Source organism: Salvia miltiorrhiza, chromosome 6 (genome assembly GCF_028751815.1).
Source record: "Salvia miltiorrhiza cultivar Shanhuang (shh) chromosome 6, IMPLAD_Smil_shh, whole genome shotgun sequence".
In the NCBI taxonomy this organism is placed as follows: Eukaryota; Viridiplantae; Streptophyta; class Magnoliopsida; order Lamiales; family Lamiaceae; genus Salvia; species Salvia miltiorrhiza.
The window spans coordinates 22,470,402-22,542,490 of record NC_080392.1 but is presented as its reverse complement, the minus strand read 5'-3'; the positions used below and the strand labels follow the sequence as shown (position 1 = coordinate 22,542,490).

Genomic DNA, 72,089 nt, shown 5'->3' with positions numbered 1-72,089 from the left:
TGGTGATAATATCACGATTTTCAAAGACCGTGTAAAAATTGCAACGAAGGAAATGACTCTGAAGTAAGGACCATAAACTACAATTAATCTTTTTTTTAAAAAAATTATTTGTTTTGACGAAACGCCTCATTTGCGTAATACAATTTCTGTTTTGTGTGTATGATATTTTTATTTTACTTTCTAAAAGTTTTAGTCGCTTTTAATAAAAGCCTCATCAACTATTAAGGTCACATTTACTTTTTAAAAAAAAGTTTATTTATGTAATAGAACTAAGGGGCTGGCTAAAATAAAACACCTCTTAGAATATAAAACAGGAACAATTTACAGCCCTTCGATCATCAAGATCTACGGTTGATTCATTAACTTGTTGGATGAATTCATAGTCCAAAGTTCAAATCCCATAGGTAGCAAAAAAAAAAAATATTTTTCGCAATTCATACAGTTACACAACGAATTCAAACGTGTTCTACATAGAATTCATACATTTTAGCTAGTTCGTATTTTATATATTAAGAAGTGTTTATACCCTAGCCCTTCCCATATAAATAATATAAGTATTAAAATAACAAATGGTCATGGATCAGGTGGAATTTGGGGCGTAGACCCCAGCCGCATATATGTGGCATGTCCCACCCAAGTGTGCCCCTTTAATAAAAAAATTAGTCAATATATAAAAATGGCAACTTTACTAATTACTATAGTAAAAATAAAAATTATCTACTTACACAAAAAAACTTAAAATTTAGCTATTTTTTGTTCAAAAATACAAATTTACCCCTATAATAAAAAACTAAAAATTGGCCACTCTCCTATCTCTCTCATTCTCAGCATGGATTGCGGCATTCATCCTCTCTCTCTCTCTCTCTCTCTCTCTCTCTCTCTCTCTCTTACTGTAATAGCCGCACATATACAATATTACTGAGGATTATGGACTCAATTGCACGGGTGAGTCCCTGGGTTTGAAGGCAGATTGAGCAGGAATTGATCAAGAAAGGAGGGCAACAGTAGCTGAGTCCGATGAGCTCGAATAGGAGTAAGACTAGGGCAACTAAGAAGTATAATATGTCTGAGGTAGATCGGTCTTCCTGTGATGATAGGAGAAATGAGGCACTTATTAGCGAAATACCAGGTAATCTAGAGCTAACTCAAAGGAGATTTTAGCTCTTCCTTTCTTGAGCTGATGAGCAGATAGATAGATATCTTGTGCATGAAGACAGGTATAATAAAGGCTTTTAGACCAGGCTGTTGGGGAAGAATAGGTGGCAATCAACGAGTTTAAGAACGGATGTCAATAGTGGGAATTCCTTAGCGGAGATGATCGGATGTGTAGAGCTAAAGAAAGGGGCTTTTCGACTCATACTATTCTCGAAAGGAAAAGGAGCCTATTATTGTATTTATCCTTTGCTCTTCGCTGACCTGTATAAAAGAAATCTAGGCTGCCTTTGCTGAACCAATCCAGAAATTGCATAAGATAAGAAAGGCTTCGTTCTATCGGTTTAGTCTTTCCACTCATCTTTGATACCGCGGCATGTATGGGACATCGCCCATTATATATATACCCCTCTCGATCCACCAATAGTGGGCATGAAGGATGGCTTGTGAGGGGAAAGAAGATCAGACTCGGTTGACTTACTCACTGCCGGCGAATTCCAGAGATCGCATTATGAACTAGACAGGCATGCATGGAAAAGAGGATTAGTTTCTTATCCAAAGGCTCTACTTCTAGGCGGAAAGACATCTCAGCTACACTCACGGTAAGCAAGCTTCCTCACCGGAGATTGAGTCAGTTAGGTTTCACCCGAGTGACGGGATGGCACCCAATAGATAAGGGGACCTCTAGTTAGGCAAGCACTGATGAGGGGGGCGTGTGGGTTAGTCCTTTCTGGTTCCCGCTAAACTAAGGCCGCAGAGGAGTCCACTGTGACAGCCACCTTCCGTCTGTCCCTCCATCCATACAGAGCTGCTTCATTATGGTTAAAGAAAAGTCCAATAATTAGCATTTTGGCCAGCAATTTTATTTGAATTCATCCTCTCTTTCTCTCTCTCTCTCTCTTACTGTAATAGCCGCACATATACAATATTACTGATGATTATGGACTCAATTTTGTTTAAAGAAATGTCCAATAATTAGCATTTTGGCCAGCAATTTTATTTGAATATGTACATGGATTCAGCCCAAGTTATGTACATGAATGCATTTTTAGTGTAAAATTTAGGAGCCAAACCCAACTCTTTTAATAACTTGCAGATTAGTCAGCTAGCTTTATTAGCATAAGTTAGAATATTAAGTTGATTAATCTTAATTATGTATCTAGCCAACACGTAGCCTTCAACTTTTGATGCAGCTCTTTCACAACCGCCTCAAACCAGTATATCCCAATTATGCCAATCGTAAACATACCAGCAATCATTCATCCAAACACAAAATCTGCCACAATCAGTTATTCCAACAAGCTTTCACAATAAATCAATTCATCAAGCAGGTAGCATTCCTTTTCATACAGTACAATTCAATATTTATGTACAGAGCAATAACCAAGAACTTCACAAGTAGATACAAGCTGTTAGGAACTTAATGAAATATCCTAATCCTAGTTTTGATGATACCAAAATCAATAGGTTTCACTTGTAATAGACTAGAACTGTTCGAACTCAAGTGTTAGAGTTCTTTTTCTAGTTTAATTGTTGTTCTAAAGACTGAAGACTGAAGAACAAAGGACTGAAGATTGAAGATGCCGACTGATGTAACGGATAAGGCAAAGTCAAATAATGATATTTGACTTATCAGTCGAAGGATCAGTTTCGACTGATTACATAATGCGCACCACGTGGATTCAGCGGACTGATACTAAAGTCAAGTATCAGTTAAACATTTTTCCTCGGATTGAACCTCTAAAGTTCAAAGGAAGCCACGCACTCTAGAAGTACAGCCGCATTAAATGCAGAGATCTCAGGATCGTCCTTTCTCTGCAGAGGCCATTCCTTTTGGTGATCACCTTTTCAGAGATGTCCTATCTCCTGCTCTTCAAAGTAGCCGTTCTCACCAAACAAGGAACCTCGAAGATTGAAGCCTCAGCCCAAGTTCAAATTACTCTCTAACGGAAGAAATCTTGAAGACCATCTCCGCCAACGGATCTATTCAAGACGTCTCCTATAAATTACGCTCGAGGATCACTTCAATCTTCACCGATTCAACAACATAAGCTGAAACGCTGCCGAATTCGTTACTCAGCAAAACCAAGCCTCCCCAAAGTTTGAATCGAAGAAGAGAATCACAAAGCCAAAAATCAGTCACTGTTGATTACATATATTCTCTTAGAACTTAGGCATATATTGTATATCCCAAGCCTAAGTAAAACTGACTGCAGAGAACTTGTTCTTTGTGGTTTAGTTGGCAAGTTTTCAAACCTCTTTTCAACGGACCGAATTGAGAGTTTGTGTCGAAAAGAAGTTCAGACCAGTGTTCTGTCTCCGTGAGATCTTAGTGCCCAGTGTGCGCTAGAAGTGAGAAATCCAATCCAGTATGTTGGTACTGAAGATAGGCTCTTTAGTTGTTTCGGTTTGTTGTGCACCCGCAAGCACACGTTCAGGTTTGATGTGCACCCGTAAGTACATGCATCAGTTTGCTGTACACCCGCAAGCACATGCCCAGTGAAGTTGTTGGTCTGATCAACCGACCGTGGATGTAGGAAGTGTTTTCTGAACCACGTAAAAATCTCTGTGTTATTTACAACTTTCAGTATTTACCTTCTTACTTGTGCTATTACTCTCCTAAAACTGAAAACTGATTAATTGCAAAGAGAATCTTAACTGCTGACAAAGTGATTAATATCACAGGCTATTTCGAAACAAAAGTTTTTCGTTGCGTGTGTTATCAGTCTAACTGATCTATCTTCAGATAGTCAGTACGATTCATAACATCTCTCTGCTTAACAAACTCGACTGAAGTCTTACGTGTATCAGTTAATGTCCTTGACTTAACTGATAACTCTTTACTGAAGAGTATTTAGTATCAATCGTCAACCTTGTTTTGATAAAACTCTCTTCAGTAAAAAGGTTGAGTCAGTTTGTATTTAAAGTTTCATTTTCGAAAAATAGCCTATAGGTGTATTCTCCCCCTCCATACACCTATTCGAGACCCTCCGGACCTAACAATTAGTATCAGAGCAGGTTGTTCGCAAGAACAATTTTGCTTTGACCAAGTTCTACTGAACTAGATCCTGCTTAAAAGGGTTTTCATCTCTTCTGTTTTCTTCTCTGCTTTTATGTACTCCTTTCCTATTTTCTTGTTTCCTTGCCATGTCTTCTGATATCTACAGTTCATCAGCTCTTCATCACTACGAAGAAAATGAAGACAAGCAGCTTGATAAAGGAAAGACAATTGCTGAAGAAGAACTTGAAGATTCAAGCTCATCATCAGACTCCACTACTTCAGAACGAGATCTTCTTGAAATCAAAGAAGTGGAGCAACATACAGTGATCAAAAGGATAATCTTTGAGAATGTTCTTGTACAGAAACAAAGATTGGAAATACTCATCACCAAGACAACCTCAAAGATGAAGGAAATCACCATGATCACACCTGAAGAAGAAGACGAAGTAGAATTGGCTATTGAGTATGCCAAATTGGAAAGCTTGATGTAGACAAGTCAAAATGAGAGAAATCAACTCATACAACTTCTCGGAGACGTAGATGCAAATCTCATTTGGACGAGAAGAGAACTTGACATGGCGTTGATCAGAACGGCAACTGCAAGAGTCAAGTGTGAGCAATGGGTTGAATTCAGCCAAAAGAAAGTCAAAGTAAAACTCTTCCCTTCCATTTCAAGAAACGATTATCGTGAAATGAAGAAAATTGAAGATGTCACGGGAAAGAGAACTCTGACTACAAGTTCCTCACTGATAAGCAAGCATCAAGAAACTTCGACTGATGACTCTTCATCACAAGAAAGGAGATCAGCTTTCTATCCTCCAACAGACTTATCATCTCGATTGATCAGACTTTCACTGAAGGATATACAAGACTCTACATCTGACAAAGAGAATGAAGAGAAGATTAAAGAAGAAGAGTCAGATGAAAACATGCGTCAATGGAACAGTCAAGAGGGAACTTCAACGACTGATAACTTAGAACTGACGCCACCAGTCAACAACTGAAGAAGAACAAATCTCAATCAGGAACTCAACTGGTCTGTTTAAATCAGTTGATTTGTAAGCCTTCTTCTTCTCAGCTACTAAAAATGTTTGCCTGAAATGTTTTTCTTAGGGATAATTTAAGCTTTTCTGCTCTATGTATACTAAGCTATTTAACTTTGTGTATGAAAATCATTTAGATTTTATTTTAAAGCAGTTAACTCCACGTTCACACGATCCCGCTCTTTTTACTAACAAGCGGAATCCACGACACGTGTTGATCCCCTATTTGTCTGGATTTCAAAAGTTTATTGAAACCGCCTTAGACACGTTTTTCCATAACTTCTTCCACGACATTTCGCCTCCTATAAAGATTCACTCAATCTCTCAGATCTCTCACCTCAAATCTTGACATGATCTTTTCTCTACGAATATTTTTCAACTTGGCTAATACTTGAATCCACATATTTGCCTGTGAGATACACTCATAGTTTTTGCATAAACTCTCTAACCTACTCACAATGGCAAAATCCTCCACATCCGATAAACAACAATCTGTTTGTTTTGAAGCTTCAATCACTCGTGAAGCTTTACTCAATCTTGAAGAGCACGGCAAGATTAATGAAATCTTGAACCGACATGGCTGGATTAACTTCCTACACAAAGTGCCGGAATTCTTACTCGACGAGCAGACCATCAAGAAATTCTACGACACCATAAAGATAGATGAATCAACTGGAGACTACATAGCAGAAATCGACATCTTCACCACTGAAGATTTTACTGAATCGATAAAATTTGTCGTCAACGTCTCAAGAGCAGCAAGAGAATTGTTCAATCTTCCTGCTCCAACCTTCTCAGATGAAGAAGCCACTAATCTTTTAAGAGATGCCTTGAAAGATGATGTCTCTTCCAACACAAACATCAAGAATGTCTTGAGCATGTCAAGACTACATTCTCACCTCAGACCAATTGCCAAAATGATTAAGAGATGCTGGTTTGGCATTCTTGGGTCGCCAGATCCCTTGTCAAGGCCGCATAAACTCGTGCTGATCGCACTCTTGCAAAAAGGCCCATTCAACTGGGAAAAGGCATATCTTCAAATTCATGCAAAAGAAAAGGGGGAAACTCATTCATCCAGACATCTGCGACAAGGGACAAGAGTGTCATCAATAATCCTGCACATCACAAAGTGGATTCAGTGCTACTAGAAGGATACCACCAAAGTTTCCTCATCCATCTATCTGTTCAAAGCTCCTTCCACTGTGATAAGAAAAAGCCCTGTTTCGTCGACTGGTGTTTTCAGTCGAACAAGAAGCTCGTCAAGAAAAACTCCTATTGGTCTTAAAGGTCCAATAGAAATTGATCTTGTTACTCCGAGCACTACGACTGATGTTCCACTAAGAGCAACTCTTGAGAAAGTCTCTATCAAATAACCCACTCCACTAGACGAATCTAGCCAGCCGCCATTGAAATCTCTAGAACCGCATTCACCAACTCAAGAAGAACAAGCTCCTCCTGAATCACAAGTCAATCTGAAACAAGAAGAACAGTTCCAAGGACCTCTCCCTCCCCTGTCAAGATATTTTCAGTTCTGCGCTGAAACCTTCCAAGAAAAGGTCACTTTCACTGATCCTGATGCTCCCTCATCTTCAACTGCTACACCGACCACAGAGCTTAGGAACTACTTGCCGAAGCTCGCTCAACACAGTGTCAACGTCTTTCTTCCTTCAATCCTTACCGAGAAACATCCTGATGCTTATCAAGATCTGGTCAGATACCATTTCTACACTTTCATCAAGACGGCGCCCAAATTCCAATTTCAAGAGATTGAAGAAATGATGACGGTCTCTAAGTTTGAATCCTTAGAGGCTGATATCTTTGAGAATTTCAACGTCTCAAATCTGTGGGATGCTATTCACGACTGAGTACCAAATTTCAGGCAATATCTACTTGCCAGAGGATTGCTCAACATTCCTGTCAATGAGGAGGAATCTCCCTCAGAACCACCTCATGCCTCTGATGGCATTCGAACAGATCAAACGACTAAAGAGACGCCAGCTGCAACAACTCACTCAACTTATACAGAGATTCAACTAATGAAGATAAAGCTTGAAGCTCAAGAGATGGAGATTGCTGACATCAAGATCCAGATTGCCTTCTCGAGTCAGCAGTGATGAATCTACAGCATCAGAGTGAACAACAAGAGATGGATGCTGCTGCAACTGAAATGAAAGAACAAAGGGAGGAAAGCAAAGAGAAGAAAATGGAAGAGAAAGAAGAAACAGAGACTGGAAGGAACTCCGAAGAAAGAACCAGCAAAAGACTTCGCATTGATTAAGTTCAGGTAAAGTAACGAATGATAAAAAAAGTTGAGTTTTGATTGATTTCTATGAATGTAAGTTTGGTGAAATATTCTAAGTTTGAATTGCTCTCGTAGAAGTTCTCTAGGTTTCGCGTGTTCCCTATCGCGTTTTGTTTTGTTTTGACAATTGATATCTCATCAGTTAAAGTCTTTGATACAATCTTGAATGAATTGAATTCTCTCTGTCGATAGACAAATACTTGCTGTCTCATTCTTGGTTGTTACTTGCTCTGATTGAGATTAGTTTGAGAGTGTACGAGTATATTTTTGAGGAAGAACGTTACTATCTGCTCAGTTGAAATCTTGGAAGTGAACACACACAAAGATCAGCAGTCCAGTAATTGTTATCAGTAGTTCAGTAATTGTTGTGAACTTTGAAGTATTGTTGAATATGCTTTAAATCTTCAACTAAGTGTTCATATATTTAACTAATAGGAACAGAGTCTATAATATTCTTGCTGAACAAATTTATTCAATTATTTTTTGAATTTACTTTATCTTGACCCACTCATGATTTGATCTCATACTCAGCTCTTTCCATACTAGAGATTATTCCAAATATTCCTCATCATTTGAAATCTCTTATTTTAAGAAGAATTTCTAACAAGCATTAATTGCGGATTTCAAAATTCATTAAATTCGACTTGGTGCGCGGATTTCAAACCGCCGCTGTCTTTTCAAATGCCCTAAGTAACTGTACATCTTCCACGATCACTCTTCATCATTACTTTATCTCTCTTCTCACCAACTCCTTAGCCCATCTCTCTCTCTTGCATGTAAACTAACTTATGCTCCACAACGTTCAACTGTGAGAATCTCCATTCGAAAATTTTGATTTTCAGATTCACAAAAATGGTGAGATCAGAAGACTCAAAGAAGATTGACTGCAGCAATAAAGACATCAGATACGAACATTCGGTGGACACAAATTCATTTCAGACTAAAACAAAATATTTTTCTAGAACCCAACATGTAAAACATGCTCGCAAAAATTCTAAAACATGCTTCAAAAATGCGATAAAACCTAGCATGCTCGTCTAAGCGCAGTTAGTAAACAAATATTAACAAACTGGATATGCTATAAATGCGATATCCAAAGCACTTAAACATCCACTACATGCTCTTGCATAAATAAAACATCCACGACATGTGAAGAATAACAAAATAAAATAAATAATTCTTCGTGACCCATTCGTGGAAACCCAATTCTAATATATTACATTTAACAGAAAAGAATAAAACTGAAAGCTCGGCCCAAAACTGCTCCATTGGGGCCTAGGGTTTGGCCCCCTAGGGTTTCTTTGAGAAAAACGCCGCCTAGGGATTAGGAACCCTTAGGCGGCGCCGCCGTATCAACCATGGCAGCAGCAATATGCGGCTCGGTAGGCTCGGCACAAGCAGCGCGCGAGACGCGCGCGCAGCGATGCACGGGCACGCGCAGCAGCGCGACCCGGCGCGCGCGCGGGCCTCCCGGCGCCGCCATGGCCTCCCTCCGTACGGTAGCCCGCTCCAACTGTTCTCCGTCTGATCTGATCATCGTCGTCTCCATCTCGTTTTCCACAATTACAGATTACAATCGAAAAATAATTTACAATTGAAATTCTAATCAAACCACGGATTTTCTCGTGGTGAAAAACGATTACAACGTCAAAACGGTGTATCCCATGAATCAACAGATCACGAAGAACAACAATAGATAAACAAAATAAAAATACGCACATATTAATCGAACGCGAATTATCAGACAGAGCAAAGAAAACTAATCCGAGCTCTAATACCAATTGTAGGAATATTAAATTTAATTAATACTCGATCTGCCCGAGGATAATTTCTTGGATTATCTTAATTCACCATACATCGATTAAACCTACAATGCTCCTATTAATTTAAATACTGCACCGAGGAGTTCAGAAATATCTGAAGAATTCCTAAGAATTCATCAATTCGTCGCTGAATAGGTCAGCTAAGTTCAACTCTCTGTTTGACCCCTAAAACGACCTCCAATCGTATTTTTCTCTGAAATACAACTTCTTCGTCTTTGAAAGATCGTTCCGTGGCCGCCTGTTACACCTCAATCGAAGTTTTGTATAGGAAGCTATTGCTTTTTTTCGGAGACTGCCAGAAGTTAGTTTCTTGCGAAAATCTGACTCCAGCTCAGATCTTCTGAACTGTATCCCGCTCAGTTCCCAACGTTGGATGGACAACGAACTATGAGAACTCCCAGAGAATTCGACCCCTACAATTGGCGTCTCCTTATTGCTCCGCTCTCTAAAATCCTAATTTTTGTGTGTCTTATTCTAAGAGAAGATATCTGTATTTAAAGACAAAAACACAGACCTAGGGCCTTAATAACTGTAGTAGGCGACTCCTACTGGGCTCAGGAGACTTTGGGCCAGTCCAGGGATCAGATACAAGGAATAAAGATGGCCTCAAATGAATTAATTCTTATGATCAGCCCAGATCACAATTAATTCATAAATATTAATTCATTCCACTAGAGAATCAATATTGACTTACCCCTTTATTACCGATGATGAGTCGGGCTTGTATTTAGACTTATTAGACCTCCGTATTTAAAATATACGACATCCATTAATTAATTAAAGCTCTGACAGCTTATATTAATTAATCTCTTTGTAATCCTTAAGTAGTACCACTCAACCCTTATTATTGCATTTGAACTTAATCAACCTGCAGGGTTTAACGCAATAAACCTTTTGAGCTCCTTAAGGGGATGCCATTATCCTATACCGGATACAGGTACTAATACAGATAACCAAATATCATATATTAACCGCTATCACCCAAGATACAGAGTACTCAATTTAATATATAACTCTCACCCATAGTAAATCAAAGTGATACACGAATCAACATATATATTTGAAACCTTATTAGTATTAAGATCTTATTAAGTCACTGAGATCTTGATCCTTCGCATATGTCAGATAGAAGAATACATCTCACTGTGATCCTATCAATACGCTACGACGTACCAATGTAGCCAAGTAGCCAAGACAAACTACTTCCATCTATACTGCAGCCTAAACCAACAACTCGTCCTAGAGTTATGTCGGTTGTGATCAATTTTATATCTCATAAGGTTATTCCAATTATATGGTCTTCTATGATCTACAACACACCATATAATCTACTTATATAGAGATAATTGGACATACATATGCAATTATGAACAATTCAGATAGGAGATTAGATAGTGAACTTAGGAATCATTGTATACAAACATAAAGGTTCTTGCTTTTAGTATACAAATCCAACATACGCGAAACCAAAAGTGAAGTCTCCCATGGTGCATACGTTGAAGCATGCGAAAGAGAAGATTTGGGGGAAGGCCGTGGTCATGCCCGAGACGGTGGACATGGGAGCTTTGGAGGCACTCGGGCTTAAGGAGGAGGTGATAGCCAAGTTTGAAGCAATTGGATGGAGGCCCTTCTTGGAATGGAAAGGCATTGTGTACGAGGATTTGGTGAATGAGTTTTACTCCACTCTGAAAATCAAAGTAAGCAACCATGAGGGGCCGATGAACGTGGAGTTCACCGTTCTGGAGGAGAGTTTCACGACAAACATGGACGTCATCAATCGCATCATGGGATTAGTGGATGAGAGGAAGCTGATGTCCTCTGAGTACAGGTCTGCGCTGAAGGTTGTGCCCACAGAATACAATGATCAAGTGGCATTGGCACAACTGGGCACAGGAGGGAGGTTTGTGGCCCAAACTTGCAAGGGAACACATCTCAGGTCACATGCCCTCCGAGTATGTCACAGGATCCTGGCCTTCAACATCTTCGGAAAGAAGGACAGCAGCAATGCCCTAGGACAGCTGGAGCTTTTCATCCTGTGGGCAATGGAGAACAAGAGGCGCCTCAACTTCGCCTCTATCTTGTTCACCCACATGAGGAACGTCTTAGCAAACAAGAAGCAGCGCCTGTCTGTGGGGCATTTTCCACCAAGTTCGTGGATATGATGATGCTGGCTGAGAATGGGCTGACCATGCCTAAGATGCCGGAGGAGTTATTCGATTTGCCCTCTTTCCAGAAAATGTTCAACCTCCAGGCAGATGAGGAAGGGAGGCTGCACATACAAGACCCACCTGAGACGAAGCCACCTATGCCCTCTACCCATCAGAGGGCTCTATAGCATGGTGGAGGAAGCAACCACAAGAGTGCCACACCAGAACCTCGCGACCCTGATAATGCGAGGTTCTGAGAGCTTATGTTGGACGTGTTGTTCGAGATGCGAGACATGATGCGCGCCAAGTACCTAGGCGCACCCTAAAGCTTTGCCCTCCCTTTTTATTTTTGTTTGTGTTTTCTTTTGTTTTTATTTTGTGTGTTTGCTTATGTGTCGGTTGTTCCCCTTTCCTTCTTTAGCTCGCCACTTTGTTTAAGGCAAAGTGTGTGAGTGGGAAGGGGGATTGTCCTTTGTTGCTTTTCTATTTTATGTTTTTTTTTTCTGTTGTGTCTGTGCCTTCCTCTTCACACCTTTTGCCCAAAGCAAAGTGTGTGAGTGGGAAGGAACCCTTTTGAAAAATGGGATGTCCACAGTTTGGGACCACCATACTCAGGCACTTGGCTTTGACCAAAGTATGTGAGTGTGGGGGCCTCTACGCTATCCCATTTTTAGTTCGTTTGTTTTTGTTGTTCGAGTCGGACCAAGCATGATTTGTACTTGTAATTATGGGCATGATGATGATGTGCTGTTTATGTGAGTTTTGACATGCATATGCCTAGTGATAGCAAGTATGACGGATTAATTGTGTTGGGCACATACCCTGTGAGGATTTGAGCTTTCATGCTATATGTGTTCATCCAAGCATGTTTTTCTTTTCTGCGTGATTTTTGGTTCTCTGCACTTGAGTGGAACTAGAACTTGCTTGTCTTCTCACTGAGGCCTCATTGAGTCAGTTTTAGGGTCTTAGATGACTTAGGCATTTATTTCACTTATCCATGTGTCCAAAATGTAAAATCTACAAACTATCCCTAGTCAGCCCCTTTGAGCCTGATCGTTTCTTTGAAATATCACTTTAAATTTGCCTATATAAATTGTCAAATGAATTAGGGCAGATAAGAAGTCGAAGGAAGGGAAAGTAGTAGAAATATGATGTGGAAGGGGGCTGTGCCTATGGTCACAGATTTCATAAGTGCCCCTATGAGTGAAAAGAAAAGAAAAATAATGGACTGAAAAATAAAAAGAAAAATAAAAAAATATATATAAAGTCCAACAGTTGTATGTGCTTAGGCCCGTGAGAAGTGGGCATAGTTAGATGCAAAAAGGGGAACGGTAGACGTGCCCTAAACTGAATTCATTTGACTAAGCCTAGAGCCAAATACTTCCTACCTATGCCTAAAAGCCACATTACATCCTAATAAAGACCTAAGGATGAGAGCCTATTACCGATATTTTTGAGAGGTGGAGGTTTGAGAAGACAAGTAAGCCTATGGTGAGCGCTTAGGGCAGAAGAACATGAGCGATACACTGAGCCATATACACAGAATGATGAGCGGATTAGTGAGGAACCCCTCTGTGCCCAAACATGTTTCCTGACTTACTTGAGGGCAGAATCTGTCTTTATCTCGCATGCATGCGTATTTAATTCTTTGCCCAGTTTGCTTGTACTTTGATTGCTTTGGTCCCTTTGGTGTCTTTCTTTCTTTCTCTTGTTTTGGGTAACTCACATTTGCACGCTTGAGGACAATGCGTGCTTAAAGTGTATGACTGTGACGAGCCCATTTTTTATGCTCTTTTTGTGTCTATTTTTAGGTTTAGATCGAGTCTTTTTGCATGTTTTTGTATGTGCTTGTGCCTGGAAGGGCATGTTTTGGGCACAGGAAGTGTGCAGGAGGCATAAGGAGGAAATCGGCTCCATTCCGCTAAAGAGGCAAGTACCCGACTGCAAACAAGGGCACAGACCATACTGTGCCCACATCGAGTACCGCGCGGGATCGGATCGTGTTTGGGCAGGAGGCCCAGATGAAGCCACATGAGCAGAAACAAGGGATTGAATGCAAAGAAAAGGAGGCCAAGAGAGAAGTTGAAGTTGAGCAGAGCTAGAGTGAATAGGCACATGCGGGAGAATCTGCCCCTCGGGTCCAGAAAAGGAAGTAAATCCACGTACCTTCCACAACCGAGATTCTTGCCATACCGGAGGCTCTGCAGATCCTAGGGCACACCATGGAAGGAAATAACCAACCATGCAAACCCTAGCCCAGCCGCCGCCTGTTCTGGCCCAAGCCCTAGCCCAAAGCCTTCCCTATAAATATGGATGCACCTGCCCAGAGGAAGGAGTTTGGCGAGTTCAGAAGTTAGGCAACATCAAGCTTCTTGAAGAGCACCGACAGTGTACTGTTCCAGTCCGACCCCCTACGCGACCATTTTTCTTTATTAGCTTTCCTTAGTTTATGTTCATGTGTTGAGTGACTGTGAGGCAGATACACGGCCACAGGCCACTTTACTTTTCAGTTTTATGTTTTGTTTGTCTATGACTGGAGTTGGTGCCGGCAAGTACTTTGTTTGATTTCCGCCTAGACAATTTTCAATCCAAGTATGTTTTTCTTTACTTACTTTACCTTTACTTTTACGTTTATGTGTAGCTAAGTTCCTTAGCCCGGTATGGGCTAGTGGAGGTTTAATATGGGATAATTATAATTCGTGAGGTCAAAATGGGCACAGGAGTTGTGCAGTCACATTCCCAAAGCATTTGGCCTGATGCCAATACAACTTGGGCAAACCCGGAGCTTCATGCGGCCGATGATGTTCTGGGCACAACAAAGTTACAAGAAACAAGTGGAACCATTAATGGAGAAATCCGGCTCCATATAGTGCGGCAAATGTGGAAAAGGTGATCGTATGTCCTTGGACATGCTTATGGGTCATTTGGGTCAGTCAGCCACATGAAGGGCGCGGATGAGGATGGGGTAGGCTGCGCACGTGACGAGTAAAAAAATGGGCCGAGCCTATTGACTACTGTCCATAACCAAAGATGTGACCGCACAATGAAAATCCTTGAACCTATGACCGAAAGAATTATCCCATATCAAACCAAGACTATGCCCAGACCAGGTTCTTCTTATTACTAATCTTTCTCTTGTGTTTTATCTTTCAGCTTTTACATTCTACCCATAGATAGAGTTCAATTCTGTTTGGCCATAGATTGACGAGTGACACATTTGCCCAGAGACAGGAAACCAAATATAAAGCTTGTGACACGAGTACTGTGATACACTGATTTCCTGTGGGTTCGACCCTATTACTTGCCATTAATACTAACCTTAATTGCAGGGCATAGGAAAATACAAATATCATTTTCCTGAAGTCTCACGACGGGCTTCGACAAAGAGTAATCAAGGAGTTCTACAACTCCATTGCTCTCGATGCTGCATCTGGATTGTTCACTGAACAGATCACAATCTTCACGGCACCTGAATTCTCAACCTTGGAGAAACATCATCTCAATATTACTCAAGCCATCAGGGAAATCTGTCATCTTCCCATCAACGGACCTGCTCTCAGCCTCTCCGACGAGGACACTGATAAGATCGCACTTACTACCTTGAAGGAAGATTCACCTCCTGTAGTGAACAAAATCATGAGCATGCCTCTCCTATACCCACATCTCAGAATTTTGGCAAAGATAATCAAGAGATGCTGGTTCGGCACATTGGGATCACCTGATCACATTTCCCGACCACACAAAGTGGTGCTGGCTACACTTATGCAGATGGGTCCCTTCAACTGGGAACAAGCTTACCTCAAAGTTTTATCCGAGGAAAGGGACGAAGCTCATTCTTCAAGACATCTTCGACAAGGGAATAGAGTCTCTTCTATCATCCTTCACAGCACCAAGAACATACAATGCTACTGGAAGAAAGTAATCGAAGTTTCAGACGCGGCCAGACTATTCAAGAAATACACTGGTTCAATCCGTGCAACGCCCTCACCGTCTCATGCTCTTCCTACTTTATCAAGAGCAGTTCAATCTCCATCGACTTTGGGGGTTCATAGTTGCACGTGTTTCTCTCTCGGAAATTCATTGAGGAGTTCAACTGAAGTTCAGTCGATCTTGTTCATCACACATCTTCAACTGAAGTCTCTCCGAAAAATTATCCTGAAAAATCCCCTGTTCATGTGTCACCAATGGATGAATCGCTCTCTCATCTCAAAGGGTTCTTTCAGCACTGCGCTGAAACTTTCTTAGAAAAGGTCTCTTACTTCAATTCCGATACACCTTCATCATCAAGGTCGTCACAGCATGTGAATCTCAGGACCTACTTCCTAAGTCTTGCTCAACACGGTATCAGTGTCCTTCTTCCCACCCTCAGAGCTGAAGAGCATCCGGACGCATTTCAAGACATAGTCCAATACCTCTTCTATACATTCGTCAAGACCACTCCCCGACCTCAATTTCAAGAGCTCGATGTCATCTTGACTGTCTCGGAGATGGACTCAATTAAGTCAAATGTGTTCTCGAAATTCGAGATCACAAACTTGTTGGATGCCATCTATGATATAATGTTTGCTATTCAACATTATCTACTTACCCATGATCTGATCAACAAGGTTCCTCAAAAGGAAGAAACCATGGAGGATGGGCAGTCACCAGCAGCTGATGTTACAAGAACGCAGAAGAGGACAGAGGAAGCTCATGCAACCGAGGCACAACCAACTGATGTACGGGAACATTCAAGTGAAAGGAAGCTTCAGACTCAGTAAATGGAACTTTTTGACCTCAAAGCCAAATTCATCATTCTTGAATCATAAGTGAAGAAGCTTCAACATCAGAGCAGTCAACCGACATCAAGTGCTGTTGAAACTTCTCCCCAAGGCCATCAGAAGACAATATCTTCTCTTGTTGATGATGCCAAAAAGGGGGAACAATTAAAGAAGGAAGAGAAGAAGAAGGAAGAACGGAAGAGAAGAGAAGAGAAAAAGGAGAAGAACGGACAAGAAAATTACCAAAGAAAACTGGGGAGAAGTTTTCCAAAAGATCTCGCTCCAATTAGTTTTCCAAGACTGGCTGGAATCCAAAGTTTTGATTTTTCAAGAATCTGTGATATTTCTAATACTTGGTTTTTGACACTCACATTTTGTCTTGGAATACTGACTTTGTTTTCTCGCGCTTTATCTGCTGATTCTCACTCTTTTCTCATACTCTATCTGTCTTTATGATGTTTTGTTCCTTGTGTTGTTTTTCTCATATTTGATTGCCTTTTCCCTGTTGTGCGAGTTATATGGGGTTACTGTTAAGGGGGAATGAATTTTACCCTAACTGGAATCTTGTTTGTATCTGTTTAAAATCTGGTTATGTGATTTTGGCATCATCAAAAAGGGAGAAATTATTGGGACACAAAAAGATATCCAACTAGTTTTGATGATACCAAATCTATTAGAATGCTTTGCTTGTCTTTATCTCTATCGCAGGCCCAAGTGTTTCAGTAGTCACAGGCCTTGACTGAAGCTCTAAAGACTTTAGATCAGGTGGACAAGGAACAGAAGACTGAAGATCAAAGACAGTACAACTGAAGTACACTTCGCTGAATGAGCAGAAGGATGCATCCTGACTGGAAGTCATCAGTCGAAGATGTTCACACAATTCAATGTCAGCATTAGACTGAAGATCAGTCGAGAACCAGTCGACATTCTGCATCTAACTGAAGAGAAGAGTACCGGACACGCTGTATTAAATGCTCAAGTACAACAGCATTAAATGCCGAAGATTTGAAAATTGTCCTTGCAAGTAGAACTAGAGTTTCCCTTTGCGTGTAAAGATGCAGAAGCACCATACTCTGAGGACAAGACAATTCAAATATCTGTCAAAAGGAGTATTCGAAGATTGCCACCTCAGCCCAAGAAGCGACATCATCTCACAACCGCAGAAATCCTGAAGACCATCTCTCCAACGGATCTATTCAAGACTTCGCCTATAAATAGAGCTTGAGGAACAACTGCAATCTTCACCGATTCGAAGACATACGCTGAAGCTCTGCCGAATTAGAGAGCCAGCATTTTCATAAATAGATTTCGAATCGAAGAAGAGAGTAATCAACGTTGTAAAATCAGTCTAGCTGATTACCTAAACTCTCTTATTAGTCTAGGCACTTCATGTTTTATCTGAAGCCTAGAATGGATTACTTGAGAGCTTGTTTTCAGTAATCTTAGTTGGAAGAGTCCAAACCCTCTTTTCAACCGAGAGAAAAGTGAGTTTGAGTGGTTGTTGTTTAGCACCAGAAAACTAAACTAGGTGGTTACCTTGGTACCGTTTAAACCAAGAGGGAGTTCAGATTAAAGGTTCTGGCTCCAATTACCTTAGCATTAGCTGATTGGACACGATAGTGTCAGGGCATGCTAAGTGTTAAATCCAATTCAGGGTGGATTGGTAGGTTTGCTGTGCACCTCTAAGCATAAGCCCAGAGTGTTTATCAGACAAATAATCTGGCTGTGGATGTAGGAGAGATGTCTCCGAACCACGTTAAAAATCCTTGTGTTTTTTTATCTGTTTTCAGTTTTTCCTTACTTGTGCCAAACTGCTTTTAACTTAACTGGATTAATTGAAAAGTATAACTAAGGATTTTACAAGTGACGAACCTCTTCTAAAGGCTATTCGCATTAAGTTTAAATTCTGTTGCTGAGTTATTAATCCTACTGACGACTGATAGTCAAAGAGATTAATAACTCTACTCTGTTTTACAAACTAGACTGAAGCCTTACTTGGATATCAGTTAAGTCTAGTGCTCGACTGATGTCACTTTACTGAAGTATCTTCAGTATCAGTCTACAACCTATTTCGAACTGAAATTTGTTTAAGTTTGTTTTGATTGCAAAAAATAGCCCACATGTGTATTCCCCTCCCCCCCATACACCTATTAGTCAACCATCTGGGACCCGAACAACATGTATGTGTGCATATATATATATATATATATATATATATATATATATATATATAGGGGCGCGCTCCAATGAGACCCCCTATTTTGCGTGTAACATGAGGACAATGAATAAGACATATAATACTAATGAATAAGACGTATATCTAACGAACAAGATGTATATACTGATGAAAAATAAAATTTAAAAAATTGGTAATGAATAAGACATATATACTGATGAACAAGGCAATATATACAGATGAACAATGCATTATATACTGATGAATAACAAAATTTAAAATATTCTTCTCCCTCCAGGATTCGAAACCTGCGAAAATAAAACACCCTCCAAATACAATATCAGCCATAGGATTGATAAAATAAACGCACCAGATCGTGCCCTAGATCTCACTAAAATTAGGGGGTCTCATTGGAGGGGTATATATATATATATATATATATATATATATATATATATATATATATATATATAAGCAAAACACTCATAGCGTTCACATTGTAAATTAAAAAAGTTCCTAACTTTCACCAACCATTAGATGGGGGGGACTTATTTGCCCTAATTTGTGAATGTTAGAGACTTATTTGCTCTAATTCATGTGATGAGGAGTGATTTCTACATCATCATCGTATTTAAGTATCAATTTATTTATTTTATTTTTACTATTTTATGTTTTATTTCTATTCCCCGCTGTTTATTATTTAAAACATAACAATAAAGCATGTGCCGCCAAATGCGAAGAACCAAAGTCAGTGCCGACCAGAGAAAAAGTATAATCAACGTCGTTCGAGTGAAGAAGGGGAAATGATCATTATTAATGACAAAGGAAGCAACAAAGATTAAAGCATCAAGTCAAAAGAAAGTATGAAAAGTCGGTACCAGATCGATTGCTACTAGGTCAGCACCGGACATACGGTTAATAAAGCACCTGACAAAAGCTGCTAAGTTAGTTACAAGTGAGGACGACCGGCGGAGGAAATGCAATGAAGGACATGCTGTGTACGTGAAGATGATTAGTTTTACTATTTTACCCTTTGTTACATCTCTCTTATAAATAGACAATTTGCTTCATTTGTAAGGTTCACGCTATATTAGAAATTCAGAGAAAATACTGGTGAGTTTGGAGAGTTCTTGAGTGTTCATTCTGTGTTCTTTGGTGCGCTTGAAGAATCATCATTCATTTTCCGTCTATTACGAACAAACCCCTTTGCCTAGGTCCATTTCTACATGATTTAATATTATCTTATTAAAGGTGTTGATATTTGTTTTATCATCATGAACGTCTAAAATCTAGTTACATAAAAATATTACGTTAATAACTTATTTATTTTTGGCTTAAACATTAAGAATGTATTTACTCTTTAATCCTATAATAATTAATAGAATTAAAATATGAAATTAAAAAAAGCATAGATTAAGAGTTTAGATAAATAAAAATGAAACAAAATGCAAATGTCATATAGGGCCACAAATTAAAGAGAGCGAATTAAGGAGAGAGGTTTAATCACTAATTGTATTGTACTCCCTCCGTCCCATTTCAAATGTCTCAAAACTATAGGACAATTTGAAATGGGACAGAGAGAGCTTTAATCACTAATTGTATTGTACTCCCGCCGTCCCATTTCAAATGTCTCAAAACTATAGGATAATTTGAAATGGGACATAGGAAGTATTGAATTGGAGCAATTTGAAATGTCTCACAAAATTATTACTCCCTCCGTCCCAATTCAATAGGCCACAAGGGTCGCGCTCGGATCTTAAGAAACGAATAATCATAATAAAATAGGAGAGATAAATTAACTTTTTGTGAGGATATATTTGTCCAAAAAGTAGGAAAAAGAAATAAAGAAGAGATAATTATATGTGATGTCTAATGACATTTGATGTAAATAATGAGTTATGTGTGGATATTTGTTATAGAAACAATATACTCGCACGACCATTTTGAAGAATGAAACATAATATTTGACCACTAATTGAAAAAACACAAAATCTAGCTATTTTTTTACATTTTATGACTGTTTTGCCTTTAATTAGAGCGGACTAGATTCGGGTTGGATTCAGGTTTGCGCGCGGGTTAGACACACATTGCACTATTAGTGTCATTAGTGCCATATACTCAGTGCTGCACGAATGGTATTTATCGCCATATTAGTATCATTAATGTCATATACCTGAGTGTTGATATTATTTAGATGAGTACAGTTATATGACCATTTTGAACACTTTCTTGTTGGGTTTAAATTATCCATTTAGGATTTAGATTATCATTTAGGGTTTAGATTCACCATTTAGGATTTAGATTATTCATTTAGCGTGCTGCACGACTGGTACTTATGGTCATATTAATATCATTAGTGTCATACACTCTCTTATGTAGTGTTGCACGAATGATACGTATGACCATATTAGTGCTATTAGGGCCTGTTTGATATGGGTTTATAGGTAGGATAAATTAAATTAATACAGATTAGTGTGATGTTTGATATCATGTGCACTTAATATGGTCAACTCCTACTTAATCCTACTTCTCCATGCTATTTTGTGGGATTAACCCATACTAATAATCCACCCACCCCCCTCGGATAAATTTAATACTGAGAAGTTGGATAAAAATTCTGCTACCATTCTTCACGCATATCGATGCAAATGCCCAAGTAATGGTGGACACACATGATATTTTTAAAATTATGTGAGGATAGTTTTGGTATTAGATAATATAATCCAACATAATCCTATGGATATCAAACATAATATAGGATTAAGTAGCCATGATATCAAACACCCATGAAATAATATAAATCCACACTAATCCACACTAATTTCTCAAGATAATTTTAATCCTAATCAATCCTAAACTGCAAATCAAACGGCCCCTTAGTGCCATATACTTAGATTTTTTTTTATTATTATTTTTTTTTTCGGTTGGTATATATGGCACTAATAGTGGCATATGTATCTATCCCACGCGCAAACCTGAATTCGACCCAAATCCGATGCGCCCTAATTAAGGGCAAAACAGTCTTTACACGTAATAAATTGTCAGATTTTGTATTTTTTTCGATTAGTAGCTAAATATTGTGTTTTTCATTTTTCAAAATGTCTATTTCAAAAGTGCTATCTTTATTATATGTTGACTTTTCATTTTAAGAAGCGACCTATTGAATTGAAACGTCCAAATAATGAAATATGACCTATTTAATTGGGACGGAGGGAGTACTATAATTTTGAGACATTTCAAATGAGACAAAGGAAGTATTGAATAATAATAATAATGCAGTAATCACATGATTAATGATATTTCTACGTGGAAGAGTTGACAATATTTCCATACTTGCAGCCTCAATTCAACAAATACCTTAATATTGACAATGATATATTACAAGATTACATATCGATGGAAACAACGTCGAATGATAATAGTAAGTATTGGAGAGTGCATCAGCTGGTTTCATTAGTTCATTTACGTGGCTGACTGTACAGTTCTACTAGAAATATTTCATGATTCGTGACACAGATATTCAACGAAGCCTATTACAGAGGCACAATAGTTGAATCCAGAATCAGCTGCAGCATCCACCTCGTTGAGCTACAGCTCCGTCTCTTCCACCTGCTGGACCCTGGGTTCGCCCATACCCGACTTTGATACCAGATGACTGCAATTTCGTCCAACACATATCCTTTAGTTAGCCTTCCTATTAAAACTAAATCGAGCAGACTACACACCACATTTCATCAACCTTGTGTCATAGCGGTGCTATAATTGGCTAGATGTTTAATAATCAAACTTCAAGTACGCATTCAGGGTGTTAGCTACGAGCATAAGACGAGAACTCACATAAAGTATATATTACTATACCATTTTTTAATTTAAGATGATTTAAAATGAACTCATGCCAAAATTAATCATATAGTGTTATCCTGCTATAGTGTTCCAATACCATGCGTGATGCACCACAACATCAATTAGTGACTAACCTCGTTAGACACGTCAAAAACACCTTCCTGAATCTTCTGAAGTATCTTGGTGGCTGTGTTAGTGAAAGCCTAGACACAAATTACAATAAAAAAAGAAAATAGAAACCAAATTACTATCATAATGTGGAAGTAACATAACACAAATGGGGTTCTTTTTCAGTTTGTAGTACCTCCTCTACATTTTGCGCTGTTCTTGCAGATGCCTCCAAGAACAGAAGTCCGTTTTCTTTTGCAAATTGTTCTCCTTCCTCTTTGCTCACTGCTCTCCTATGAGCAAGATCACTTTTATTTCCTACAAGTATGATTGTCATGTTTGGATTTGCATGCTGCCGAGCATCTTCAAGCCAGCTTGCTAGGTGATTAAAAGTTTCCCTCCTAAGTAAGATAATGCACACCGAGGAAGTAGTTTTATCATATAAGAATTTGAATGGAATATAGGGAATGAAACGGTAAGTATGGCTAGGACACAGTCCAGTCTCAAATATTCTTTTTTGGTACTTCAACTGTATAGAAAATTGAATTTGGAGAATGCATGAAATTATTGCATTACATATGCCAAGTATCATTTAGTTTCAACAAAAGAAGAATTTCTACATAACTCCCAAGTTATCCTAAAAAGGCCAAGTAGCATCTCTCCCAAAAATTGTTAAAGACATTGGCATTGACCTAGCATGTACACCAACTATAATGTTGAGAAAAGCGAAACACATATGATCTAGTGATCGATCGAGATCAGCAAATTTGAACTGCAAAGTGTGTGTGGAGCCAAAGATTATGAACTCCAAACCAAACTGCAATCATATACACTTCAAGCACGAACGAAATTGAGCAGTGTACTACAGTGCTAATAAGGAAGATACAAAGCTATAATGCATAATTAATCAACGATAGGAGCATAGCATGGAATTCCTCTACCTGGTGATGTCGTAAACCAAAAGTGCACCAGCTGCCCCTCTGTAATATGATCTAGTGATCGATCTGAACGACTCTTGACCGGCCTGAACGTAGACAGAGATGTGCAGGTAAGAAAACCTAATGCGATTTCCAGAGTGACAAATCATAAACACACACATCTCCATAATCCAACCCCTAAAATCCTGATTACATTTCAACAAAAATCAAGCATGAACCCTATCAACTTTCAAAATTCAAACCACCCAATAATTGCATGCGTCAGCTAGCACAGAACTAATTCGTCTATAACCGTATCAATTTAATCAAATTGGGAATACATTGAACACCCCCACACAAATAAAATGATATTGAATCAGAAAACTAAATGAGAGAGAGAAAGAGAGGTGTTTACATACAGTATCCCAAATCTGAAGCTTAATCGGGCGGCCGTCGATAGTAACCATCCGAGCACCGAATTCAACTCCGATTGTGAGATCATGCACCGGCTGGAACCTCTTATCCGTGAACTGCAGAAGCAAACACGATTTCCCCACACCTACAGATGCGAAGCGCGAAGATGAAACTCCAAATTGAGCTAGGGCTTAATGAAATTGGGGGAAAAACAGAAGCAGATGATGGATTGAGCTACCTGTGTCGCCGATGATGATGTACTTGAAGAGGTAGTCGTACGACATTCTTCTCCAAACAACGTTGCGCGATTGCGGAGGTTGAAAGAGGTAGTTTTCCTTAGCGTCGGGTTTTTGTGGATTACGTGAAGTGATGAACAAAGACGCTTTTTGTGTAGCTGCGGGTACATATTATAATGTTATATATATCGCGCGTGTGTGTGAGAGAGAAAAGAGAAAATCCTTCTACTAAGCTGTAGAGCTCCGTTTTAATTCAGGTTTGGATAAACATAAACCCGCTAAATTGTTGTGTCAAAGGAGCTGAGGAAACAAAAGAGAAAGAAAAAGGCTAATGAATTATTTCAAAATTTTTGTGAGTTAAAGAAAATTCCGAAACATGTAAATTCTATTAAAATGGTATTTGTTTGACAAACTAATCAAAATACAAGATTTTTTAAAACATCTGATAAGCATTTCATAAACTCTACAATCAACGGCTAAGTAGATACCATTTCTCGATAATAAATTTTTATAGGGGAATTCTTATGTAAAAAAATTGTAGTACTCCTACTATTTAATTTATGAATTTTTACATTTATTTACATAATTAAGGTTGATACAATATATTATAATTATTACTACTGGATTGACTTGAGATGAGAGAATGAAATAAAATTCAATTGGTTAGAGCATTCACATTGGGGTTACATGATAGCTTACATGATAGCATATTTGATGAGGGGGACCACATTGTGCAAAGAGATTACATTGGGGTTACATGATAACCTACATGATTTTTTAAGTTTTGATTTTTTCATTTTTAATTTAAGTTTAATTGCATAAATTTAAATCACACAATTTAATTCAAATTTAAATTACATTAATTTTGAAATCCTAAAAATGACATAAAGAGAATATAAAGAGAAGAAAAAAAAGAAAAAAATTTGAATGGTAAAAAAGGCACGCAAACCGAGGCAGCCAAAGCTGCCTTCAAAATTCAAAATTCGAATTTCTTTTTTTTTTAATGGTGCGTGTCAAACACGCGCCTGAATTGAATGGGCTATCGGGCTACACGTTAGAACGTGTAGCCCTCGTGTAAGGAGAGGTTGCATCGGCTTACACGATGGCGACTCTACATGAGTAGGCCGCATCGTGTAAGCGATGCGGATGCTCTTATTGCTACATTTAATTACTGAAATGATATTTTCTATGTGCATATTTTCAAATGTACAAAATAGTCTCTTATCGAAGATTAACTATAATATACTCCCTCCGTCCACTAATTGTTGGCCTACTTGCCTTTTTGGTCCGTCCACGAATTTATGTCCTATCTATTTTGGGTAAGTTTATATTCATATTTAAATACACTACAAGTCAAACACACTTTTAATAAAACAATTTATTTAAACTAATTAAATCCTACCTACCAATTAAATCCTACACTAATTAATTCCACCTACCATATTAATGCTATCTACCTTACATTAAAACAAATTTACACTTAAAATCAGAATAATCTCTATCAAAACCCTAGCCGCCTCATTCTTCACCTTGGGCAAAAAATGTCCAATTGGAATCACATCCCTACACTCCCCAGTATCGATTTCACTCTCGACGCTCTCTCTATCCACTCGACGCCCCCTGCTTACCCATTATCCTTCGATACGCCCTCTGATTTGTTGGAGGTGTATGAAACCTCCTCTGATTTCAGCGAGTTTGTACCTAAAACAAACTTGGCTTCACTCGAAGATGATGAATCGACGCCGGATCTCGCTGTTGACGACGAAGAGACTCCGACTGTTCGCGCCGATGACGAATCGAGTGCGGGACAACTCCAATCGCGATCTGAGGTTGAATTGAGCACCGATGGACTTGTCGTTGACGGAGTAGAGATGCCGGGTAACGTCGAGTCGCGGTCTTGGAAGTATGGGCTGTCTCCAGCCTTCATCAGAATCGTGTTGATTTACTTCCCGGGCTTATGCAATGTCCCCTAATCAGGTGTCAACTCTCTGATGCACAAATGTGCTTTTTGATGATATTGTTGCTCGATCTGTGATTATCTTATGATATTATTGCTCGATCTGTGATTTCTGATGGGCTCGTTGCTCAATATGTGATTTGTTATGGTGTTGTTGCTCGGTCTGTGATTTGCTCTGTCTATTGTTGCCCTATGATGTGTTTTACTGAGGGTTAGATGAAAGCCACCACTAGGGCTTCATTCCCTAGTTGTTGGAGGTTTTCTTTATGTCTGTGTTGCTGGATTTATGATTTGTTATGGTGTTGTTGCTCGATCTGTGATTTTCTATACTGTGGTTGCTCCTTACTATATATGTGATGCTATTGTTGGAGATTTACTGTCCCTCTGTTGCTCGGTCTGTGATTTGCTTGCTCCATTGTTGCCCTATGATGTGTTTTACTGAGGGTTATATGAAAGCCACCACTAGGGCTTCATTCCCTAGTTGTTGGAGGTTTTCTTCCTCTCTGTGATCTGTGTTCTGTGATGTGTGATGAAATCTAAGCAAAGCCACCACTAGGTATTGAAATCCCTAGTAATTGGAGGTTTAATAAAAGGTCTATGATGCTTCCTTTTGTACAAAATAAAGGCTGAGACTAAAGCCCTATGGTTACATGATAAACAACCCTATTGAGTTGTTTCTAGTGTAAACACACACAAAATGAGAACAAGAAAACTATATTAACCCTTAGTCAAATTCAAAATGATGCATAAGCTCCCTAATGTCATAATTTGTGCCTGCATTCACATCAAACTGCATCACATGAGTTAGGCTATCTTTGATAAGTCCTTCATCCACTTCTATGCATTCTAGCAGCATTCCCATCCTCAAGAGCCTTGATTTGTTTATGTGTGGAATCTTGTAGTCATTGCTTCCTTGAACTCGCATAATCTCAGTTAAACACCCTTGCAATGTCAAGAAGACATTGTTGAGTGTAATTGTTGAAAGCTCTTGGAAAGAAATCAGCACATTCTGCAGTAGGTCTTTAACAGTTTTTGCCATCTTGTCATCCTGCAGTGATTGTATAGCCCTAAAAAAACCTAAGTCATTGACATTTAGGTCAGGTGAGTTGGCTGGTTGGCAAACTAGCTCAATCTTGAATCCATCACTGTTGGCAGCAACTATAAAATCTGGATCGTCTTTGTTGAAATGTGGTTTTGCATTATCCTGTTGAATGATGATATGCTTAAGTTGATATGATTTTGGCCACTTCTCTTTGATTGCTGGTATAACCTGAAATAATGTGGCAGCAACTATATGATGAACCTAAATAAGGTCTGATAGTTGAAATAAAATGAGGTTAAGTAAGCATTACCTGTTTAATTATGCACTCTTTGATTACTTCTTTGGTGATTGACTGAATTGGCTTCACTTCTAAAACACCCTTTGCTCTGTTTTTCGATTTTCTCTTGGTTGCCTCGACTGTAATAAATGGAAAAATTCCAATCTTTCCATCGAATAGCTCCTGCCCATCTGCTGAAAATTGTGGCCTAGTGACAGCACACATAAACATCACCTTTGTGATGAAACGTTTAGACTTGCATGCTCTGTACAGGTCTGTTTCTTTAGGGAGTAGGTAATACCTATCCGATGTCTTGGTCATATAGAACCATTTCTCGTCTATATGAACAACATAATGCATGCTTTGATAACTGTACCTGTTGGAATATAAGCTTGCGGGCGTAGTACAATGTAACACAGAAATGTAGGAGATGAGAATACAAGGGAAAAACTGTATTGAAATTACAATCTAATAAAACCAGAAAGGCAGCCGAGTCGAGGAGGGTCCTCTGTCCGCAAGACGAGATACGCCCCGGTAGTGCTCTCGGTTTGGCGTGTCGTCCCCAAAGATGAAACGGCTTCGTCTCGTAGGTAGCAGCACCGCACACCAACGAGCTTCGGCGAACTGGAACGAGGCAAGAACAGAACTCAACAGATGCAGTATGCAGAGTATCAGAGTGATGTTGCTTGTGATGATTTTCAGGTGAAAAATGATGCATGGAGGCTGTCCTATATATAGGCACAGTCCACATCAATAGGGGGAGCCTGCTGGATTAATACCATTGATGGTATTCAAATGGTGTCGGGAGTTACAGGTGTAACAGCCCTGCTGTTTGAATCTGCCATGACTCCTCCGACAGCAGTTACATAGGTAACAGCTCTGCAGTTACGTGGGAAGCTTCCTGGGAGACCAAGGGTCCTCCCGGGCCAAGCCCTAGCGGGCTTCGTGTGCGTGCGCGTAGGCCCAACCGGGTTGGGCCTCGTCTCCTTCGAACCAAGTTTTCGTTGGTCCAAAAAGATAAGGGTCGATGTGGGCCTAGGGTAGGCCCAAAGACCAGCCCAAAGACCACCCAAAGACCAATTGCCAAGATCCAAGTCCAAGTCCACGGCCGCGCGTCGGGTGACGGGTGACGGGGACGGGGACGGGACCGGGACCGGGGCCGGGCGCCGGGGGCCGGGGCCGGGCGTCGGGCGACGGGGCGGGGGCCGGGGCCGGGCGCCGGGCGTCGGGCGACGGGGCCGGGGCCGGGCCGGGCGGGCGGCGGCGGCGGCGGCGCGCGCGTGTGGGCTGTGCAACCCGTCACGTGTGCACACAGTTTTATTACATCCTGTGATGTAATAGCTTTTATACTGTAATAAATGTGATCCACATTCCAATGTGGGATAAGTATTAAATCTTATTTAATGCTTATCTTTTCCCACAACTCCATGTTTCAAGTACCCAACTTTAAACAATTATTTCTCACTCACCGGAAATCGGTTTTGAGTAAATAAATATACTACGATCATCTACTCGAAACGTAGATCGATCCTGTCCCATTTAATTCTGCTAAATTAAATGTTTTCGGTACTCGAAAAATTATTAAACATTGGTTACTCACAACCAATTTCCAACAGTACCTTGACATTGCTGCATCATACACAACATTACTTAAACAATACTTCATCCTTGATATCTTGTTTACATCAGTCAAGAATGGTTTGATTGCACTTGTATGTGGTCTTAATTCCTTTCTTTTTATCCACTGCCCAAGTAAGCTCTTGCTAACTTGAAGCTTGACAGCCATTTTATGAATTGTAGACCTCTCAAGAATGGACAATGACTTAACCTTCTCAACATAAGTTTTTTTCTATCTTTGTGTATCACACCTTTGTGAGCTGATGTGAATATCATTGGTGTACCTGACTGAATCTTCTATTTTGTTTTGCTCTAGAAACGACGCACCGATCATCTCGACACACCAAACATAGCAGCTTCCTCCTTTTGTGCTCCATCGTTTGTTTTCCCGTTGGTGCTATTTGTGAGAAGCCAATGAGCCATAGCATTTTGCTCTTCTATAATTAAGTGTTTTTTGGAAGACATGAGCTCCATTTATGTATTTTGAACCTTTCGAATGGAGTGTAAATGATGCTGGAATAGTGCTTTTATGTTTAAATAGGTGACTAATTTATGCATTTGGAGGGAGCCAAAATTTGGAGGCTTTCCCTCCATAAATTTTCAGTTTAGTGAAATGGAAATTAAAGCTTTTTTTAATTCTCTGATACTGCAGTCTTTAATTTATAAATGGTGGGTCCCTTTTTTTAAAGACGGTAGCATTAGTAGAAGAGAGAGAGATTAAAAAATTATTGAATATACTAATTGCATTGACTTTAATAAATTGTGGGTCCATTTCTTCACTCAACTAATAAAAATACATTTTTTATTAAAACCCGTGTTTTACCTCATAGGCCAACAATTTGTGGACGGAGGGAGTACATGTTATCATTCATAAATTAATCTCACGATATTGTCTTACCGCATTTAGAAAAAAGACTATCTTAAATAATAAATTAGGCCCAAGCCTACAAAGCTGAACATTTTCGTTTTTTATTTTTTGTTTTCGGCCTATCTATTTGAAATAGTCAAGCTTAATTTTCTCCAATTTACTTGGGAAAGCATTTGCTCGTCCTAAGATTTATTGCAGAGTAAAATTCGTTGGAAAATAGGAAGCGAGATGGGTGTTCGAGTGTTTCACAACTCGTGGATGAAAAGAGATGGTAAGTTCTTATTTGTTCTTTTCATGAGGACGAACGCTGGAATGAAAGTGAATGAGCTAATGAGAGGGGAAGATGGGAGCGGGGACACAAACTTGGTGGAGTTAATATTTGATCAAGACATTGCTAAGGAAGTTTTGAGTATTCTTCTTGGGATGGATATTAGTGAAGATCGACTTATTTGGCATTACACACCAAAAGGTAATTATTCGGTACATTCCGCCTATGATCTCACCTGCTCCATGACTATTAATGATGAGTATGGGGTTTCAGGACCTTGGAAACCTTTGTGGAAAATTAATGTTCCACCAAAGATCAAGTTTTTCCTTTGGAGAGCTGTCCATGATGTGTTACCAATGAAATGAAACCTCTTACTTAAAATTGTGGAGGTGGATTGCTCATGTGGCATATGTGGGGAAAGGTCCGAGAATAGATGTCACCTTTTTATGGGGTGTAGTTTTGCTGATGTTTGTTGGAGGAATTCGGCTCACTGGTCCAAGTTGCTAGAAGGGATAGACGACTTGGTTGTGTTGGTTGGCACGACCTTCCCGATGGGTGGATGAAATGCTATGTCGAAGCCGCTTTCTTTGCGGCCAGGTCGAGAACAGTGGCTAGTCTTATTCTCCAGAATGCGAAGGGGATTTTATGGGAACGAAGGTGGTGACTATGGTGGGTTGCTTGAGAGTGGCAGAGGGGAAAGCAATTGGTGTGAGGGAAGCCTTTTTTTGGATAAAGACGATATAACTTGATCATGTGAAGGTGACTACAGATAGGACCAGCCATAATCCCAATCTATGCGATCAATAGTACCAATAATCCAAGAGCACCCTGACTGTGATAAATAAGTTGTTTAAAAAGTATGAGATTTAAAGTTTAAAGTTAAAAATAGATCTGCACATTTCAAAAAAAGGTCAGGATACCTAACCTCATCATCAAATAATAAATCCTCAATTATCTTAAGGTTGTTCATTCCTTCAAAGAGATCATCATTGCTTAAAGTGCATTTTGCTCCTTGTGAGATACTACTATTATTAGTAGTATTCAAATTGTATTCTTTCACAAGCCTTATACACATAATAAGGAAGTCAAAATCAACACAATACTATTTTACATATGTAAAAGAAGTATCTATTGATGTAACAATATGTTACCTCTCCCTGAAATCATTGATTTCAGGCACATTTGCATTCAACAACAAGTTGGTGACATTGAAAGCATTACATACTCTAATTTCAACTGCATTATATTTTTAAATATATGAAGTAGGTATGTGTCTAGATTTATACGTGCAGATTTATAAAATTTAATATGGTATTTTTTATGTAATATGCACTGTTTGATAGTCAACAACTTTAGATATTCATACCTATATAGATACTTGTCTTACAAAATTGCACAATGAGAATATTAGTATCTTGATTTTCTTTTTCAAATAATTTCAAGAAGCCATCCACGTAATTCTCCCATAGGGTGCAATAGAGTCTTCTCCTCCTTCACATCAATTAGTCCACTTACAAAATGCATAACAACATATTATATAATGCATTAGAAATGAAAGAATTTAGGATTATTTTACTCGGTGTCTTCAAGAGTCAGCTCGATTAGTTTTTTTTTGTTCTCCAGTAAATGATGTCCGAATTTGTACTTCCCCTGGATGCACCAACACTCCAATGATATATGTATAAACATGTAACTTTTAGCATATATCTATTAGTATAAAAACTAAAACTGAAAATATCATAAATGAATATAAGTTTGCGTATACCAAATAATGAGCCATCGTATAAGTTATCTTTTATCCGAACATCCTTAAATGATTTGGATGAAAATCTTTTCATTGGAAAATTCTGAACAAATAGTTCATGTATCTTTGTGTCTTCACATAGTATAATCTTGTACTTGTGTGTAGTAAGCTTGTTCTTTTTCTTCGTATTATGCACGATCTTCAAATTTTTGATTCCGTACATCAATCCTTCCACCAATTGATCCCTGAAGGTGGGAATGAGATTCTTGGGAATGGTAGCCTCAATTCTATCACCCTATACAAATCATATAAAGAAGATTGATTTTTTATGAAAAATGTGTCCACTGCTCTAAGAAATTTGGGAGGCTACAAAAATGATAATTTTTCAAAGTTCTCATACTTGAAAATCATGAAGAATGCATTCCCAACTAACGATTTCTTCTATGTTTGTAAATGAAGGATTTTCATAGGCACGGACCAATCGAACTTTGACGCCAAAGGTGGTTCTTGAGTCATCTAAATCACAAATGGAAGACCACATACTGGGCATGAATATAAATATGAAGCTCAAATCTGCAAAGCAACAAAGTATATTATTTATTCTTGTTTGAGTGTGAAAATGAATGATACAATCATAGAATATGGATTGAATGCTATCATCATAGTAAAACAAAAAAATAAAGTTTGAAGAAGCACCTGGTGGCTTACTACTTGTATGTTAAAATCGTAGTGTGGATTGAATGCAGAGAGTGGATTGGATGCAGAAATGTAGAATGAAGATGTTATTTATTGTTCCCACTAACTACTATATGGGCTGAGAAAAGCAAGCTTTATTTCTGATTTTTTTAAATGTTGAGGAAACGAAACGTTAAAGTATGTCTTCTCATATTCCAATTTGAAATTAGCTCGTAAATCAAGAAAAAAAAAGTTGATGAAAGATAATGATTATTGAGTTATTCACTATTTATGAAGGCATAAGAATTTAACATTACAACCGTGTGATTGGTTGAGCTGGGCGATGATGATTATCACGTCTCGTTGGACGACGTCTTCGAGAATGTTAAGGTAGATGACAATATAAGCCAAACCTAAAAAATAGAAAAGACCCACAAAACCGAGGAGGAAGTTCGTGGCTCGGCTAAGAAGCGTAAACATGGTTTGGGAGTCGATAGGATGTATGAGGCGTTGGCTGATATAAGTCGGACTACGGACAAAAGACTCGAGATTATTGCCGGTAGAATGGGTTATGACTTCGACATCTCGAAGGCAAGAAAGGAAGTTTTCGCCCAATTAGGTACTATTCTGGGGCTATCACAAAAGGATAAGTGCAAGATAACGGATTTTCTTGCAAATGAGGTGGAGCGTCTTGACGTATTTTCAAGTCTCTCGGATGAAGCGAAGGTCGATTATGTGATGTATCTGCTTGGCATGAAGCATAAGTGAAATCATCACTTAATAATACCAAGATTATGGTCTTTTGAGGGTATGAACAACAAACTTCTTTTGTTTCCTTTGGAAGGAATTACTTGACTATTGTTGCAACTATGTTTCTTTTGTTGTTAAGTATTATCCTTCCTACTATTTTTACCTATGTTATGCAATTATAGATCATTGCAGCTGTTTTGATGATAGCCATCTTATTACATGTGACTTGTCTGCCTATCAATGTTAAATTTCATATTATATTTGAGCTCAAATGTTAGCCAATTGTTCAAATTGTCTAATATATGTTGGGCATACAGAATAACATATGCGAATTATTGAATTCCAATAGACTCACCATTGATAGTTTTCATTAGCCATTGAAAAGAATGAGTAATTTCATTAGAACTTGACAAGTGATCCGTTCCATCGATGCCAAAATCATTAGAACGACAACAAAAGAAGATTTCAAACCTATAATACTAGACGCGCAAAAGTTTTTATAACATGTCTACAAAAGATAGATAACTAGCAGCACATGTGCCCTATTTGAATGGATATGACGACGCGCATGAACTTCCACCATATCCGGCATCGGGATTATGGTCATCCTTTGGTTTCACGAAAAAACATTTCGAGTGGGGAAGCTAGAGCTCGATGGTTTGACAAATTTATTCTTAATTGGTGACCTCGGGACATGCACTTGACTCTTAAATGCCTTAGGGAAAGACGGAGCCACGATAGAACAAGCATCATCTGCGAAAAGCTTCCTAGACACATCTCGTTTCGATAAGTCTTCGGCGATGGCTTCATGGTCGGCATGTTTCTTAACCGTTGAAAAATCCTCAATAATGATCACCGTATGAGAAAACTCTATCTTGACGTCGTAAAGTCCGAACAAGTTGCACATTTGATGGAACTCGGGCTCGCCATTATGGTGATACACTTGGAAGAAAACATTTTCCAATAATTGAGAGTTTGATAAATGATGTTATAAACTACAGGCATTTAACGTAAGGCAACAATGAAGTTATGTATAATGGAGACCGAAGTAAAGACAAAAAAAAAAAACCTTGAATAGCATTTTCCACACTTCATCATTGAAGCATGCTTGAAGCTTGATCCCAATCGGTTTCGGGAAGATTCGACAGGTACTTGAAGCACACGTAGCGGTCGTGGAGAAAATCGACTCTATCCTCGACTTGCATCAGGGACACATCCGTCTTTAGTTGCGAATTCAGCGCCTTCATCGCATATATTTAATGCGTGTGGAGAGAGCTGTGGTGGAGATGGCCTACATTCATTAATTTTTTTGATAAAACATTTGAGGAGCAGCTTATCCTTCATCGCATCCCATTTATGGACGTAAAGGAACAATGATTGAGGTTCAACTTCAGGGAGCGTCATCTTATCGAGTGATGGCAGCGAGCTTTTGATTTTTTTTTTGCTATATTTGGCTTCTTAGTTTTGAAATGGTTGTATCTGATACTCTACTCTTTTTATAGATGGAGCTATGTTTAGTGATATTAATGGGTGCAATAAATAAAATAAAGGGTGGGGCGTTGAGAGTTACCTGTCATCTCCAATGAGTTGTGATGACACCTGTTATTAATACTATTTTGAATCACAACAAATGGTGAATAAATTTGATTGTTTGTGGCAGATTAGATTTACCACATATCAATGCCAACCAAAAAATCACAGAGCATTTACTCTTATCGGGAATAAAAATACCAACAACCCAAATTTAAATATAGAAACGAATAGGTAGCTGAAATAAATAAATAAAAGTCAAATCTGTTAAAACTCAAGTAATGTTTTACAAATGCATTGAAACGCAGCCCAACAATTCATCACGAAACTAAGCTACAATCGATGCATAATTCAGTCCATGAAGGACAAAAAATGTCTTCACCAAAATGTCATCACTAAAATGTCATCACACCAAAATGTAATCACAATATAAGACAAAGCACGAATAATTTAGTTTGAGTTAAGCTAGATAAACCAAGTACCATAACCAAATGCAAAAGACACTGCCTGAAATATAACCACCACTCCCATCACATAAATTTACCGATTACAATACCAACAACAAGTATAATAATAGAGAGACATAGAACAACGTTGTGGAACTCCAGATACCCACAGGGGGAGCTTAAGTCGTTGCTCTGCAAGTAGTGACGTAGCCAAACTTTTTAGTCAGGGGGCCCAAATATTTTTTCGACTTAATTAATTTGATCAATATTATTTTTGGGCCGTCTCAGTTAAATTAAATAATTTTCTTATATAGAATAAATACGCAAATTCTCCTGTGCGGTCAACCGCATACAATGCGGACGGTTTGAAAGTTTACACTTTTTTACAATAATGTTTATTTTTATTCATAAGAACTTTTACTTTTAGTTATTTTCACTCACTAATATTTTTATTCTTAACTTGATCGAGTAATAAAAAATAATTATTGTTACAATGAAATGTAATATTTTTAAATTATTACATTTATTCACGATAATTGTTACTTTTATTCATGAGAACTTGTACTATTACATACGTATACATTTGTACGAACAAATATATATCTTATGCTTATTAAAAGTAACCCACCGCATGGGGTGCGGTCAACCGCACAGGAGACCGATCCGAATAAATATATAGAAAGAATCTTTTAATCACTTATTCATTTTATTACCAAATTACTTAAGACATTAGTTTTTAAATTCTGTGTCGGAAAGAAGTTTGATCAATTTAAATGAGACGAGAGAGTAAAAATCACAATATTATAAATTCATAGAAAGAATATAAAAAGACTCCAAATAAATAGCAATTTCAATACAATCATAATCATGCATTAGTTGCATCATGATATTACAAAAATAAAAATAAATACCCTACTATCATAACATTTTCTTTCTTATTTTCATGTTTTGAAATGGCTACATAATCATTTCATTAGTAATATTTACAAACATATCGTTTTACATGTAAGATACATATTAGACAACCATTCAATAGCTTATCTCTCATACAATTGCATAGAAACAAATTGAGAATTATACTAAAATAATACATTTAAGTATTTATTTAATATTTCTCTAAAAAAAGTATTTATTTAATATTAAATGTGAAATTACCAAAATACCCCTAATACTTTTTGAAATTTCCAGTGGGGCCCAGTGCCCCCACTGCCCCCTCTCTGGCTACGTCAATGTCTGCAAGTCCAAACCTCTGGCAGCCACGAACACAATAGGTGCTACTGGATGAGATGGAAGTAGCTGTTGGAAACGTCAGTTTCGAGAGGACCCGGCAGCTTGATGGAACTTGCGAGTCCCAAGACCATGATATTCGTCACACCAGTAGAACCCCATCGGGTGACCCCCCTTCCCCCAACGGACATTTGTAGTAAAATCGCTCGGGGTTCCGTGAACCATAACTAGCACACATCAACTTCATATTGCTATTGCCACAGCTACATGGAGGGGTTGGTGTTGATACCTTAGAAGTAGCGTCCATCCAACCAATGTGACAAACAAAAGACATATCAAAATTACTTCGAATCTATAAAAATCACTTACATAAATAGTTTTGTAACAATTGACCCAACAAAACAAGAGGAAAGACATCAATTACACCACATCACACCTTGTTTGTTAAATATGAATTAAGCAAAACAGACACGAACTTAAGTAGTGTTTAGGTATTGTATCCACATACTTTTCGTTAAGGCATTCCTCCATGTGTTCCATTGGGGAGAACAATCAGCAGTGTTTATGAATTCATCAGGTTCAATATCTATACCGGATCCATTCATTTGTGACATAGCTTCAAATTGTTGTTCTATCGGATCAATCGACATCTCCATTCGAATAAAATTGTTGAGTAAAAACATAGCCATAATAAGTTTATTTTGAACTCTGATTGGGTAAAAGGACGGAGATCAAAGAATACCCCATCTCATCTTTAAAATGACGAAGGCTCGTTCTATCACATTGTGTGCCTTACTGTGTCTCAAATTAAATAGTTCTTCTTTATTTTGTGGCCTTGCCGCATTTGGACCCCATTCTTTCAAATGGTATCTAACACCTTTGAAAGGAGTTAGAAAACCATCACTATTCGCATAACCGTTATCACACAAATAGTATTTCCCTATCAACGTTTCAATTAAGAAAAAACACAAGTCATGTTGCAGTAATTGTTTAGACAAGACTAATAATAAAGAATATTAACTGTAATTTATACCCTTTGGCACCTTTAGGCCGTGAGGCCTGTTTATGGCATCTCTCAAGATTCGAGAGTCAGCCGCCGATCCTTCCCATCCGAATAAGACATATCTGTAATTCAAGTTTCGATCACAAACTCCTAGAACATTTGTAGCTATTTGACCCTTCCTTGTCCTATATCGGGGCTTATCCGCATTGCCAACCATGACACTGACATAAGTGCCGTCTAAGGCGCCTAAACAGCCCTACCCACAAAACACATTTTTAAAACAATTAGTAACAGCATATATAACACTTAAATGACCCTATAGTAAAACACGAGATTGAAAATTATTCTATATCTACCTTAAACCACTGCCACCGTGGATCCGTGCACCAGTCGGGAACAACCTCGGCCCTCGGGTTTGGCTAAAAATATCTACCGTAGAATTGCTCCTAAGACCGCGTGTACATAATACGAGATTGTTTGCCCCGATCTCCAAAAATCAAATCTCACAACTCTATTTTTTTTATGATGCGCTAAAACTAATAAGAACATTGCTATTTGTTCTTCAACAGTAACGAAGCGGCCATCAATTAGACGTCCCTACTCACCTAAAATCATACATAGTCTAGAAAATTTCTACGATCCATTTGTAGGTTAGAAATACAATCTACGTCATTTATACCCACCAATCTACTTAAATGTTTTTCCTAATCGTTTATCCTACTTACTATCTCATATTTTAGGGCCCCTTCACCACGTTTTTTTTTTAGCTAGACATTGAAGGAATATTAAACTGAATTAATACTCAAATTGTCCGATGATCGTTTCTTGGATTATTATTAATTTATCATACAACGATTAATCCTAACATGCTCCTATGAATTTAATTGCTGCACGTTGGAGTTAGAAATACCTGAAGAATTCAGAAGAATTCGTCAAATTCGCAGCTGAACAGAACAGTCAGCTTCAAGCCTTCGTTTGAAGCCTCAAACGTCCTCAAATCGTATTTTTCCCAGAAATACGACTTCTTCGTCTTCGCGAGAGCTTTCCGTGGCCGTCTGTTTCGCTTGAATCGGAGTTATGTGGAGGAAGTTATGGCCGTTCTCCCGAAACTGCCAGAACTTGATTTCCTGCAAAAATCTGACCCCAACTCAGATCTTCTGAACTGTATCCCGCTCAGCTTTCACCGTTGGATGGACAACGTTCTATGAAAGTCCCAAGGGAGAATGTGCCTACACGTTTCTGGCGCCTCTCTGCTCTCTTAAGTGGGTGGCATCAACCGCAATCCCATCCATCGAGCATGCTTCTCGTAGGCCTTTTGCGGCAGACTCTTCGTGAAAGGGTCAGCTAAGTTCTCCAAAGTATTGATCTTTTCAACCAGCACATCTCCTCTGCTTACGATTTCTCGTATGATGTGGTACTTTCTCTCTATGTGTTTGGTCGCCTTGTGGCTCATGGGTTCCTTAGAATTTGCCACTGCACCCGAGTTATCACAATAAATTATGATACTCTTAGGCAAATTAGGTACCACTCCTAGATCCAAGAGGTAGTTCCGGAACCATACAACCTCTTTAGCAGCTTCGGAAGCAGCTACATACTCGGCTTCCAGGGTGGAGTCTGCAATGCACTTCTTCTTTGCACTCCGCCATGATACGGCTCCACCTCCCAAGGTAAACACACACTACTACAAAAGTTTACATACATAACAGTGCATAGATAACGGTTTTTTTCAAAAACCGTTATGTATGAGCGCACTTTTAGGAATAGATAACGGTTTTGAAAAAATCCGTTATCTATGTACTGTTGTCTATATCCATAGATAACGGTTTTTGAAAAACCGTTATGTTTTTGCGTTATCTATTAGTTGCATACATAACGGTATTACAAAACCGTTAAGCCACCGTTATCTATGACCATCTTTTATAACGGTTTATTCATAACGTTAAAGAACCGTTATGTATAAGAGTCATTTACAACGGTTTTGGAACCGTTATGTTTGAGCGTATCTAAAAACTGTTGTGTATAATTTTTTTTATTAATTTTTTTAAAATTATATTATATTATATTATATTATATTAAAAAATAACATATAAATTCTTTATCCTAAAATCTGAATTTATTTCTAGATATAGACTTTGAAAAATAAAAAAATCATAACATTTTTTTGTTTTATCATTAAGTAACACTTATATAAAATCTAAATTAGAAATCTAAATACCAAAATTTGAATATTAAAACTGAAAAAAAGAAAAAAAAATAAATTTTATTTAGGAAATTTAGAAACTAGAAGCCCTAGTTTTCTTCGTCTCTCACATCTAATCTCCCTGCCTTCTTCTGCGTCCTCCCTGTCTCTCTCGACTCTCTCTCTCCCCTCTCGACTCCGCCGCCGGCGCCGCTGCCCCGCGCCGGCCCGTCGCCGCCCACCCTTGTCGCTGCGTCGCGCCGCCCACCCTCGTCTCCCTCTTAATCTCCTCTCTCTCTGACTCAAATGCACGCACACCACACCGCGCCTGAAATCCTAGATCTATAATCTACAGCCACCTCCCTGCCGATTCCCGTCGACCGCACGGCGGGAAGGCCGCCGCCTCCGAGCGCAGCCCAAAGCCCCCTCTTCTCTCCATACTCTGGCGACAACAGCGGCTCCTTGCCGCCGCCGTGCCCTAGCTTCAATCCGCCGCTGAACTCCCTCTTCCGGCCGCACCACCTGTCCGACCACCACAGCACCAGCCCAGCCGCCTTCGTCGCAGCGCAACACCACCGCGACCCACTCCAGAACCGCTGCCCCCCACCATCTCCCGGCATCTACACAAGGCGGCTTCGTGCGCCACCCATCGTTCCTATCATGAACGCCGAGGAAGAGCCACCAGTCGGCGCGATTTACACCATACCAGCTAGGGCTGTAAACGAGCCGAGCCGAATACTAGGCTGCTCGAGCTCGGCTCGTTTAAATATTCGGGTGTTCGAGCTCGGCTCGAGCTCGGTTCGAGCTTTTATGTTCATGATCGAGTTCGGCTCGACATCAAAATATCAAGCTCGAGCTCGATTCGAGTTCGGCTCGTGTTTTATTCGTTAATGCCGAACTCGAGCTTATGCTCGAGCTCGGCTCGTGTTATGTTCGTTTAAAGGTTCGTGTAGCTTGAAATGTGCTCGGCTCGGATATTCGAGTTCGAGCTCGTGTCAAGCTCGAAATCATGTACTTTTAATCAACCTGTTGCTCGAGCTCGAGCTCGACCTCAAAGAAAAATTATTTTCTATATATTCTAATCAATCGTCCAAAACAAGCATCAATACGAATAAAAATCATTCTAACAAATGTACTGCATGCCAAAATAACATAATTTAAACAGCAATCCAAACATGTCTTGTGTAACTAGAAGAGCATTGAAAAGTCCAAACATACACACCAAAAACTACTATATAAGAGAACCATTGATTTTGTAGATTCACTCCAATCTAGCAAAGCGTCACTACTGCAGCAACAAAATCAAAATCACACAATTAAGAATAATACAAATATAAATAATAAGACTAATATAAATAAAAACAATAATTTACCCATTCTGTTGATGACATGCTTAAGTGAAAGTGATCTCTTTGGTATTCTCTTTGTCCTATAAAAATATAAACACATAAATTTAAATATTAGACGTATATATAGTAAAGACATAAAGATTAAAACTGATACTTACCTTGGCTTTGCCCTTGATCTCGTAGCGAGCTCGTAGCCAATCTTCGGCACAAAGTAGCATTTGCACAGTATCCACTCCTAAAGAGGCACGGTGTGGATCAATAACTCTACCACCAGCACTAAAGGCAGACTCTGAAGCTACTGTGGTTATGGGAATTGATAGCACATCACAAGCCATCTTTGATAGGATCTTATACTTCATCTTATGCATCTTCCACCATCCAATTGCATCAAACTGAGTCGGCTCATTCCATTCTTCAACTGCCTCCTCAAAGTACAAATCAAAGTCCGACTTCATTTGATCAACACTAGCAACAGTTTTCCTAAAGCTTTCATATTTGCTTTGGCTTCTACTTGTACCAAATTTCACACTACTAACACCACTAACATTGCTAGAACTTCCTGTTTGAGCATCACTAGCATTTCTCACAATATTAGTAGTACTAGTACTAACTCTATAAGCCTCTACATATTCAGCATACAAGTTTCGCAATGTCTCAAAAACTGTTACTTTAAGTTCAATCCCTTCCACTCCAGAATAGCAATTGTCAGCACACCACTCAATATACTTCATTTTGTTTCTAGGATCTAAAACAGCCGCTATAGAAATCAATAAATTACAAGATCCCCAATACTTATCAAACTTCAACTTCATCTTTTCAAGCATTTTTTCCATAAATGTAGCTGTGGTACCTGAATCTTTATCTAAACTCTCATAAGTCAATAGTGACTTTATGTGAACAAGTTTGACCAAGAAAAGATTGGCTGTCGGGTACTCAGAACCTGCATTAAATGTGATGATATAATTGACATTAGTAATTACACAATATATTATAAGTGCAAAGTAAATATATTAATACCTGAGATGAGTTCAGTGATCTCATGAAAATCTTCAAGGAAAGAACAAACAATGCGCACTTTCTCCCATTCCTCCTCACTCGGCAATGTAGTATATGAAGGATCCCTTTGTTGATATCTTGGAAAAACGGCTTTGAACTCCAAAGCACATGACAACATAAAATATGTTGCATTCCATCTTGTTACACAATCCAAGACAAGCTTCTTCGAAGATAATTCCAACTGCTTTGCAATTTCACCGAACATGATCACACGTGCCTCTGATGCTGCCACATACTTCACACTTTCACGCACTTTGGAGATCACATCCTGAATAGAAGATAATCCATCTTTGACCAAAAGATTAAGAATGTGCGCACAACATCTCACGTGAAATATTTGACCACCAAGAGGTAAAGTGTGTCTGAACAAGAGATTTTCTTTCAATATACGAACAGCTACATCATTGTTGGAAGCATTATCCACAGTGATTGTCCAAACTTTTTCCTCAATACCCCACTCTCGAAAGCATCTTTGCAGCACATCACTTATCACGACTCCCGTATGTGGTGGTGGAATATCACAAAAGTTCAAAGTGCGCTTTTGTAAATTCCAATTTGAATCCACATAGTGACCTGTGACAACCATATATGAAATATTTTGATCTGATGTCCAAAGGTCTGTAGTCACACTTACTCTACTAACACCTTTCAATTCGTTCATCAATCTCTTCTTCTCCAACTCATAAGAGGCCCAACAATCCTTGTTTGCTGTTGCACGACTAATCTTATTATATAGGGGAGTGGCGCTCTTCATCAACAAATTAAATAACTCATATTCAGGAAATCGAAATGGGAGCTCATGCACAATAATCATGTGTGAAAGTACCTCTCTGATCTTTGAGTGGTCATACTTAAAATTAGTGACAGAGCTCACCGCTTCCTTCTGAGCCATAGACATTGTGATGCTGATATTTTGTTGGCCTTTCGTGCTGTGAATTTGTTTAGCAGTGCATTTGGCACTATGTCTAGCCAAGTGAGTTGTACAACCAGTCTTGTTGACTGATAGCCGTGTCTTGCAGTGAATGCATTCGGCTTTCACATTTCCTTTTACATCAGTGATCTCTTTGAAGTCATCCCACACTTTGGATGTGCGTTTTCTTTTCTTTGTCATGTAGGGATTGTCTTGATTCTCTTCTCTAATCTCTGTTTCAACCTCATGGTTCGGATCTAGTTGATTTACATGGATATCAGCTGCTTTTCCATCACTGCGATTCTGAAGTGGCGCTGGAATTAGGGTTGATTCTTGAAGCGACGTTTGAAAATAAAGACCTGCAAAAGAAACATAAAATATGCTAACTAGTAAACCATATTGGATTGGTCTGAAAATTTACAGAAACCTTCGTAAGGCACTCTAGTTCTCTCTCACAAAGTTTCATAAATTTTGAAAAATCCGAAGTCACAATATAATAGAAAAACAGAAAGTTCATCATAGTTAAACTATTTGTGCGAGCATCTTATTAAATTCAAGGAAAAATAGCAAAACATATTGGATTGGTCTGAAAATTTACAGAAACCTTCGTATTACTCCCTAGTACTTTCTTACAAAGTTTCATAAATTTTGGAAAATCCGAATTCACAATATAATAGAAAAACAGAAAGTTCATCATAGTTAAACTATTTCTGCGAGCATCTTATTAAATTCAAGGAAAAATAGAAAAACATATTGGATTGGTCTGAAAATTTACAGAAACCTTCATATTACTCCCTAGTACTTTCGTACAAAGTTTTATAAATTTTGGAAAATCGGAATTCACAATATAATAGAAAAACAGAAAGTTCATCATAGTTAAACTATTTCTGCGAGCATCTTATTAAATTCAAGGAAAAATAGCAAAACATATTGGATTGGTCTGAAAATTTACAGAAACCTTCATATTACTCCCTAGTACTTTATTACAAAGTTTCATAAATTTTGGAAAATCCAAAGTCACAATATAATAGAAAAACAGAAAGTTCATCACAGTTAAACTATTACGTACTTGCTCTCAAAGTTCAGCAGCAGCGAGCGTCGACCGACGGTGAGCAGCGAGCGTCGACCGACCGTGAGCAGCGAACGGCGGCGGTGATGGTTTGAAAACCTTGATAAGCTGAAAGATCGTGGGTATGGTGAACGGCGGCAAGAAGGGTTTGAAAATATGGAATGATGGAAAACGGAAAGACGCGTGAATCGTAATTACTGATTGTGAATTTGTGAGTTACGTGCTGAATAATAATTTCCATGTCTTTGTTTTTGCTTTTTATTTTTAATTTGTAATTTTATTTTTAATACATGTTCTGATATTTATATTTGAGTTTGTTAACATAATAACATATACGTGTGTGCTTATCCAAAAAAAAATATACGTGTGTATATATATATATATTGTGTGTGTGTATATATATATATATATATATTTATATATATAAACTATTGATCAAAATAAGGACAGACTAATAGAGTATATTTATACGTTTGTTAACATAAATTATTAAAATATAGACTATATTACATGAGATTGAAGCCGATTCCACCTACGTGATATCAATTCTTAATACCCGTTCTTTGAATGTGCCTTGGCGTTTTAAGGCGGCGTGGAATAGGATTTTAAAGATGTTAGATGCTTTCTCGCTGCAGGTTTCTCACATCTTTAGAGAAGGAAACAAGGCGGCAGATATTATGGCTAACCAACAACGTTCAGAAGGGTGGTGGCCGCACGAGATTGAGGAGATTAGGGCTGCGGTTCGCCTTGACATGGCTTCGCATAGCCATCTGCGTAAGAAACGATAGTTGGGACTGATGGGTGGTTGTTTTTTCGTTGTTATTCTGAATCTCGGAGTTGTATCTCCTTTAGCTATTCCCTACTTTCGTCTTGTGTCACTCTTTTTCCTATTCACGGTTTTTACCACTGGGTTTTCCGTGAAAAGGTTTTAATGAGACTCGGCCCTTAGTCTGCTCTTTCTGTGCTTTCAAGGGTTTTTTTTAGGTTTTTTTCTTTTCTTTTTTATATAAAATTGTCATTTAATAGACTATATTACATGCATTATATATACAATATAGTCTATATTAAAATATAGACTATATTGCATAATTTGCATGCATTATAAATAATACAATGATAGAATGATATAATATATTTATATTAATTTATTACTGTATATTATCTACTAGATATATATTTATTTTATATATTATATAGTATTATAATATGATGATAAAGTATACATGTTACTTATATAATTTCAATATGTAATGATATATATATATATATAGATATAGACTATAACATATAAATTATAGTAGATAATTTGATTATATAGTATATATATATGTTGTATTGTATTATATAATAATTTTTGATGTATTAGAATTTAAAAAATATGTATAAAATAAAAAAGAATAATGATAATATCGACTAAATGTAAGCGACGCTCATTCAAAGTATACAACATAATGTATGATATATATAGATATAGATATAGACTATAACACATAAATTATAGTAGATGATTTGATTATATAGTATATATTTATTGTATTGTATAATGTCAATGTATGAAATTATTAAATGATATAAAAATGAACAAAGTAACAATGCTCGATTGTTCATTTTATTCGTTTATTTCGACTTAAAATAAAAATGAACAAATTGAGTTTTGATTTCTTCAATTTGATAAATTAGTGATTTCAATAATAATTTTTTATGTATTAAAAATTTAAAAATATGTATTAAATAAAAAAGAATAATGATAATATCGACTAAATGTAAGCGACGCTCATTCAAAGTATACAACATAACATGCATGATATATATAGATATGGACTATAACACATAAATTATAGTGCATGATTTGATTATATAATATATATATTATATTATATAATATCAATGTATGATATTATTAAACGATATAACAATGAACAAAGTAACAAAGCTCGATTGTTCTTTTAATTCGTTTATTTGGAGTTAAGGTAAAAATGAACAAATTGATTTTTGATTTTTGCAATTTGATAAATTAGTAATTTAAATAATGATTTTTGATGTATTAGAATTAAAAAATATATGTATAAAATAAAAAAGAATAATTATAATATCGACTAAATGTAAGCGGTGCTCATTCAAAGTATACGGCATAACATTTGTCCTTATACACACATGACACATACATGATACATCTATAATATATTTGAAATCAATTGTGTGACTATAATAAAATTGAAGGTTTATTAGTAAATTATGTTTTTCTTTTTATTTCTTTTTATAAAAGTTATATTTAATTAAAGATGTTTCAATGCATTGTCGCGGAGCATGGTTGCAAATGCTAGCTACATATTATAAATATAGACATAGACATTGAGTATATTAATATATATATATATATATATATATATATATATATATAAATTTATTTCTTACGTATATACATAAAGTCAATTTTTTTTTTTGTAATATATAAGAATATATTAAGTTTAAATTTTACAACAATTGCTATATGTAGCTCAATGGCAATGGAAGTTGGAAGTTTATTTAAGAGCTATTATGCCTTTGAAGTCAAGGGTTCGAACCTTGTCTCATACAAAAATATTTATTTGTCTTTCTTGAAGCATAAGCTCGATTGTGGGCTCGATTATGGGCTCGATTGTAGGCTCGCGAACATAGCTCGATTGTGGGCTCGCGAACATGTTCGATTATAAACGAATCCGAACATGTTCGCGAGCCTAACGAGCCGAGCACTATAAAGCTCGGGCTCGGCTCGATAAAATTATCGAGCTCGATTTTAGGCTCGAGCTCGGCTCGTTTATTATCGAACCGAGCTTCGAACGAGCTTTTTTCGAGCCGAGCTCCGAATAGCTCGCGAATAGCTCTGTTCGTTTACAGCCCTAATACCAGCAGCGCCAAACACCTCCTGCCACCGTCTCCCGCCGCCCAGTCACCTTCGCCCTTTTCCTGTCACCACCGTCAGTTTCCAGACACTGCCGCGCGGCCCCAACTCCAATCTCAACCCCGCTGTCTGCCGGAGCGAGCCCTGCCCTCCTCCACCGTTCAGGGAACTTTCTCTCTATGTGTTTGGTCGCCTTGTGGCTCCTGGGTTCCTTAGAATTTGCCACTGCACCCCAGTTATCACAATAAATTATGATACTCTTAGGCAAATTAGGCACCATTCCTAGATCCAAGAGGTGGTTCCGGAACCATACAGCCACCTTAGCAGCTTCAGAAGCAGCTACATATTCGGCTTCCATGGTGGAGTCTCCAATACATTTCTGCTTTGCACTCCGCCATGATACGGCTCCACCTCCCAAGGTAAACACATAACCAGAGGTAGATCTCTTATCATCCCGGTCAGCCTGGAAATCCGAATCGGTGTAACCCAAAGGAGTTAGACTGTCTGACTGGTAAACTAGCCTATAATCTCGAGTCCTTTTCAGGTACTTGAGAATATGCTTTACCGCAGTCCAGTGTCCTGGTCCAGGGTTCGACTGATATCTTGCAACCATGCCAACGACATAGCAAATATCAGGTCTCGTGCAAAGCATTGCATACATGAGGCTACCTACAGCGGAAGCATATGGTACCTTCCTCATTTCCTCAACCTCACTAGGCGTCTCAGGGCACATGTCCTTAGACAGAGGAATGCCATGTCTGAAAGGTAGCAACCCTTTCTTGGCAGTTTGCATGCTAAAACGAGCAATCACAGTATCAACGTAGGACGCTTGAGATAAGCTCAACATCCTTTTCTGGCGATCACAAACAACCTTGATCCCCAGGATGTATGCTGCATCTCCTAAGTCCTTCATTTGAAACTGTTCGGATAACCACTTCTTTATGTCCGATAATAGCGCCACATTGTTGCCAATAAGGAGGATATCATCTACATAAAGTGCAAGGAAAACCACGTCACCATTGGCATCTAAACGGTACACGCAACTTTTGTTTTCACAATGAGTAAATCCATAGGATTTAATGACCTCGTCAAAACGTTTGTTCCATGACTTCGAAGCTTGCTTAAGTTCATAAATGGACTTCTTCAGCTTCCATACAAGATGCTCTTCGCCCTTCTTCACAAACCCTTCGGGTTGCTGCATATAGATGTCCCTTCCTTCTTCAAGGAAACCGTTTAAGAAAGCGGTTTTGACATCCATTTGCCAAATCTCAAGGTTCATGTGGGCTGCAATGGCAAGGAATATTTGGATAGACTTAAGCATGGCAACCGGCGAAAAGGTTTCATCATAATCTATACCATGTTCCTGGGTATAGCCTTTCGCCACCAGTCTAGCTTTAAAAGCTGCGACTTCGCCATCCGAATATCTTTTTCTCTTGTATACCCACCTACTACCTATAGCTAAAAGGCCATCTGGTAGTTCAGTTTTCTCGTATACATCCATAGCAGTCATGGATTCTATTTCAGAAACCATGGCATCGTACCAAGAATCTGCATCTCGATCTTCCATCGCTTGTCTAATGTTATCAGGGTCGATATCCTTTTGTTCATCAACAGGAAGAAGATTCGAAGATTCTCCCGAGAACATAAATCGATCGGGTTGGACGATAAGCGGTGGTGGTACAGCCGTGACAATGGTTTGTGCAGTGTCCTGTGGTGCATTCACTTGCGCACTTGGCTGGGGTGATGGAATCGCCTGTCCATTGCCTTCGATTTCTTGAAGGTCAATCTCGGACTTTGACTTGTGTTTATCTATATAATCCTGTTCCAAGAATCGTGCGTTGGTGCTAACAACCACTTTCTGATCCTTAGGATTATAAAAATAACCACCTTTCGTTTCCCTTGGATAGCGTACAAACAGCATTACTTCGCATCTAGGCTCCAATTTCTTTGCCTCTTTGTCAAGCACGTATGCAGGACAACCCCATACCTTTATATGATGCAAGTTGGGCTTTCGCCCTGTCCATAATTCGGTAGGAGTCTTAGGCACAGACTTGGATGGTACTAGATTCAGCAAGTAAGCTGCTGTTTCCAAGGCATATCCCCAAAACGAAATAGGCAACGATGCATAACTCATCATTGATCGTACCATTTCCAAAAGAGTTCTATTTCTTCTCTCCGCTACACCATTCTGATGGGGAGTACCTGGTGCAGTCAATTGGGATGTAATCCCGGAATCTGACAAGTATTGCTTAAACTCGTTTCCAAGGTATTTGCCACCGCGATCAGACCGCAATGACTTGATAGATTTACCCAATCTCTTCTCCATTACCGGCTTGAATTCTTTGAATTTCTCAAAGCATTCAGACTTGTGTTGAAGTAAGTAAATATACCCATATCTTGAGTAATCGTCAATGAAAGTGACGAAATACTCATACCCTCCACGAGCTTTTGTGGACATCGGTCCACACAAGTCAGAATGAATCAATTCTAACACATGCGAGGCCCTATTCCCCTTTGCCTTAAAAGGCATTGCCGTCATCTTTCCTTCTATACAAGATTCGTAAGTTCTAAATGGAGCAGCTTGAAAGTCTTTCAAGATTCCATTCGTCACGAGCCTTTGGATCCTGTTTAGATTGATGTGGCCTAACCTTAGGTGCCACGCATGCGTATATTGTTCATGAGAAAAGTATTTCCTTTTATTTGGATTTGGACAGATTTGTGATGCAGATGCAACATGGACAGAGTTATTAATCAGACATGTAATAGTATAGAGAGAATTGTTCAAAATTCCAGAACAAATAATCTTGTTATTTTTCATGATAGAGACATTGAAACAGAAATAATGTTCCGCCAAAACTCCGGCACATATAAAACATCTCTCAATACTAAAATGTCATCACCAAAACATAAAGATAACTCTCCAATAGCAACAGCTGCGACCTTCGACGCATTGCCCATGGAGATGGTGATCTCGTCACTTCCCAGCTCCCTTGTCGGCTTCAAGCCCTGCAAGGTGTAACAAACATGATCAGTTGCCCCCGTATCCACTACCCATGAATGAGTAGAATGAAGGAATATTAAATTGAATTAACGTTCTGTTTGCCCGATGATCGTTTCTTGGATTATTATTAATTTATCATACAACGATTAATCTTAAACATGCTCCTATGAATTTAACAGCTGCACATAGGTGTTAGGAATTACTTACTTGAGAAGCGGATGCAGAGGTCGTTGATGATTGTATCGAAAGACTCCAGTTCTGATCTTCTGAACTGTATCCCGCTCAGCTTTCACCGTTGCATGGACAACGAACTATGAAAGTCCCAAGCTAGAAATCTCCTACACGTTTCCTGCGCCTCCCACAGCTCTCAAAACCCTAATTTTATCAGTGTGTATTTCCTGAGAGCTGACAGCTGTATTTAAAGAAGAAAATACAGAGAGGGGGCGCCAGTAATGAGTGTTGGGCGATTTCTAGCCCTTCTTGGGCTAGGAGACATTGGGCCAGTCAAGGGACCAGATACAAGGAATAAAGATGGGCCTCAAATAAATTAATTTATCCATGGTCAGCCCAGACCATAATTAATTTATAAATATCAGTTCATTCCACTAGAGAACCAATATTGACTTACCCCTTTATTGCCGGTGTTGAGTCGGGGCTTGTATTTAGACTTATTAAATCCTCGTATTTAAAATATCCGACATCCATTAATTAATTAGAGCTCTGACAGCTTAAATTAATTAATATCTTTGTAATCCTTAAGCAGTACCACTCAAACCTTATTATTGCGTCTGAACTTAATCAACCTGCAGGGTTTAACGCAATAAACATTATTGAGCTCCTTAAGGGGATGTCATTATCCTCTATCGGATACGAGTACTAATACAGATAATCAAATATCATATGTTAACCGCTATCACCCAAGATACAGAGTACACAAGTTACTATATAACTCTCACTCATTGTAAATCAAAGTGATAAGCGAATCAACATATATATCTGAAATCTTATTAGTATTAAGATCTTATAAGTTACCGAGATCTTGATTCTTCACTTAAGTCAGATAGAAGAATACATCTCACTGTGGTCATATCAATACGTAATGACGTACCAGTATAGATAAGTAGTCAAGACAAACTACTTCCATCTATACCGCAGCCTAAACCAATAACTTGTCCTAGAGTTATTTCGGCTGTGATTATTTTATATCTCTTAAGGTTATTCCAATTATACGGTCTTCTGTGATCTACAACACACCATATAATCTACTTATATAGAGATAAAGAACATACGTATGCAATCATGAACACAATCAGATAGGAGATAAAACAGTGAACAAAGGAATCATTGTATACAAGCATAAAATATTCTTGCTTTCAGTATACAAATCCAACAATCTCCCACTTATACTAAAGCAAAACTTTTAGTATACAATGCGTCTAAATACTAGCTATTACAACAAACACTTCACTTTTTCTCCCACTTATACTGAAAGTTTTTCTCTAAGTGGGTGGCATCAACCGCAATCCCATCCCTCGAGCATGCTTCTCGTAGGCCATTTGCTGCAAGCTCTTCGTGAAAGGGTCAGCTAAGTTCTCCAATGTATCAATCTTCTCAACTAGCACATCTCCTCTGCTTACGATCTCTCATATGATGTGGTACTTTCTCTCTATGTGTTTGGTCGCCTTGTGGCTCCTGGGTTCCTTAGAATTTGCCACTGCACCCCAGTTATCACAATAAATTATGATACTCTTAGGCAAATTAGGCACCATTCCTAGATCCAAGAGGTGGTTCCGGAACCATACAGCCTCCTTAGCAGCTTCAGAAGCAGCTACATATTCGGCTTCCATGGTGGAGTCTCCAATACATTTCTGCTTTGCACTCCGCCATGATACGGCTCCACCTCCCAAGGTAAACACATAGCCAGAGGTAGATCTCTTCTCATCCCGGTCAGCCTGGAAATCTGAATCGGTATAACCCAAAGGAGTTAGACTGTCTGATTGGTAAACTAGCCTATAATCTCGAGTCCTCTTCAGGTACTTGAGAATATGCTTTACCGCAGTCCAGTGTCCTGGTCCAGGGTTCGACTGATATCTTGCAACCATACCAACGACATAGCAAATATCAGGTCTCGTGCAAAGCATTGCATACATGAGGCTACCTACGACGGAAGCATATGGTACCTTCCTCATTTCCTCAACCTCACTAGGCGTCTTAGGATACATATCCTTAGACAGAGGAATGCCATGTCTGAAAGGTAGCAACCCTTTCTTGGCAGTTTGCATGCTAAAACGAGCAATCACAGTATCAATGTAGGACGCTTGAGATAAGCTCAACATCCTTTTCTGGCGATCACGAATAACCTTGATCCCCAGGATGTACGCTGCATCTCCTTAGTCCTTCATTTGAAACTGTTCGGATAACCACTTCTTTATGTCTGATAATAGCTCAACATTGTTGCCAATGAGGAGGATATCATCTACATAAAGTGCAAGAAAAACCACGTCGCCATTGGCATCTAAACGGTACACGCAACTTTCATTTTCACAACGAGTAAATCCATAGGATTTAATGACCTCGTCAAAACGTTTGTTCCATGACCTCGAAGCTTGCTTAAGTCCATAAATGGACTTCTTCAGCTTCCACACAAGATGCTCTTCGCCTTTTTTCACAACCCCTTTGGGTTGCTGCATATAAATGTCCCTTCCTTCTTCAAGGAAATCGTTTAGAAAAGCGGTTTTGACATCCATTTGCCAAATCTCAAGGTTCATGTGGGCTGCTATGACAAGGAGTATTCAGATAGACTTAAGCATGGCAACTGGCGAAAAGGTTTCATCATAATCTATACCCTGTTCCTGGGTATAACCTTTCGCCACCAGTCTAGCTTTAAAAGCTGCGACTTCGCCATCCGAATCTCGCTTTCTCTTGTATACCCACCTACTACCTATAGCTTCGAAGCTATCTGGTAGTTCAGTTTTCTCGTATACATCCATAGCAGTCATGGATTCTATTTCAAAAACCATGGCGTCGTACCAAGAATCTGCATCCAGATCTTCCATTGCTTATCTAAAGTTATCAGGGTCGACATCCTTTTGTTCATCAACAGGAAGAAGATCCGAAGACTCTCCCAAGAACATAAATCGATCGGGTTGAATTATAACCCTCCCACTACAACGAAGCAGTGGTGGTATAGCTGTGACAATGGTTAGTGCAGTATCCTGTGGTGCATTCACTTGCACACTTGGCTGGGGTGATGGAATCGCCTGTCCATTGCCTTCGATTTCTTGAAGGACAATCTCGAACTTAGACTTGTGTTTATCTATATAATCCTGTTCCAAGAATCGTGCGTTGGTGCTAACAACCACTTTCTGATCCTTAGGATTATAAAAATAACCACCTTTCGTTCCCTTAGGATACCCTACAAACAACATTACTTCACATCTAGGTTCCAATTTCTTCGCTTCCTTGTCTAGCACGTATGTAGGACAACCCCTTATCCTTATATGGTTTAAGCTGCGCTGGCGCCCAGACCATAACTCGATAGGAGCTTTAGGAACCGATTTGGACGGTACTAGATTTAGCAAGTAAGCCGTTGTTTCCAAGGCATATCCCCAAAATGAAATAGGCAACGATGCATAACTCATCATCGATCTTACCATTTCCAAAAGAGTTCTATTTCTTCTCTCCGCCACACCGTTCTGTTGGGGAGTACCCGGTGCAGTCAATTGGGATGTAATCCCTGAATCTGACAAGTATTGCAAAAATTTGTTCCCGAGGTATTCGCTACCGCGATCAGACCGCAATGACTTGATAGATTTACCCAATCTCTTCTCCACTTCCGCCTTGAATTCTTTGGATTTCTCAAAGCATTCAGACTTGCGTTGAAGTAGGTAAATGTATCCATATCTTGAGTAATCATCAATGAAAGTGACGAAATACTCATACCCTCCACGAGCTTTTGTGGACATCGGTCCACACAAGTCAGAGTGAATCAATTCTAACACATGCGAGGCCCTATTCCCCTTAGCCTTAAAAGGCCTTGCCGTCATCTTTCCTTCTATATAGGATTTGCAGGTTCTAAATGGAACAGCTTGAAATCTTTCAAGATTCCATTTGTAACGAGCCTTTGGATCCTATTTAGATTGATGTGGCTTAACCTTAGGTGCCACGCATGCGTATATTGTTCATGAGAATAATATTTCCTCTTATTCGGATTAGGACAGATTTGTGATGTAGATGCAACATGGACATAATTTTTAATTGGACATGTAATAGTATAGAGAGAGTTATTCAAAATTCCAGAACAAATAGTCATGTTATTTTTCATGATAGAGACACCTCTATCAAAAGTAACAGAATATCCATCCAAAAACAATTTTGAAACAGAAATTATGTTCCGCCGAAACTCCGGCACATAAAATATCTCTCAAAACTAAAATGTCATCACCAAAACATATAGATAAATCTCCAATAGCAACAGCTGCGACCTTCGACGCATTGCCCATGGAGATGGTGATCTCATCACTTTCCAGCTGCCTTGTCGGCTTGAAGCCCTGCAAGGTGTAACAAACATGATCAGTTGCCCCCGTATCCACTACCCATGAATGAGTAGAAAACGAAGCTAAACATGTCTCAGTTACTAGAACTTGTGACGTACCTTGTCCCTTTGCCTTGAGCATCGGACAATCTTTCTTCCAATGCCCAGTCTTGCCGCACTTGAAGCACTTTCCCTTTGCCGTCGGCTTCTTTACACCGCCGGTAGGGCCGTCCACTTTGGCTTTGCCACTCCCACTAGCTTCTTTATCATTCTTGCCCTTTGGACCTTTCCACTTCTTTTTCCCGCCTTTCGACGAAGAAGCAGATCCCTTGGCAGCGATAAGAACCTCTTTCCTAGTGCCCATGACTCCCTCCGCCGTAACTAGAGCATTCAACAACTCATTAAGAGTGTAGTTGGCCTTGCTCATAACGACATTGAGACGGAAGTTCTCATAGGATTTGGGGAGAGTGTTGAGGATGATATCGACTTTGGCTTCGCCTTCGATACCCCCTCCTAGCAGATCAAGCCTGTCAAACAAATTTATCATATGCATGACATGATCGTGCACAGAACTGCCCTCGCTCATCTTACATGCTAAGATTTCTCTCATTATGTTAAAGCGGGCAGATCTTTCGGACTCCCCATAAACCTCAGAGAGATTCAACATGATGCCAGCCGCGTCATCCATGACCTGATGCTGGAGTTGCAAAGTTTGCGACATAGTCATCATAATATAGCACTTGACCATATTATTTGACTTATGCCACCTCTTATGCGCCTCACGTTCCGCATCAGTCGACTCATCAGTTAAGGGCGCGGGACGTGGAGTGGTAAGCACAAAACTGTGCTCATCAGCGTCAAGAATATACATTATGTGGCGTTTCCATTCGGTATAGTTAGGACCGGTGAGAGGATTGTTTGCAAGAATAGAGATTATCGGAGACATAGACATATCTGAAAGTAAACAATTTAAACATGTAAGAACATGAAGCACATAATTCGTAACAATAATATTGTAACCTTTTGATAAAATAATATTAATGAAACCTCCAACGGCTCAAAGAATTCCATATGTAAGCCACGTTCGTGTGGACGTTTACACATGAACTCCTCAACCAGACTATTTACCTAGTCATTTAATTTCCATCCATGTCAACTTAACCTTTTGACAAAGGAAATTAATAGTTGGACTTAAACTAGACCATATCATTTCAAGAAGGGACTCCGTTGGGGAGTTGTACATTGTACTTGAAATGATATCTAAACAATAACCACAATTTAACCTTGATGATTAAATTCTTGAAATTAGCATACTCACAAGGACCATACCGCTTTCAATTTAATCTCTTGGTTATCTTATTTAAAATCCATCCTCTAAAGTACTTATGAGAATTACACGAGTAAGCCACGTTCGTGTGGACGTTTACCGCATAGCTCCCACTACTTAAATGGATTTAAATATTTTTAATAGAAACCTCAACTTAACAAACTTGTGAAATCAAATACGAAGTAAGCCACGTTCGTGTGGACGTTTACTCATATTCTCAATCACTTTGTCTTGAGGCCGCATATGGAGGTCTAATAATAATTTTTAATTGCTTAAAAATTATTATAACTGTTTAGTCTTTTTAATTTCAAAAGGTTTGTTCATGCTCAAGCACATAATCCTAATCATGCTTTTCTAGAACGCAACATGTAAAACATGGTCGCAGAATTCTAAAACATGCTTAAGAAAATGATAAACCTACTATCATGCTTATCTAAGCGTAGTTAATAAAGCATATTAACAAGCAGAGACGAACAAAAGCAGGTAAAGAGCATAAGGGATTAACACCACGGCATGCAAAGAACATAAAAAAAGAATTAAAACTCTTCATGACCCATTCGTGGATTCCCAACTTCTAATCTATTAAAATAAAAAACAGAAAAGAAAAACCCAAAAACATAAACTTGGCCCGAACACTTTAGGCCCGTCTTTGGAATTAGGGTTTGGGCCCCCTAGGGTTTGAGATACGCAGCTAGGGTTTGGAAACCCTAGCTGCCGCCGCCTCCCTTGAACAGCCGCCCCTCCACCGCGCAGCAGCCGCCCGGCGCTGCAACAGCGCCCCGGCGCTCACAGCAGCCCGGCGCTGGCAGCAGCCTTCTCGGCGTGCAGCAGCGGCAGTCGGCAGCGCTCGGCGCCTCAAGCAGCAGTAGCGCACGTCCAGCAGCAGCAGCGCACGGCGACAGCAGCGGCAGCGCGTCGCCCGCTGGGCACGCAGGCGCCGCCCCGGGCGCGCACCGCCCCTGCCGGCTGCCTCCTCTCCATCTCGCCCAGCCACCGCGCGCAACAGCCCGTGCAGCAGCAGCGTGCACGGCGCGCGCGGCGCACAGCGCGCAAGCGCTCGTGCGCGCGCTGCCCTCGGCGCCGGCAGCCTTTGCCGCACCGCACCCGGCACACCACCTCCATCCACCGTTCTTTCGTTGTTGATTCGTCGTTGTGCTCGTCTCGTTCTTCAGTTTTATAGATTACAAAGGAAAAACAAATACAATTTGAAAAACCTAATCTAACCACGAATTTTCTCGTGGTGAAAAATGATTACAACGTCAAACGACGTATTCTACGAATCAACAGACCACGAAGAACAACAGCAGTAAAAACAACGCACATTATTAATCGTACATAAATTAATAATAGAGCCAAGAAATTAATCCTGGGCTCTGATACCAATTGAAGGAATATTAAATTGAATTAATGTTCCGTTTGCCCGATGATCGTTTCTTGGATTATTATTAATTTATCATACAACGATTAATCTTAAACATGCTCCTACGAATTTAACAGCTGCACATAGGTGTTAGGAATTACTTACTTGAGAAGCGGATGCAGAGGTCGTTGATGATCGTATCGAAAGATTCCAGTTATGATCTCTGAACTGTATCCCGCTCAGCTTTCACCGTTGGATGAACAACGAACTATGAAAGTCCCAAGCTAGAAATCTCCTACAAGTTTCCTGCGCCTCCCACAACTCTCAAAACCCTAATTTTATCAGTGTGTATTTCCTGAGAGCTGACAGCTGTATTTAAAGAAGAAAATACAGAGAGGGGGCGCCAGTAATGAGTGTTGGGCGATTTCTAGCCCTTCTTGGGCTAGGAGACATTGGGCCAGTCCAGGGACCAGATACAAGGAATAAAGATGGGCCTCAAATAAATTAATTTATCCATGGTCAGCCCAGACCATAATTAATTTATAAATATCAGTTCATTCCACTAGAGAACCAATATTGACTTACCCCTTTATTGCCGGTGTTGAGTCGGGGCTTGTATTTAGACTTATTAAATCCTCGTATTTAAAATATCCGACATCCATTAATTAATTAGAGCTCTGACAACTTAAATTAATCAATCTCTTTGTAATACTTAAGCAGTACTACTCATACCTTATTATTGTGTCTGAACTTAATCAACCTGCAGGGTTTAACGCAATAAACATTATTGAGCTCCTTAAGGGGATGTCATTATCTTCTATCGGATACGAGTACTAATACAGATAATCAAATATCATATGTTAACCGCTATCACCCAAGATACAGAGTACTCAAGTTACTATATAACTCTCACTCATAGTAAATCAAAGTGATAAGCGAATCAACATATATATCTGAAATCTTATTAGTATTAAGATCTTATAAGTTACCGTGATCTTGATTATTTACTTAAGTCAGATAGAAGAATACATCTCACTGTGGTCATATCAATACGTAATGACGTACCAGTATAGATAAGTAGTCAAGACAAACTACTTCCATCTATACCGCAGCCTAAACCAATAACTTGTCCTATAGTTATTTCGGCTGTGATTATTTTATATCTCTTAAGGTTATTCCAATTATACGGTCTTCTGTGATCTACAACACACCATATAATCTACTTATATAGAGATAAAGAACATACGTATGCAATCATGAACACAATCAGATAGGAGATAAAACAGTGAACAAAGGAATCATTGTATACAAGCATAAAATGTTCTTGCTTTCAGTATACAAATCCAACATAGAAAACGAAGCTAAACATGTCTCAGTTACTAGAACTTGTGACGTACCTTGTCCTTTTGCCTTGAGCACCAGACAATTCACCTTCCAGTGCCCAATCTTTCCGCACTTGAAGCACTTTCCCTTTCCTTTTAGCTTCTTTACGCCACCAGTAGGGCCGCCCACTTTACCACTCCCACTTGCTTCCTTGTTGCCTTTGCTCTTTGGACCTTTCTGCTTCTTCTTCCCGTCTTTCGACGAAGAAGCAGATCCCTTGGCAGCTACAAGGACTTATTCTTTCCTGTTGCCCATGACTCCCTCTGCCATAACTAGAGCATTCAACAACTCGTTAAGAGTATAGTTGGCCTTGCTCATAATGGCATTGAGACGGAAGTTCTCAAAGGTCTTGGGGAGAGTATTTAGGATGATATCAACCTTGACATCCCCTTCAATACCCCCTCCGAGCAACTCGAGCCTGTCAAACAGATTTATCATGTGCATGACATGCTCGTGTACAGAACTGCCCTCGCTCATCTTACATGCCAAGATTTCTCTCATTATGTTAAAGCGAGCAGATCTCTCGGATTCCCCATAAACCTCAGAGAGGTTCAACATGATTTCGGCCGCATCAACCATGGCCTGATGCTGGAGTTGCAAAGTTTGTGACATAGTCATCATAATATAGCACTTGGCCATATTATTTGACTTGTGCCACCTTTTATGCACCTCTCGTTCCGCATCAGTTGACTCGTCAGTAAGGTTAGCGGGTCGTGGAGTAGTAAGCACAAAATTGTGCTCCTCAGCGTCAAGAATATACATAATATGGCGTTTCCATTAAGCATAATTTGGACCGGTAAGAGGATTGTTGGCAAGAATAGAGATTATTGGAAACATAGACATATCTGAATGTAAACAAATAAACATGTAAGAACATGAAGCACATAATTTGTAACAATAATATTGTAACCTTTTGATAAAACAATATTAATGAAACCTCCAACTGCCCAAGGAATCTCACGAGTAAGCCACGATCGTGTGGACGTTTACACATGAACTCAACCAGACTATTTACCTAGTCATTTAATTTCCATCCATGTCAACTTAACCTTTTGACCAATGAAATTAATAGTTGGACCTTAACTAGACCATATCATATTCAAGAAGGGACTCCGATGGGGAGTTGTACATTGTACTTGAAATGATATCTAAGCAGCGACCACAATTTAACCTCGATAGTTAAATTCTCGAAATTAGCATACTCACGAGGACCATACCGCTTTCAATTTAACCTCTTGGTTATCTTATTTAAAATACATCCTCTAAAGTACTTATGAAAATCATGCGAGTAAGCCACGATCGTGTGGACGTTTACTGCATAACTCCCACTACTTAAATGGATTTAAATATTTTTAATAGAAACCTCAACTTAACAAACTTGTGAAATCGAACATGAAGTAAGCAACGATCGTGTGGACGTTTACTCACATCCTCAATCACTTTGTCTTGAGACCGCATGTGGAGGTCTATATAATTTTAAGAATAAAAATTATTAAACAATAACCACAATCTAACCTTGAAATTAAATTCTCGAATTTGGCATACACACTAGGACTATGCCGCATTCAATTTAATTTCTTAGTTATCTTATTTAATTCCATCCTCTAAAGTATTCGTGAAAATTTATACGAGTAAGTCACGATCGTGTGGACGTTTACCGCATAACTCCCACTACTTAAATGGATTTAAATATTTTTAATAGAAATATCAACTTAACAAACTTGTGAAATCAAATATGAAGTAAGCCACGATCGTGTGGACGTTTACTCATATTGTCAATCACTTTGTCTTGAGACCGTTTGTGGAGAGTTTAAATAATTTTTAATCATCTATAAAATTATTAATAGCTTAGTCTTTTTCTTTCAAAAGGTTTGATCATGCTCAACACATAATCCTAAACATGCTCATCTAGAACGCAACATGTAAAACATGCTCGCAGAATTCTAAAACATGCTTAAGAAAACGATAAACCTAGCATGCTTGTCTAAGCGCAATTAATAAACACATATTAACAAGCAAAGACAAAAACAACATGCATAGAGCAAAAAGGATTAACACCACGACATGCAAAGAACATAATAAAAAAATAAAGTTGTTCGTGACCCATTCGTGGAATCTCAAATTTAATCTATTACATTTAAAACAGAAAAGAAAAGGCTCAAAAACGTAAAACTCGGCCCGAACAGCTTCATCAGGCCCGTCTTTGAAATTAGGGTTTGGGCCCCCTAGGGTTTGAGAATCGCGCCACCTAGGGTTTGAAACCCTAGGTGCCGCCGCTATCCCCTCGACAGCAGCTTGATCAGCGCCGCCGCAGCAGCAGCCCGGCGCGCAGACAGCCCTGCAGCAGCAGCAGCAGCCCGGTGCGCAGCAGCAGCATCCCGGCGCTCCAACCTTCGTTCATTCGATGTTGATTCGTCGTCGTCTTCGTCTCGATTTCAATTTTTACAGATTACAACGGAATAACAAATACAATTTGAAATTCTAATCTAACCACGGATTTTCTCGTGGTGAAAAACGATTACAACGTCAAAACGTCGTACCCCACGAATCAACAGACCACGTAGAACAGCAGCAGATAAAAACAACGCATATTATTAATCGTACATAAATTAATAATAGAGCCAAGAAATTAATCATGGGCTCTGATACCAATTGAAGGAATATTAAACTGAATTAATACTCAAATTGTCCGATGATTGTTTCTTGGATTATTATTAATTTATCATACAACGATTAATTCTAACATGCTCCTATGAATTTAATTGCTGCACGTTGGAGTTAGAAATACCTAAAGAATTCAGAAGAATTCGTCAAATTCGCAGCTGAACAGATCAGTCAGCTTCAAGCCTTCGTTTTAAGCCTCAAACGTCCTCAAATCGTATTTTGCCCAGAAATACGACTTCTTCGTCCTCGAGCGAGCTTTCCGTGGCCGCCTGTTTCGCTTGAATCGGAGTTCTGTGGAGGAAGTTATGGCCGTTCTCCCGAAACTACCAGAACTTGATTTCCTGCAAAAATCTGACCCCAGCTCAGATCTTCTGAACTGTATCCCGCTCAGCTTTCACCGTTGGATGGACAACGTTCTATGAAAGTCCCAAAGGAGAATGTGCCTACACATTTTTGGCACCTCTCTGCTCTCTCAAAAAAACTCTAATTAATTAGTGTGTATTTTTCCTGAGAGCAGACAGCTGTATTTAAATAAATTAAATACTTGTGAGGCGCCACTTTCTCTGTGCTAGGCGTGTTTCTCCCTTGCTAGGGCAAGGAGACTTTGGGCCAATCCAGGGACCAGATACAAGGAATAAAGATGGGCCTCAAATAAATTAATTCTCCATGGTCAGCCCAGACCATAATTAATTTATAAATATTAGTTCATTCCACTAGAGAACCAATACTGACTTACCCCTTTATTGCCGGTGATGAGTCGGGGCTTGTATTTAGACTTATTAAATCCCCGTATTTAAAATATCCGACATCCACTAATTAATTACAGCTCTGACAGCTTAAATTAATTAATCTCTTTGTAATCATTAAGTAGTACCACTCAAACCTTATTATTGCACCTGAACTTAATCAACCTGCAGGGTTTGACGCAATAAACCTTATTGAGTTCCTTAAGGGGATGTCATTATCCTATACCGGATACGGGTACTAATACAGATAACCAAATATCATATATTGACCGCTATCACCCAAGATACAGAGTACTCAAGTTACTATATAACTCTCACCCATAGTAAGTCAAAGTGATATACGAGCCAACATATATATTTGAAATCTTATTAGTATTAAGATTATATTAAGTCACCGAGATCTTTGATTCTTCACTTAAGTCAGATAGAAGAATACATCTCACTGTGGTCCTATCAATACGTTATGACGTACCAGTATAGACAAATAGTCAAGACAAACTACTTCCATATATACCGCAGCCTAAACCGATGACTCGTCCTAAAGTCATCTCGGCTGTGATCATTTTTATATCTCTTAAGGTTATTCCAATTATAGGATCTTCTGTGATCTACAACACACCATATAATCTACTTATAAAGGGATAAAAAGACATACATGTGCAATCATGAACACAATCAGATAGGAGATCAAATAGTGGTAACAGGAAACATTGTATACAAGCATAAAACGTTCTTGCTTTACAGTATACAAATCCAACAGACGTAGTAAAATATGCAATCACAATCGCCAATTGAATGATATGTAGTTGTATAATCTCTTGCAATAACATGAAATACATGCCACACGCACGAGGGCTTTCTCTTCCAGCCATTCAAGCCACAATTTGGCAATTATGAGATGAATCTGCAAAGTGTGATGAATCTCTATTGATTACAAGTAATGTAGCACAACAGCAAATATAGAAAAACATATTCTCGAGCCAAAATAAACATCTGCGCTATCAGACAATCTGCGAGAACTAATATAAAAACATGTGTGTTCTTGGAACAAAATCAAAACTGCCTAACTCACAAAACAGATTTTATCCAATTAATTCAGCCGGAATATTTGATTCAAGAACAGATAAGCAACACATACTAACAGACAATTAATCAAGCATAGTGAAATCCACCGCCTGTATATCAAATGAATCCAACAGAGACTCTATAAATAACAAACATTACAACACTTGCCTGGGTCGATTAAATGCCCTTTGTTGCTTGAAATTCGTTGTTGTTGCTCTTTCTATTTCCCCTAAACGTGTGTGGACAAAATCAGTGAAGCGTAAACATTAGTCAGAATCATAGAACTTTATCTAAATCAAACAAACGTATATAAGATATTATCATAGCGAAATGCTAAAATGGCGACCCGAAATTGAAAGACATATACATATTAACATAGTGAAATCCTAAAATCTACACCCATTTGAGTAATGCCCATTTAAAATTTATATACAAAAATCACATTTTATGTTTCTCAGGGCACAATGTTGCCGCAGATTGAAATTTACCCCAATTTTTATTCAGCGCAGATAACACACACAAAAACAGTAGGTGGGCTATACAGAGGCGACCCTAATCAACAAACCATAAACTCATATCCAAATCGAGCAAATTCATATAGAGAATGTGAGGTCAACCGGAGATATAATGGATGCGACAGAAATCGATGCAACAATCGAAAAACACCAACCCAATTTAAAAATTCATACGTCGTTCAATAGAGGTAAATCGTCATGGTTCTTACCGTCTATGGCTTAAGCTTTCAATTTTTTTGGATGGAGCTCACCAGATTCGTAGTAGAAGGAAAAAGAAGCGAAGTAGCGGTTATTTTTTATTTGGTGATATTTTAATTCCAAAATGTGAAGGGTAGAAAAGATAAATTATTTTTCCTGCTTCTGGTTAGCGGAGTAATCGAAGGGGGGCGGGGGGGAGGGGATGTGTAACACTGATTGAACAGTGGTTTTTGGTCAGGGCCCTAGCATATGGTCGGGCCTTGCAGAATACGCAAATAGAATACCAAACACCGGATTATTCTGGAATATATTAGTTAATATGGTGTAATACTGTGAACCAAACTCCATCACCGCACTGCTACTAGGGTTCTTCATGGTGCAAAGCGGAACGGTTGGAGACGGAGAAAGCCAGCGAGTAAGCTTCTTCAGGGTGCACCTCTTCTTCTTGTCGGCGGTGCCGCCCTCCTTCGTAAGCTTCTTACCGACCTTTGGCTTCTTCTCTTCTTGTCGAAACGTTCCGTTGAACGGCGCAAAGCGGAACGGTGGGAGACGGAGAAAGCCATCGAGCAAGCTTTTTCTCCGCCGCAGGGTTATTCTTCAGAGGCGGCAACATGGAGCAAGAGAAAGGTAAGAGAAAAAGAAGGTGAGAGATGAATGCAAAGAGAGAGAGGTAGAACTGAAATGAGTAAATGAGTATAATTAGGGAGGGATTTATTTAGGCAGTAATTAGTGAATAAATTAAACTTTAAATGAGCCCTTATTATTTTCCAAAATAGAAACATGTCATTTAGGTTGGGACAATCCAAAATGGAATACGTGTAATTAATAATGGGACATAGAGAGTAATCGATAATAGATAAAGTGCACATATATATTTATTTTTCTTTTTTGTTTGTATGTTTGTTTATTTTTTTATGTGGAAGCAATCTGCTTATTTTGACGTGCTAAAAAAAATACTTATATTGACGAGATTTTGTATGAGAGAAAGACATATATAACCAAAAGCATGTAGTTTAAGACTTATATAGCCACTACTTTTAAAGCATGACTTTGGGGGTCAAAATGCTATTAAAAGACAAACATACCCTTACTAAATAGAGAAGAAAAATAAAAGAAAAAACTTTCTTTTGTCACTAAAAGGCTGATTCTATCTCCTCCTTTATGAGAAGCCAACCTTTTCTTTTACACCATTTCTTCCTCATTTCTTTTACACCATTTTTTTCTGCTAATTCTTCATCGTATTTTTCAAAGTTTTGCAGATGAATCTTCCCCATTTAATGAACACTTGAATGCTAATAAGGTAGGTTGATGAAGGAAAATAGATGAAAAGATCTGAAATCGACAAATCCACGAATATTATTAAAAAAAAGTGACGATTTTTTTTATATGAAAAAGCAAATGTATATTAAATTCATAGCAAATGTATCAATTGTATGAATTAGTTTCTGATTTTGGTGAGCTGTGCACAGTAATCTCGTAGTACACAATTGTATTTGTAAATGACACAGTTAATAATATATTGAGATTAAAATCATGATTTGTTGTTTTCTAATGATCAAATTTAGTTTTTTTTATGTATAAGACCACATTAAGTATGAAAAATACAAAATAAATGTTTGATTGAGAGGACACAATTGAGAGCTATGAATATGTTCTTAACTATACATTTGTGTTCCACAATGACACAGTGAACATAAACAACCGTGCACAATTAAGCTTAACTGTGTACTTAGAAACACAGTTGTATCCACAATGACACCGTTGTAAAACATCAACTGTGTACATATTGTGCACAATTGATCTTGGCAGTGCACAATTGAATTCTCTACGTATACAGTTGATTATGTTTATATACAGTTGAACAAAATCAACCATGTAAATGTTGTGCACTGTTGAATTATATTCGCAGTTGATTGGCATATAAATACATTAACTTTGGACAGATTTTGGTTTTTAACATGAACCTTTAAAAAGTGTCAAAAAATACACCAACTTATTGATTGTAGTAATTTTAACATAAATTCAATTTTCGGCCAAATTAATGCTTACTTAGCATGCCGAAATGTTGATATGGATAAATCAAATTGTAGTAATTTTAACACAACTTCGAATTGCCGAATTATATTAAATTATAAGATATTTATTTTGGTTCGTCTCGAATTGTATTTATGAAAGCAAATAGAATTCATGCTAAAATTAATTTTAACATGACTACAGCTCGTGACGGAAACTCGAGAAAGCCTCGGAAATCTAGCAGCAGCAGCTTCAGGAGGATGGGGAGATTGTCCGGCAAGATGGCGATAAAATCAATAATTATAAAAGAATTCTACAATTCAAAATAGTAGTAGGTCTTAAATTTAATATTCAAGATGCTCTTGTAACGTTTCTAGCATCCTTTTTTATCTCTAGTTAAGTCGAAGACAACCATATAATGTTGGGATTTTATTTCAAGATGCTAAATAATAATATTTGTATTTATCTGGGATTTGATCTCTAGTTAAGTCGAATGCAACTATATAGTTTCATCATTTAAGTTTTATGCGCATGTTTTGCTTCTCAGAAATTCAGAGAACTCTTGGCATGTGAAGAAAATGTTCAGCTTGTGAGCACGATGATACTGTGGAATTTGAGAATACATCCATATTTGAGAATTGACATCAAATTTTTTCTTTTGTATAGTTATTTCCTTGGTTGTGAAGGACCCTCGTAATTTGACTAAGAAATGGGGTGTGATGAAAAGTCAACAGTGTACAAATTTATCAACTGAATACAAATTTATCAATTGTATACTAATTTATCAACTGTGTACGAATCTTCACTTGAGTATTAACTATGTATAATTAATTTATAAAATTAAATTAATTGTGTACATGCGGATAAACTGCGTACTAATTAATTTAGTAAATTAAATTAATTATGTACAAATTTATCAATTGTGTACGAATCTTCACTTATGTATTAACTGTGGATAAATTATTGTGTCAATTATTTACTAATTAATTTAGTAAATTAAATTAACTGTACAAATTTATCAACTGAGTACGAATTGAATTTATAAACTGTGTACCAATTTTTCAACTGTGTACGAATCAATTTGTTTATTAACTGTGTATAATTAATTTAATAAATTAATTTAACTGTGTACAAATTTATCAATTATGGAAGAATTTTTCAACTGTGTACCAATTTTTCAACTGTGTACGAATATTCAAGTGTAATAACAATTATGTTAAAAAATAATAAAGTTAATTTACAAATTACGAATCAATAAGACAAATTTGTTCATATACATTCATAAAGTTAAGTTTGTTCATATTCGTGTGTCACTCAAACATCTTTTACATATATTATAAGTAAGTTAAGTGAAATTAAGTAACACGTTAGATATTACTCACGCAAATGAGCATCTTTTAGTAATTGATATGCGTCCACAATTTAAAGCCCTACTTGCTCTTAATTTTTTGTCAACAAATTAAAACCCTATTCTACTTTTTGTACTTTTTTACTCTTCTTCTTTTCCTATATTTACTACTGACTCAACCTAAACACTACTCTAGATTGACTCGCAATAGTACGAGATCTATTGTAACGTGTAAGTTAACCCAAGTCGTCTCTCAAGGAAAGTCTTAAAGGGCTTCTAATTGTATCGTAGGAAAAACAATAAAGAAAACAATAAGAGTTGATTTTAGAAACTAAAACTTAAACTTAAATTAAACTTGACTTGAATTTAAACTTAATCTAGGCAAGAATTTAAACAACTTAAATTAAACCTAACTTAAGAAATTAAATACTTGTAAATTAAAAACCAACTAACCTAGGCGTGAAACTAAAGTGCATAATTTAAATTGCATAATTAAAAAGGAAGCATAAACATGAACGAAAAAACATAAACATAATTAAACAAAATAAATTGAATTGAATTGCAAAATACCGTAAACGTCTTGAACATGTAATTGCTGTCACTCAATCACAATCTAAGAATAAACTAAAAACTAACTAAATCGAAAACTAACTAGAACAATGAAATCGAAACTATGAAAAAACTAAGAAAGCAAGTAAATCCTAAGTTTCGGCTGCCAAGGGAAGAGCAATTCTCAAAGGCGACAAAAACTAGGGCAAATGATGATTTTACAATGAAAAACTAAGCCCTATTTATAGACTTCAAATCCCTCTTGATCACCATGAAAGTTGCCATGCAAAGTAGAACTCTAAAGGCAATAAAATCGGGTAAGATATGACAATTCCAGCTGGCAACGCACTCTGCAAAACACCTCCACTCTGGCGGAAATCTCAGCTTTGCAACGTACGCGAATTCTGGGAAAATCGGCTCTGCAAGGCATAGTGCAGAGCTGAAAGCCAATTCTGGCATAGCAAGCTCTGAAAAGTGCAGAGCTGAAAAGTCAGCTCTGTAAAGTTGACTCTGCATATGTTGACTCTGTCGATTTAGCTCTGCTCTGTCAATCTTTACTCTGCTCTGTCAAGTTATACTCTGACACGTAAGTTAGCTTTGCTCTGATACTTTTGTTCTGCTCTGGAGATTTCAGCTCTGATAGGGAAGTTCAGCTCTGAAGACTTCGGCTCTGACTCTGCAAGTTGGCTCTACTCTGCTACAGAGCTATCCTCGCAGCTCTGCTCTGATGAGCTTCTCTGCTCTGCTCTGTAGCGCGGGCTTTTCTACTCAGGCACGGGCTTTTCAGCTCTGCAGTCCAGAGTCCAAAAAACACAATTCTTAGCCCAAAATCTCCAAAATTTGCACTTTTCCATCTATAAAACCTAAATCTCCTGCAAAGCATAAAACAACACATAAAATGCACCAATTTCCAGAAGATTTATCTTAAAACATGCACTTGCAAACCCCAAAATTTAGACCAATTAAGCATAAATAAACTATCATTTGCCACTAATGGACCCACCTTAAAACACCTTTATCATTTTTATATTATATATTTACTACACTGTATCACTAGTGGACTCACTCACAACACCTTTATCATTTTAGTCAACTATCTTTATCACTTTAGTCAACTATCCTTATATTTCATCCACATCACCTTTTTCAGCTTTCATAGTCTCCGTGCCCACACCAAAGTGGGGCTTTAAATTGTGGACGGAGGGAGTATTCAATATAATGAGTTAATATTAGGGATGTCAATCTAGCCCGAAACCCGTGGGCTGGCCCGATTGACCCGCCGTCCGAGAGGGTTAGGGTTGAATATTTTCAACCCGACAAAAGTTTCAACCCGATTAGCCCGTAACCGAATAGCCCGGCACCCGATAGGGTCGACCTGACTAACCCGATGGGCCAGCCCGAAACCCGAGTACTTAACATAGAATATTTAGATATAAAAATAAAAAAATGATAAAATATTATAAAATTTCATCATTTCACTTTTCTGTATTTTTAGATGCTTTGGTTCTATGTGTTCAAACTATTGTTGGATATTTTATTATTTTTTCTTTAACAAAGTTGAACATTTTATTGTCACTAACTTATTTTATATGTTTTTTACAATATCTCATATTTTTTCATTTAATGCTTGCTATATAATTTATATTTTTAATTTCTACGTATATTTTATACATTAGATCATTAAAAATAACAAAATACAAATGATTATTTTATGTTTACGCCTTTAAGCCGATTAGCCCGATGGGCTAGCCCGAAACCCGAACATTTAAGGTTAGGGTTGAAGATTTATAACCCGAAAAAATCCCTAGCCCTATTAGCCTGGAACCCGATAGGGCTGGCCCTATCGCAGCCCGTCATCTAGCTAGTGATAGCGTAGTTCGGGTATCGATACGACTAATAAAATGATAAGGTAAAACAAGTGAAACTAGATGACTCATCAAGCGGAAGCTACTAATAATTAATGCTAAAGCAAATAAAATATAATCAACCTTAATAGAAATATTGTCGGCTTTATAAAACCAAAAACATCAGTATTCTAGTCAACAAAAACAAATGGAGTATAGCTAAATATTTACAGGGATTCTTATTGTTCAGGGTAGCACAGCAAAACGTGATCAGACTATATGTATGAAGACATATAGCTGAGAGTGACAATCCTAATTAAGTTCAAAGGAAAATAGTCTTCAACTACTCACACTGTTTAGCCCTATTTTGTGATGAATTTGTGGGTGTTTGCTTCTTATATTGACTTTTATTTTCGTCTCTTTCACTCAAGAGTTGATTGATTTGAGCTTTTGTGCTAATTTTGTTGTATCAGGATTTTATGCTCAAATTGATTGATATGTGGATAAAACTAAAGTCAAAATTTAGTTGAATGGTCTGAAGAAGAATCGAAGTTCGTCTCGATACGAGTTCGTAGGCGAAAATGGATCTAAAATCCGACTTGAAACGAGGGAGAACGGACCAAAACAAAAACACTGCGCATTGCAGTGGCCGAAGGGCATAGGCGGCGGCGCCGCCCGACGGCGGCCGCCGTCCGGACGGCCATGGCCGTCCGCGCGGTCTGCCAGTTACGATTTTGAGGGTTTAAAACCCATTTTTTGGGCCCTATTCTCGACCCATCCAGCCTCCAGCTCCATTTTTACTGTATTTTCTTAGAGTTTTGGTAGGGAGAAACACATTAGAAACTCTCGGATTACGCTAGATCGTCGTTTCCTTGAATCAATTGTAAGTTCTATCTATTGATTTATCGAATTCTACAAGCTTTCTTGGTTGCTCTTTTCCTAGATAATTGAATACGTTTTGATAATGATATTTAGCATTGATTTATGCTTTGTTAATCTTATTGCCTAGTTAGTATAGTTAGATTGTTGGTTGATTTGTTAGAGTAATACTCCGTTGAATTTGTGTCGCTTTTCATTTACATGTTCCTTAGGAAAAATCATGATTAGTGTTTGCCATAGATTTGAATGCTTGTTTATTTTCCTTGCCTAGATAATTGTTGCTTCAGATTTTGGATTTAATTATTGATTTTTAGATTGTTAGATTAGAACCCTAGTTCTTTACGTTGTCTTATTGCTTTCTTTACCCGCTTCCTATCTTTCGCCTAGATAAATTTATATGCTTTAGTTTAATTACGAATTAGTTAACCGGAGAGAGAGTGTCAGACCCAACCTTCTGATTAGAGTGTTTAGGATATTTCCCGTTTTCTGTGCGTATCATGATCAGAGCCCTGTTTAGCCTTCCTTGAAAGACGACTTGGGTTAGCTTATTACACTAGGACGAGCTCGTACGATTGCGAGTCAATCCCTTAGGTGTTTTGGGTTGAGTCAAATTTTGGCGCCGTTGCCGGGGAAGGCTTTAGGCGTTTGGTTGTGCTACATTGTTTTTCGTGTTTATTTTATTTTTATTTTTGCTCGGTTATTTTCTTTCTCCCACCGGTGCGTTTGATCTGTTTTGTTGAGTGTTGTGTTGCTAGGGAGTTAAAGTCTTAACAGGAATTTGGCATTCTACTTGACAACACTCACCGTGCACGTGAGGTGCTTGAAGCCTAGGAGAGGGTACCGAGCCTCTTTTGTTTAGCGTTGGAGTTGAGAAGATGGCAGGAAGAAATTTGCAGTACATGGGGGATTTTACCCGGCCTATCATAGAGGCCACGAACTCAGCTATTGTGCTCTCCACTGCAGTCAGGAATTACAACCTGAAGCCCAATGATTCAAGTCTGCTCCCCCTCTTCTATGGACTGCCGAATGAAGATGCCTTGCAGTTTATCAGAGACTTCTGCACCCAAGTGCAAACTTTTCCGCTGATGGACCTCACAGAGGAGCAGCTTAAGCTTAAGTGCCTCCCATATGCACTAAAGGATCGGGCGAGAATGTGGCTGCTATCTCTGCCGCCCAACTCCATAACCACTTGGGGGGAGGCGTGTGAGAAGTTTATGCTGAAGTACTACCCGAATCACAAGACACAGGAGATCAGAGCTCAAATCATGAACTTCATCCAAGGAGCGGACGAGCCTTTTCATGAAGCTTGGGAGAGATTTCAAGAACTACTCCGCCAGTGCCCGCAGCACCAACTGACCACTGTGATGTTGATGCAATTTTTCTTTGACAGACTGATACAGACGGCACAGTTCATGGTGGACAGTACAGTAGGGGGCAACATTGCCCGGAAGATAGCCGATGAACTCGAGGAGATCTTCAACACACTTGCCGCGAGTTCCCAACAAAAGTCGGTAAGAGGAAGGAGAGTTGAAGCTGATGCAGTAGCTCCAAACAATGAGCTTCAGAAGCAAGTAGCGGACTTGATGAGGCAAGTACAGCACCTCAGGATGAACCATGTGGAGGCTCCACCCGTTCGCGCGCCACCAGCAGAAGGTTGTGGCATATGTGGCGAATTTGGCCATGAAACCAACGAGTGCCATCGAATGGGGGAATTCACACCTGAAGGAGAAGCAGAGGTCTATGCTGCTCAGGGCTATCCGGGGAGGCCTCAATTTGAACAGAGGCCCATGTTTAATCAAGGGCAGCAGAGCTCCAACTCAGGTTGGAGAAATCAGCAGAATTCAGGATGGAGAGACCAAGCTCCTGGCCAAGGGTCGGGATCAAACCAAGGCA

At 38.5% G+C, this 72,089-nt stretch overlaps 3 protein-coding genes and 1 long non-coding RNA gene across 4 annotated transcripts; all 4 read right to left on the bottom strand.

The window, feature by feature from the left end:
- Nucleotides 1-21,737: 21,737 nt before the first annotated feature.
- Nucleotides 21,738-24,235, bottom strand: LOC130987524 (ras-related protein RABB1b). Its single transcript, XM_057911064.1, has 6 exons — nt 23,925-24,235; nt 23,692-23,831; nt 23,297-23,379; nt 22,552-22,756; nt 22,382-22,450; nt 21,738-22,059 (listed from the first exon to the last, which is right to left on the bottom strand). Exons 1-6 carry the CDS (start codon nt 23,968-23,970, stop codon nt 21,967-21,969), a joined length of 636 nt encoding a protein of 211 aa, XP_057767047.1. The 5' UTR covers nt 23,971-24,235; the 3' UTR covers nt 21,738-21,966.
- Nucleotides 24,236-26,603: 2,368 nt separating this feature from the next.
- Nucleotides 26,604-28,984, bottom strand: LOC130990650 (uncharacterized). Its single transcript, XM_057914875.1, has 3 exons — nt 28,818-28,984; nt 27,232-27,574; nt 26,604-27,149 (listed from the first exon to the last, which is right to left on the bottom strand). Exons 1-3 carry the CDS (start codon nt 28,982-28,984, stop codon nt 26,604-26,606), a joined length of 1,056 nt encoding a protein of 351 aa, XP_057770858.1.
- Nucleotides 28,985-37,339: 8,355 nt separating this feature from the next.
- On the bottom strand, nt 37,340-58,954 carry LOC130990649 (zinc finger BED domain-containing protein RICESLEEPER 2-like). Its single transcript, XM_057914874.1, has 5 exons — nt 58,916-58,954; nt 58,390-58,591; nt 41,872-43,179; nt 41,013-41,794; nt 37,340-37,582 (listed from the first exon to the last, which is right to left on the bottom strand). The coding sequence occupies exons 1-5, from the start codon at nt 58,952-58,954 to the stop codon at nt 37,340-37,342; spliced, it is 2,574 nt and encodes an 857-aa protein (XP_057770857.1).
- Nucleotides 58,955-62,615: 3,661 nt separating this feature from the next.
- LOC130987523 (uncharacterized) lies at nt 62,616-64,244 on the bottom strand. The gene is made up of 2 exons (XR_009089787.1): nt 63,575-64,244; nt 62,616-63,079 (listed from the first exon to the last, which is right to left on the bottom strand). It is a non-coding gene; the product is annotated as an uncharacterized LOC130987523 (long non-coding RNA).
- Nucleotides 64,245-72,089: the final 7,845 nt, after the last annotated feature.

Bases quoted from the DNA above. Each gene is read 5' to 3' on its own strand.
- LOC130987524 (XM_057911064.1), bottom strand. From the start codon at position 23,970: ATGTCGTACGACTACCTCTTCAAGTACATCATCATCGGCGACACAG. The intron at 23,380-23,691 runs GTATGTAAACAC...GTCTACGTTCAG, and splicing joins AGCTTCAGATTTGGGATACT to GCCGGTCAAGAGTCGTTCAG. The intron at 22,451-22,551 runs GTACTACAAACT...ATTTGTGTCTAG, and splicing joins CAGCGCAAAATGTAGAGGAG to GCTTTCACTAACACAGCCAC.
- LOC130990650 (XM_057914875.1), bottom strand. From the start codon at position 28,984: ATGGCTGTCAAGCTTCAAGTTAGCAAGAGCTTACTTGGGCAGTGGATA. The intron at 27,575-28,817 runs GTACTGTTGGAA...ATATTCCAACAG, and splicing joins TATGATGCAGCAATGTCAAG to GTACAGTTATCAAAGCATGC. The intron at 27,150-27,231 runs GTAATGCTTACT...ACATTATTTCAG, and splicing joins AAGAGTGCATAATTAAACAG to GTTATACCAGCAATCAAAGA.
- LOC130990649 (XM_057914874.1), bottom strand. From the start codon at position 58,954: ATGGTTGATGCGGCCGAAATCATGTTGAACCTCTCTGAG. The intron at 43,180-58,389 runs GTACGTCACAAG...TTTCTTTTGCAG, and splicing joins GCTCAAGGCAAAAGGACAAG to GTCTTTATTTTCAAACGTCG. The intron at 37,583-41,012 runs GTAAGTATCAGT...TTTTGTGGGTAG, and splicing joins AGATCAAGGGCAAAGCCAAG to GGCTGTTTAGGCGCCTTAGA.